Source organism: Bos taurus, chromosome Y (assembly GCF_002263795.3).
Source record: "Bos taurus isolate L1 Dominette 01449 registration number 42190680 breed Hereford chromosome Y, ARS-UCD2.0, whole genome shotgun sequence".
Lineage (NCBI taxonomy): Eukaryota > Metazoa > Chordata > Mammalia > Artiodactyla > Bovidae > Bos > Bos taurus.
This window is the reverse complement of record NC_082638.1, coordinates 17336149-17408237: the sequence shown is the minus strand read 5'-3', so window position 1 is coordinate 17408237 and position 72089 is coordinate 17336149. Positions and strand designations below refer to the sequence as shown.

The 72089-nt window shown below is 44.9% G+C and overlaps 2 protein-coding genes and 1 pseudogene across 3 annotated transcripts; 1 reads left to right on the top strand and 2 right to left on the bottom strand.

Moving 5' to 3' along the window:
• The first annotated feature begins 29453 nt into the window (after nucleotides 1-29453).
• LOC132344626 (zinc finger protein 280B-like) lies at nucleotides 29454-30941 on the top strand (annotated as a pseudogene).
• A 9474-nt stretch (nucleotides 30942-40415) lies between these two features.
• Nucleotides 40416-43970, bottom strand: LOC132344625 (testis-specific Y-encoded protein 1-like). The gene is made up of 6 exons (XM_059884283.1): nucleotides 43784-43970; nucleotides 43296-43732; nucleotides 41144-41221; nucleotides 40850-40955; nucleotides 40610-40755; nucleotides 40416-40493 (listed from the first exon to the last, which is right to left on the bottom strand). The coding sequence occupies exons 1-6, from the start codon at nucleotides 43905-43907 to the stop codon at nucleotides 40416-40418; spliced, it is 969 nt and encodes a 322-aa protein (XP_059740266.1). The 5' UTR covers nucleotides 43908-43970.
• A 16972-nt stretch (nucleotides 43971-60942) lies between these two features.
• Nucleotides 60943-64592, bottom strand: LOC132344481 (testis-specific Y-encoded protein 3-like). Of its 2 annotated transcripts, XM_059884090.1 has the most exons (6): nucleotides 63839-64591; nucleotides 63168-63245; nucleotides 62914-63025; nucleotides 62627-62772; nucleotides 62421-62507; nucleotides 60943-61162 (listed from the first exon to the last, which is right to left on the bottom strand). In XM_059884090.1, exons 1-6 carry the CDS (start codon nucleotides 64364-64366, stop codon nucleotides 61139-61141), a joined length of 975 nt encoding a protein of 324 aa, XP_059740073.1. In that variant the 5' UTR covers nucleotides 64367-64591; the 3' UTR covers nucleotides 60943-61138. The 2 variants fall into 2 exon arrangements, with proteins under 2 accessions (XP_059740073.1, XP_059740074.1); XM_059884091.1 differs by lacking the exon at nucleotides 63168-63245 and having other exon boundaries at nucleotides 63818-64592.
• Nucleotides 64593-72089: the final 7497 nt, after the last annotated feature.

Sequence of the window (72089 nt, the reverse complement as noted above, 5' to 3'; positions counted from 1 at the left end):
ACCCTTTATAGAACTTTTCCTTACCTTTTGCAGGTACATGTGTCTTACCCTAGTTGAACATGTGAAGATTTCAGTTCTGCATCTTATCTTGCCTTGGATACGAATGTATTACAGTTAACAGTTAATTCTTTGTGTGTGTGATTTCCCACTTTATCAAACTAATACTGAGTTTAGGTCTTACTTGACACAATCCGATGTGCAAGAATTGCTTCATTTATTTCAGTATTTATCAGGTAATAGAGGCATCCGGTCCCATCACTTCATGGGAAATAGATGGGGAAACAGTGGAAACAGTGTCAGACTTTATTTTTGGGGGCTCCAAAATCACTGCAGATGGTGACTGCAGCTATGAAATTAAAAGATGTTTGCTCCTTGGAAGGAAAGTTATGACCAACCCAGATAGCATATTGAAAAGAGGAGACATTACTTTGCAAACAAAGGTCCATCTAGTCAAGACTATGGTTTTTCCAGTAGTCATGTATGGATGTGATAGTTGGACTGTGAGGAAAGCTGAGCACTGAAGAATTGATGCTTTTGAGCTGTGGTTTGGAGAAGACTCTTGAGAGTCCCTTGGACTGCAAGGAGATCCAACCAGTCCATTCTGAAGGAGATGAGCCCTGGGATTTCCTTGGAAAGAATGATGCTAAAGCTGAAACTCCAGTACTTTGGCCATCTCATGCAAAGAGTTGACCCATTGGAAAAGACTCTGATGCTGGGAGGGATTTGGGGGCAGGAGGAGAAGGGGACTACAGAGGATGCGATGGCTGGATGGTATCACTAACGTGATGGACGTGAGTCTGAGTGAACTCCAGGGGTTGGTGATGGACAGGGAGACTTGGCATGCTGCGATTCATGGTGTCGCAAGGAGTCGGACACAATTGAGCAACTGAACTGAATTGAAGAGTTATTCTCCTTGCTCTAATCTATCCAACTATCTAATCTTTTGTGGAAATCTTTTTTCTTTCGGTCTCCAAGGGCTCTTTCACAGACCTACAGGGTACCCTTTTAGTATACCTGAACATCAGCACACTTGGCTGCCTCTGTGGGTTCAAACAGTTGGTTCTCCTTAGGCATGTTTTAATGCCATTCCTTTTCCACTTCTGGCACAGATACCTAGCAATCTCTGTGCACCACTCAAGGAAACTGGGAACCTGGATGTAGATTTATGCCAGGAGAAATCTCTCTGTTTCCTGTTCCTTTCTCCTCCTCTTTATCTCTCCCCACTCTTCCTCGCCTCCTCAATTTATTTAAATCCTCTAAGCTTTCACAAAATCCTGCAATGTGATTTAGCATTCTAACCAAGAGGTTAGCATCCCTCTCAAAACTTAAATAGGGAGGACTACAGATGACTAAGCTGTAGTGAGTCTATTGTCTGCATGTTAGGTAATTTCCTGAGTGTAAATTATATTGTATTTATTTACTCAATGCTTGATTGATTGATTTTCACTCTGAATATTTTACTAGGCCTTTCCAGTGAGTTTGCTTGGGCCAAAGCACTTTACTAAGTATCAGCTTAAACCACTTTCTTTTGGTGTAGAAAGAGGGTGTGTTTGGGTTTTGGTCTCAGGTGAAAACTTCTATGTATAAATAAATGTGTGGACTTTCGCATACTTATCTCCTTTATTCTATTTCTATAATAAAAATATGAAATATTTTATTTATGTGTTTTTATTGTTACTTAGTATTATCAACACTGTTATACAATGAGAGGTACACACACACACACAATGAGAGACACACACAGACTGAGAGATGCCAATGAACACACAGAGACACACAGAGAAAGACGTATCCAGAAAGTCACACACACACACAGACACACACTCTGAGATACAAGCAGACACAAACCTTGAGAATGAGACACATAGAGCCACGTGAGAGACACATAGACAGATGCACAAAGAAACACACACACTGAGAGAAAGACAACCACACACAAAGAGAGAGAAGCATACATTGAGAGAGAGGCACACACAATGAGAGAGAGACACACACAATGAGAGAAATTCACAAACACTGAGAGAGACACACAAACACACTAGAGACACACACATACAGCGAAAGATACAACACACACCGAGAGAGACACACACACAGTGATATATTCAAACACACACTGTGAGAAAGACACACACACTTAGAGACACACATATTGCACTTATCTCACATGCAAGTAAAATAGTGCTCAAAATTTTCCAAGCCAGGCTTCAAGAATACGTAAACCATGAACTTCCAGATGTTCAGGCTGGATTTAGAAAAGGCAGAGGAACCAGAGATCAAAATACCAACATCCATTTCACCATCAAAAAGCATGAGAATTCCAGAAAAACATCTAATTCTGCTTTATTGACTGTGCCAAAGACTTTGTGTGGATCACAACTAACTGTGGAAAATTCTTCAAGATGGGAATACCAGACCAACTGACTGGCCTCTTGAGAAATCTATATGCAGGTCAGCAATCAACAGGTAGAACTAGACATGGAATACACTGATTCCAAAGAGGGAAAGGACTACATCAAGGCTGTATATTGTCACCCTGTTATTTAATTTATATGCAGAGTACGTCATGAGAAACGCAGGGCTGGAGGAAGCACAAGCTGGAATCACGATTGCCGGGAGAAATATCAATGACCTCAGATATGCAGATGACACCACCCTTATGGCAGAAGGCAATGAAGAACAAGAGAGCCTCTTGATGAAAGTGAAAGAGAAGAGTGAAACAGTTGGCTAAAGGCTCTACATTCAGAAAACTAAGATCATGACATCTGGTGCCATTATTTCATGGCAAATAGATGGGGAAACGGTGGAAACAGTGACAGATTTTATTTTGGGGTCTCCAAAATCACTGCAGATGGTGACCAAAGCCATGAAATGAAAAGATGCTTACTGCTTGCAGAAGAGGTATGACCAACATACATTAAAATGCTAGACAGCACATTAAAAAGAAGAGATATTACTTTGCCAACAAAGATTCGTGTAGTCAAAGCTATGGTTTTTCCAGTAGTCATGTACGGATGTGATAGTTAGACTACAAAGAAAGCTGAGTGCTGAAGAATTGATGCTTTTGAACTGTGGTTTGGAGAAGACTTTTGAGAGTCCCTTGGACTGCATGGAGATCCAACCATTCCATCCTAAAGGAAATCAATTCTGAATATTCTTTGGAAGGACTGATGCTGAAGCTGAAACTCCAATACTTTAGCCACCTGATGTGAAGAACTGACTCCTTTCAATAGACCCTGATGCTGGGAAAGATTGAAAACAGGAGGAGAAGGGGACAACAGAGGATGAGATGGTTGGATGGCATTACCAACTCAATTAACAGGAATTTGAGTAGACTCTGGAAGTTGGCGATGGACAGGAAGGCCAAGTGCGCTGCAGTCCAAGGGCCGCAAAGATCTGGACAAGACTGAATGACTGAAATAACTGACTGAGGAGAGCTGAGCTAATGATAGCTATCCTAAGGAGGAGATAGCTATCCTATCCTATCCTAAGGATAGCTATCCTAAGGAGGAGAGTTGAACTACGGAGATCTAAGATAAGGAGAGCCAAGCTCATGAAAGGAGACCTGTGTTAAGGAAATCGAAGCTAAGGAGAGCTGAGCTAATGAGAGCTATCCTAAGGAGGGCTCTGCTAAGGACAGCTTGGAGGGCTGAGCTTAGGAGAGCTAAACTAAGGAGAGCTGAGCTAAGCAGAACTCCAGACAGCTGAGCTAAGGACAGCTAAGCTAAAGGGAGTTAAGCTAAGGAAGGCTGAGCTAAGGAGAGTGAGGAGACACCAGGTTTGGTAGCTTCTCTGGCTCATTCTACTCTAATGTACAACCAAGCATGACAAAAACACTAAGACAACAGTAGCCATCCTAAAAGAGGAGGGCATATACCTTGCAGCATGGAGGCTTTTCTCTGTAACTACAGCCTTCAAACTATTGCAGATGTTCATCTGATATTCACAAGGCCGCTGGACTCAACATGATATTTACCCTTCAACATGTCAGGAGTCACACATCAAAAATAATAATAATACTATTAAAAACAAACAAAAAACAAAACAAAATGGGGACACACTCAGGAAGTAAACATCACCAAGTAAATACAATTCCAAGTGCTTTCAAAAACCAAAAACCCTATGAATTGTGTAAAAATCCCATAAATAGTACTCAACAGGGATTCTTATCAGAGATACAAAATCTAAACTGACACAAGACGTCAAATCTGAGCCCGGGAAAAGGCCACCATGGAAAATGGTCCAGACCAGAAATGGTAGATTAACATTAGTGAGGGGGATCCTTTTATGCTAGTGAGGGCATATCAATGGGAAGAGCCCGTATAAAAATCACTGTCCATGTGACTTTACAGAAACAAAAGAGACAGTATGACTAGGCCCCTCCACTCCTAGGATACTTCAGAAATACAGATTTTGAAAACCTCAGGCAAGAGAGCATGCACTGCAGCAGCATTCACAATGCCCAGAGATTAACGTAAAGAAAGTACACAGGATGCAGAGATGAATGGATCAAGGAATGGAATTCGGGTTCATGTTGGAATATGACTCCGGCATTGAAACAAAGAAATAATGTCATTGTCAGAGGTACAGAAAAGTGTGGTGATAATCAGACTCAGTGAAGAAGGGCAGATGAGAGCTGTGTCACAGCATTTACCTTTCAAACGGGACAGATAATATTGCTGCCAGTGAGTACACAGACTGAGGTAAAATGGGTTCCCATCAGTGCTGGGAACACCCTGATGCTTAGCAAAGGGGATGGGTGAGAGGAAGGCTTACATTGGTAGGCTGAAATTCACAGATTCCCAATAATACCTGTCACATACATAATCTTCAGGGACCAACTTAGCAAGAGTGATGTACTATACAATTTCTGAGAGCAGGTCAGGGGAAATAACCACTGCGAGTGCCTCTGTGTACTGGTGTAAGGGAGCAAGACTTGATACAGCCACAACAAAAGCAAATCAAACAAGAAATATGAACAACAAATTTGCTGTTCAAGAAACAACAAACTCAAACAAGAAATACGAACGACAATAAAACCTAGAATGAAATAGACACAAGCTTTAGGGGTGGGAGGCCAAGCTTCCTCTAGCTCATTCGACTCTCATTTACAAGCAGAAATTGCTCATAGCTCTAAAGATGCAGTTATCATACTAACAAGAAGAGAGACCCCAGAAATGCTGCCGTCTGGTGGCCCATTTCTGGAGCAGCAACCACAAACCTTAAGCTGATAGACGCTGGTTATTCACAAGGCGACCAGGCTCTAGATGACACCTATCCTTACAAAATGGCCAGGGGTAGCACGCTGAAATAAAAACAAGAACAAACCATACGATCAGAAAGGAAACTTAAGCAGCTAAATACCAGTCAATGCTTAGAAAGAAGCCTCTGCAAATGCACCTCACTTGCTTTATTATCAGTGATATGAAAAATTAAACTGCAATGCAATACCACTAGTGAGAAATGAAACAGGCCATTATCCAAAACTCTATAGACAGGAAAGGGTAGAGCAGTATTAGAAAGGGGTACCTTATATGCCACTGGTGGTAGATAAGCGATCAGAACATTCATGGGCAAGACTGTCAAAGTGCCTTGGACTCAAAAAATGGGACAGATGATGTCATGTGGCACTTCCAATCCCAGAGAATTTGAGAAACCAACAGACCATGGAAAACACATGCCCACACCCCCACCCCACAAACATGCGCTGCAGCAGTATTCACATTGCCAAAGAGATGAAAGCAAAGAGATTCGTTGGCTGCAAACGAGAAGAGAAAGACATTGCACATAGAGACACAACAAAATATGACTCTGGCATTATGAAAACGCCAAAAAAAAAAAATGCCATTTTCAGGGATATGCAGAAATCTAGAGCGAATCACAGTAAGTAAAGAAGGGGAGATTAAAGACAAATCACAACATATGCCTTTCAGAGAGTATTAAAAAAATATACTGATAGCGATGAATACTCAAACAAAAGTGAAATGGACTTACATTCCTGGTAAGGAAATTACAGTTAGCAAAGGGTGAGAGGCCAAAAGGTGAAGCCTGGAATAAAGTTGTACCCACAACTACCTATGTAATTCATAATCCACATAGACCTCCTGTATCAAGAGACATGTACTCAGCAGATTCTAAAAGATAGCTCTGACAATAACGACAGTGAATACCTCCAGTTATCTGTTGAAAGGAAGGAGAAACGGTTTCCCTGCAACAACTACACTGGTGTAAACGGTCTTAAATAAGAAATAAAGTTAGACTTAAACCTGAAGGGCTAAAGAGACAAAAACTTTTGATGTCATCCTGTGCCTCATTCTACTCTCATTTACAACCAGGCTGGGGAGTTGCTGATGGAAATGACATGCTGAGATTCTTGGGGGCGCAAAGAGTCGGACACGACTGAGCGACTGACTGAACTGAACTGAACTGGGATAACCTCCCAGGCTGCTGTTACCATAGTAACAAGAGGCGGGAATGAAAAAATGCTGCCGCCTTGTGGACATTTTCTCTAACAGCAACCTTAAACCGCTTGCTGCTGCTGCTGCTGCTGAGTCGCTTCAGTCGTGTCCGACTCTGTGCGACCCCAGAGACGGCAGCCCACCAGGCTCCCCTGTCCCTGGGAGTCTCCAGGCAAGAGTACTGGAGTGGGTTGCCATTCCCTTCTCCAATGCATGAAGGTGAAAAGTGAAGGTGAAGTCGCTCAGTCCTGTACGACTCTGAGCGACCCCATGGACTGCAGCCTACCGGGCTCCTCCGTCCACGGGATTTTCCAGGCAAGAGTACTGGAGTGGGGTGCCATCATGATTGCACTATTCACAAGAGTGCTGAGCTCCGAAAGATACCCACCCTTAACAAATTTCCAGGGGTCCCAGAGGGGAAAATTAATAAAGTAAACACAGGAGAAGTTAACAGGAAGAGGATATGAACAGGTAAACACAGTTCCATGTTTCTTTAAAAAAGCTCAGGACAATTTGCACATAGGGTGAATTCTAAGAGATACAGACAGCTACGATGTGAGGACATTATCACCTCTGCCTGACCATGGAAAAAGGCAACTGTCAAATGCTGAATATGGCATCAATGGTAGAGTAACATTAGTACAGTGGGTGCTTTAGGGTACTGGTGGAATGGATCTGGTAAGAGCCACTGTGAGCATGACTAGAAGAGTCCACTCCCATGAGAGAAAAATAAATAAAGAGGTAGAGACGGTATGATTAATTAGATCCTCTCCTGCACTACTTCAGAAATGAATAGGTTTCAGACATCACACACACCAAACAGGGTCCTTGAAGAGATGAAAGTAAAGATAGCATACCTGGAAGGAGCAATGGATAAAGAAACGTGATATAGGTATAGAATTAATTTTGAATCAAGGGTTGAAATATGAACATTGGCCATCTTAACAGATAGAGATAAATCCAGAGATCATCACACTGAGTGAAGGAAGGTTGATGCAAGAATCATCATGGGATTAAGCGGAGAGGTGTGATACAAAAATTCAGAACAGTGAGACCCCACACAAAGGTGACATGGACATCCAACCTGGAAAGAAGCTTAGGGTTAGTGGAGAACCCTGCTTGATGGAAGGGATACATCTGGCACTTGGTATTAATTTCTTGCACAGATACATATAAAATACAGAATCCACATAAGTCTACTTCAGCAAGTTTGTCAGCAAGACAAAACCCATTCTAATAACATGTAGGTGAAAACAAGCACAGCTGAACATCTAGTATTCTCCGTGTCGTGGAACAGTGATCTGTTCATGTAAAACAAATGCGTCCTTGTCAATCAACTTAAATAGAATAGGAATTTTACTTAAAATCCAAGAGTGAGGAGACATCAGATTTGGAGGCATCCTCTGGCTCATGCTACTCGAATGTATAGTCAGGCCTGACTAAAACTCTCAGGCAGCAGAGGCCATCCTTATAGAGGACAGGATAAAGAAGCTTTGCAGCATGGAGGCTGCTCTCTGTAACCACAGCCTGAAAATTATCACTGATGGACATCTGATATTCACAAGGCCGCTGGACCCAACATGATACCTACCCTTGAACACATCAGGAGTCACACACCCGAAATTAAATAAATACACACACACACACACACACACACACACACACACACACACACAAATGAGACACTTTCAGGAAGAAAACATAAAGAGATAAACACAACTCAAGTGCTTTCAAATAGCAAAAAGCCCATGAACAGTACTCCATAGTATACCACAGCCTCTCCACTCCTAATTCAGTTAAGTTCAGTCACTCAGTCGTGTCCAGCTCTTTATGTCCCCATGAACCACAGCACGCCAGGCCTCCCTGTCCATCACAATCTCCCAGAGTCCACTCAAACCCATGTCCGTCGAATCAGTGATGCCATCCAACCATCTCGTCCTCTATCATCCCCTTCTCCTCCTGCCCTCACTCTTTCCCAGCATTAGGGTCTTTTCAAGTGAGTCAGCTCTTTGCATCAGGTGGCCAAAGTATTGGAGTTTCAGCTTCAACGTGAGTCCCTCCAGTGAACACCTGGGACTAGTCTCCTTTAGGATGGACTGGTTCGATCTCTTTGCAGTCAAAGGGACTCTAAAGAGTCTTCTCCAACACCACAGTTCAAAGACATCAGTTCTTCTGCACTCAGCTGTCTTTATAGTCCAACTCTCACATCCATACATGACTACTGGAAAAACTATAGCCTTGACTAGATGGACCTTTGTTGGCAAAGTAATGCCTCTGCTTTATAATATGCTGTCTGGGTTGGTCATAACTTTCCTTCCAAGGAGCAAGCATCTTTTAATTTCATGGCTGCAATCACCAACTGCAGTGATTTTGGAGCCCAGAAAAATACTCAGGTACTGTTTCCACTGTTTCCCCATCTATTTGCATGATGTGATGGGACCAGATGCCATGATCTTAGTTTTCTGAGTGTTGAGCTTTAAGCCAACTGTTTTCACTCTCTTCTTTCATTTTCATCAAGAGGCTTTTTAATTCCGCTTCATTTTCTTCCATAAGGGTGATGTCATCTGCATATCTGAAGTTATTGATATTTCTCCCAGCAATCTTGATTCCAGCTTGTGCTTCCTCCAGCCCAGCATTTCTCATGATGTACTTTGCATATAAGTTAAGTAAGCAGGGTGACAATATACAGCCTTGATGTACTCCTTTTCCTATTTAGAACCAGTTTGTTGTTTCATGTCCAGTTCTAACTGTTGCTTCCTGACCTGTATACAGATTTCTCAAGAGGCAGGTCAGGTGGTCTGGTATTCCACTCCTAGGATACTTCAAAAGACACAGGTTTTAAAAACCACACGCAAGAGAGCATGCACTGCAGCAGCATTCCCAATGTCCAGAGATGAAAGTAAACAAAGTACACAGTGAGGAAGAGATGAATGGTTCAAGGAATGGGATTCGGGTTCATGAAGGACTATGACACACACTTTGAAACAAGGAAATAACGTGGTCAGAGGTACAGATAAGTGATAACCAGAATGAGTGAAGAAGCGAAGATGAGAGCTATGTTATAGGATTTACTTTTTTTTTTTTTTATTTTATTTTATTTTTAAACTTTACATAATTGTTTTAGTTTTGCCAAATATCAAAATGAATCCGCCACAGGCATACATGTGTTCCCCATCCTGAACCCTCCTCCCTCCTCCCTCCCCACACCATCCCTCTGGGTCATCCCAGTGCACCAGCCCCAAGCATCCAGTATTGCGCATCGAACCTGGACTGGCAACTCGTTTCTTACATGATATTCTACATGTTTCAATGGATTTACCTTTCAAATGGGGCAGACAAGATTGCTGGCAGTGAGTACTCCGACCAAAATAAAATGGACACCCAGTGATGGGAACTTCCTGATGCTTAGCAAAGGGGATAGGTGAGAGGAAGTCTTACATTGGTAGGCTGAAGTTCACGGATTCCCACAAATACTTGTCAACTATATAACCCACAAGGACTCATTTAGCAAGAGTGATATACTACACACTTTCTGAGAGCAGGTCGGAGGAAATAACCATTGTTGAATGTCTGTGTATTGGTGTAAGGGAGCAGGAATCTGAATAATCTGTACAGCCACAACAAAGGAAACAATGTTCATCACCTTCCTCAAAAAAGAAATATGAACTACAATAAAACCGAGTAGGAAGGAGACACAAGCATTCAGGGGCTTCCTCTATCTCATACTACTGTCATTTACCAGTGGAAGTGCCACATACTTCTAAAGATGCAGTTACCATGGTAGCAAGAGGAGAACCCGAAGAAATGCTGATGCCTTGTCGCCACGCTCAGGAACAGCAACCTTAAACCCTGGGTTGATGGACACTGACTATAAACGAGGCGTCTGAGCTTTAATGACGACTACCCTTAGAAAATGGCCAGCGGTGGCAGACCAAAAAAAAAAAAAAAAAACGGGCGTAAATCACATGATCAGGATGGAAACATCAACAAGTAAATACTTGGTCAATGCTTAGAAAGAAGCCTCTGGAAATGTGCCTCATTTGCTCTATTATCAGTGAATCGAAAAGTTAAAGTGCAAGGCAATATCTCTAATGAGAAACCAAAAACGCCATTATCCAATACTCTACAGACAAGAAAGAGTAGAGCAATGTTAGTATAGAGGACCCCTGTATGCCACTGGTGGGAGGTAAGTGGTCAGGGACTTATAAGCATAACTGTCAAAGTGCCTTGGAATCACAAAATGACACAGATGATGTCATATGGCAGACTCCCAGAGTATTTGAGCAATCAACAGATCATGGAAAACACACGACAACACCCCCAACTCCACAAACATGCCCGGCGGCAGGATTCACAATGCCCAAGTGATGAAAGGAAAGAATCGCTGGCTGCAAATGAAAAGAGAAACATATGGGACATAGAGACACAAAAACTATGACTCTGACATTATGAAAATGCCACACACACACACACACACACAAGCCATTTATGGGGATATGCAGAAATCAAGAGTGAATCACAGTAAGTAAAGAAGGGCAGATTAAAGAGATATTACAACATAGGCCTTCCAGAGGGGATTAAAAAACATATTGATGGAACGAGCACCCAAAGAAAAGTGAAATGGATTTACACTCCTGGTAAGAATATTACAGTTAGCAAAGGGTATTGGTGGGTGAGAGGCCAAAAGGTGAAGGCTGGAATAAAGTTATAACCACAAATACCTACGCAATTCATAATCCACATGGACCTCCTGTATCAAGAGGCACATACTCAGCAGATTCCAAAAGACACCTCTGACAATAACCACAGCTGAATTCCTCCAAGTATCTGTGGAAAGGAAGGTGGAACTGTTGCCATGAAACAACTACAACGGTGTTGATAGTCTTAAAAAATAAAGTTTCACCTGAAAAAAAGATCAAAGAGTAAACAACCAATACTTTTGGTGACTACCTGTGTCTCACTTTACTCTCATTTACAACCAGACTTGGGAATAACACAGAGGCTGATGTTACCATGGAAATAAGAGGAAGGAATGAAGAAATGCTGTGGCCTTCTGGACATTTTCTCTAACAGCAACCTTAAAATGTTTGCTGATGGCCACACTATTCACAAAAGGGTTGAGCTCCAACTGATACCCATGATGAAAAAATTTTCAGGGCTTGCAGATGGGGACAATAAGTAAAGTGAACTTGGGAGAAGCTAACAGGAAGAGGATATGAACAGGTAAACGCAATTCCATGTTTCTTTAAAAAAAAGCACACGGCACATAGGGTGAATTCTAAGAGATACAGACATCTAAGCTCCGCGGACATTATCACCTCCACCTGAGCATGGCAAAGGGCCACTGTCAGATCCTGGACATGGCATTAATGGCAGAGTAGGATTAGTACAGTGGATGCTTTAAGGTACTGGTGGAATGGACCTGGTAAGAGCCACTATGAGCGTGACTAGAAAAGTGCACTCCCATGAGAGAAAAATAAATAAGTAAAGAGGTAGAGACAGTATGATAAATCCAATCCTCCCTGGGAGTATTTCAGACATGAACAGAGTTCCAACACGACTCACTGCAAACTAAGTCCTGCTGCATCTTTCAGAACATCAAAGAAATGAAAGTTAAGATAGTGTACTTGGATAGAGGAATGGATAAAGAAGTGTGATATAGGTCTGGAATGAAGTTTGAATCAAGGATTGAAATTTGAAAGTAGGCCCTCTTCACCAATAGAGATAAATCCAGAGATCATCACAATGAATGAAGGAACATTTCAAGAAACATCATAGGATACAGTGGAGTGGTGGGATACAGAAATCCACTGCAGTGAGCTCTGACACAAATGTGACATGGACATCCAACTGGCAAGAAACTTAAGGGTAGCCGAGGACCTTGGTGGATGGAAGGGATACATCTGGAACTTGGTATTAATTTCTTCCCACAGATCCATACTAAATACAAAATCTATATAAACCTATTGCAGCAAGAGTGGTAGACAAAACAATTTCTAATTATATGTAGGGAAAAGCAACCACAGCTAAATACATAGTCTCAGTGTCTCAGAACAAGAATCTGTGCACATAAAACCAACTCATCATTGTCTTCAACTTAAAGAGAATAGCAACACTTGCTTCCAAGATCCAAGAGTGAGGAGACATCAGGTTTGGTGGCATCCTCTGGCTCATTCTACTCTAATGCACTTCCAGGCCTGACAAAAACTCTCAGACATCACAGACCATCCTAAAAGAGGAGCAAATAATAAAGTCTTGCAGCATGGAGGGTTTTCTCTGTAACAGCAGCCTTAAAACTATCACTGATGCACATCTGATATACACAGGGTCTTATTGGTGGACTTGACATGACACCTACCCTTGAACATGACAGGAGTCACTCATCCAAAACAAACAAACAAACAAACAAAAAGTGAAAAAGAAATCCCGGACACTCTCAGGAAGAAAACATCAACAGTTAAATACAGCTTAAAAACAAAAACAAAAACAGAATCACTTAATATTCCCAAGGCTGCGGGGCTTTCAATGATATCTGTCTTTCAAAAATTGCTAACTGTCTTGTGTGAATGAAATATGTCAAATAGCGCACCATATCTGGAAGAAAATACCAACAGGTAAATACAGTTCTCAGTATTTCTTTAAAAGCACATGAAATACACTCATTATACTGAATTACTGAGAATTCTTTTGGGTTCACCTCTTTGTGATCCCAAGAACCATAGCCCACCACGTTCCTCTGTCCATGGAATTTTCCAGGCAAGAAGTCTGGAGTGACTTGCCATTTCCTCCTCCAGGGGATCTTCCCAAATCACATCTCCTTTGACTCCTGTCTTTGCAGGCAGATTCTTAACGACAGTGCCACCTGAGAAACCCAGTGTATTATTATAGATACACACACTATATTAATGAGGTATCACCTCTGAGTAGTGAAAAAGTATCAAATATTATACAGAGAAGACATGGTAGAGAAACATTTTTAAAGGGGAATCTTTATGGTACTAGTGAGATATATTTGGTAGGAGCCATTATAAATGTCACTACAAAGTGCCTTTTAAAGAATACAAGAGACTGACCATATGACCTGGCAGCTCCACTCCTAAGAATATATATTAAAAAAAGAAGAACAACAAAAATATTTTTGGAAAAAAAAACCATGTAAGTCAACCATGTACTGCAGGAAGATTAACAACATCCTATAATGGCTGATACTCTTGCCTGGAAAATCCCACGGACAGAGGAACCTTGTAGGCTGCTGTCCATGGGGGTGCAGAGTCGGACAGGACTTAGTGAATTCCTTTTCACTTTTTACTTTCATGCATTGGAGAAAGAAATGGCAACCCACTCTAGTGTTCTTGCTTGGAGAATCCCAGGGATGCATTAGCCTGGTGGGCTCCCGTCTTGTGAGGTCACACAGAGTTGGACACAACTGAAGTGACAAGCAGCAGCAGCAGCATACGTGAAAAACCGCCTGCAATGCTGGAGACCTAGTTTTGATCTCTGGGTGGGGAAGATCCACTGGAGAAGGAAAAGGCTATTCACTTCAGTATTCTGGCCTGGAGAAGTCCATGGGCTGTATAATCTATGGGATTGCAAAGAGTCTGACACGACTGAGTGACTTTCACTACCACTACTATACATGAAAATCAAGAAACTGATGCAGCCACTATTGAAAACAATAAGCAGTGCTTTTATAATATTTTTTATTTTACTGAAGGGTGATTGCTTTATAGAATTTTGTTGCTTTCTTTGAAACCTCAATGTGAATCAGCCATATACCCCCCCTCCTTTTGAACCTCCTGCCCATCATCTCCTTCCCCGGTATAGAGTTTTTTAAAACTCTAAAAATACAGTTACTATATGATCCAGCAATAACACTACTGGTCATATATCCAGTAAGATGAAAACTCCCATCAGAAAAGTGATATGCACAACAGTGTTTATAGTAGCCCAATGTACAGTAGCAAAGACATGGAAACAGCCTTAAATGCCCATAGATAGGTGAATGGATAAAGACAGATATATTATGTATGCAATGGAATGTTAGCCATAAGAAAGAATGATATAAAGCTATTATTTTCAACATGCTAAATAATTCAGAGAAAGACATGAGGAGCTTAGGTGGGTTCAGGTCCCCTTGACACATCCTTTGGACCTCAGTTCATGGGAGGTCTTCATCATTTCTCCCGGGTATCTAAAGTCAGTTGTTGTATAACAGCTCTAGAGCCTTGTGGCTTCCGAGTCACCTAAGTCATTTTGAAGACTTGCCGTGGTCTACTCCAGAGCCCCTTAGATCAGATCAGATCAGTTGCTCAGTCGTGTCCGACTCTTTGTGACCCCATGAATCGCAGCACGCCAGGCCTCCCTGTCCCTCACCAACTCCCAGAGTTCACTGAGACTCACGTTCATTGAGTCAGTGATGCCATCCAGCCATCTCATCCTCTGCCGTTCCTTTCTCCTCCTGCCCCCAATCCCTCCCAGCATCAGAGTCTTTTCCAATGAGTCAACTCTTCGCAGGAGGTGGCCAAAGTACTGGAGTTTCAGCTTTAGCATCATTCCTTCCAAAGAAATCCCAGGGCTGATCTCCTTCAGAATGGACTGCTTGGACCTCCTTGCAGTCCAAGAGACTCTCAAGAGTCTTTTCCAACACCACAGTTCAAAAGCATCAATTCTTCGGTGCTCAGGCTTCTTCACAGTCCAACTCTAACATCCATACATGACCACAGGAAAAACCATAGCCTTGACTAGACGAACCTTTGTTGGCAAAGTAATGTCTCTGCTTTTGTATATGCTGTCTAGGTTGGTCATAACTTTCCTTCCAAGGGGTAAGCGCCTTTTAATTTCATGGCTGCCGTCACCATCTGTAGTGATTTTGGAGCCCAGAGAAATAAAGTCTGACACTGTTTCCACTGTTTCCCCATCTATTTCCCATGAAGTGGTGGGACCGGTTGCCATGATTTTCATTTTCTGAATGTTGAGCTTTAAGCCAACTTTTTCACTCTCCACTTTCACTTTCATCAAGAAGCTTCTGAGTTCCTCTTCACTTTCTGCCATAAGGGTGGTGTCATCTACATATCTGAGGTTATTGATATTTCTCCTGGCAATCTTGATTCCAGCTTGTGTTTCTTCCAGCCCAGTGTTTCTCATGATGTACTCTGCGTATAATAAGCACGGTGACAATATACAGCCTTGACGTACTCCTTTTCCTACTTAGAACCAGTCTGTTGTTCCGTGTCCAGATCTAACTGTTGCTTCCTGACCTGCATACAAATTTCTCAAGAGGCAGATCCAGGTGGTCTGGTATTCCCATCTCTCTCAGAATTTTCCAGTTTATTGTGATCTACACAGTCAAAGGCTTTGGCATAGTCAATAAAGCAGAAATAGATGTCTTTCTGGAACTCTCTTGCTTTTTCCATGATCCATTGGATGTTGGCAATTTGATCTCTGGTTCCTCTGCCTTTTCTAAAACCAGGTTGAACATCAGGAAGTTCATGGTTCCCATATTACTGAATCCTGGCTTGGAGAATTTTGAGCATTACTTTACCAGCGTGTGAGATGAGTGCAATTGTGCAGTAGTTTGAGCATTCTTTGGCAGTGCCTTTCTTTGAGATTGGAAGGAAAACTGACATTTTCCAGTCCTTTGGCCACTGCTGAGTTTTCCAAATTTGCTGGCATATTGAGTGCAGCACTTTCACAGCATCATCTTTCAGGATTTGGAATGCCTCAACTGGAATTCCATCACCTCCACTCTCTTTGTTCATAGTGATGCTTTCTAAGGCCCCCTTGCCTTCACATTCCAGGATGTCTGGCTCTAGGTCAGTGATCACACCATCGTGATTATCTGGGTCGTGAAGATCTTTTTTGTACAGTTCTTCTGTGTATTCTTGCCATCTCTTCTTAGTATCTTCTGCTTCTGTTGGGTCCATACCATTTCTGTCCTTTATTGAGCCCGTCTTTGCGTGAAATGTTCCTTTGATATCTCTGATTTTCTTGAAGAGATCCTTAGTCGTTCCCATTCTGTTGTTTTCCTCTATTTCTTTGCATTGATCGCCGAAGAAGGCTTTCTTATCTCTTCTTGCTATTCTTTGGAACTCTGCATTCAGATGTTTATATCTTTCCTTTTCGCCTTTGTTTTTCACTTCTCTTCACAGCTATTTGTATGGGTTGTGTTTTCATTTTCATTTGTTTCTATGCGTATTTCCATTTCTTTTCTGATTTCTTCTATTTTATGTCAGTCATTCAGAAGCATGTTGTTTACCCTCCATATGTTTGTATTTGTAATGGTTTCTTTCCCCTGTTTTTGACATCTAATCTTACTGCATTGTGATCAGAAGAGATGCTTGAAATGATTTTGATTTTGATTTTTGTTTTCAGTTTACCAAGGCTAGATTTATGGCCCAGTATGTGATCTATCCTGGAGAATACTTGAGAAAAAGGTGAATTTCATTGCTTTGGCGTGAAATGTTCTTTTGAAATCAATTAGGTCTTACTGATCCATCGTATCACTTAAAGTTTGTGTTTCCTTGCTAATTTTCTGTTTGGTTGATCTATCCATAGGTGTGAGTAGGGTCTTAAGGTCTCCCACTATTATTGTATTGTTTTTAATTTCCCCTTTCATACTTGTTAGCATTTGCCTTACGTATTGAATGCTCCTATGTTGGGTGCATGTATATTTATAATTGTTATATCTTCTTCTTGGGTTGATCCTTTGACAATTATGTAGTGGCCTTCTTTGTCTCTTTTCACACCCTTTATTTCAAAGTCTATTTTATCTGATATGAGTATTGCTACTCCTAATTCCTGTTGCTCACATTTTGCATGAAATACCTCTTCCCAGCCCTTCACTTTCACTCTGTATGTGCCCCTTGGTTTCAGGTGGGTCTCTTTTACACAGCATACATAGAAGTCTGGTTTTGTAACCTATTTTAATACGTTCTTTGTCACCTATCTACCCATTTGTCCATCCTTCTATCTAATCAACAATCAATCTTTTTCCTTGGTGCATTTCAGTATGTGTCTCCTTAAGTATTTCAGCAAGCCTGCCATTAAGTAGTCAGCCCTGTTTGTATACAGCAATTTTCTTTGGATATTAACTTTACACACAATGAAATATAGCAATCTTTTCTTTCCTCAGTCATGCTACTTTTTAACTGAAGTATAGTTCATTTATAATTTTGTGTTAAATTCTGCTTTACAGCAAAGTGATTCTGTTATAGACATATATGTATATATATATACCTTGTGTGTGGATCTCTCTCTCTCTTTTTTTTTTTTTTTTTGGCTACACTGTGCAGCAAGTGGAATTAGTTCCCTGACCAGGGTTTGAATCTGCATCCCCTGCAGTGGAAATCTGTAGTCTTAACCTCTGGACTGCCAGGGAAGTCATATATATATATATATATATTTTTTAAGTCATATATATATATATATATATGTATATATGTATGATTTATATATATATATATTTTAAAAGTCATATATATATATGACTTTTTAAATCACATTTCATTATGATTTGTAATTGGATACTGAATGTAGTCCTCTGTGCTTTAGAGTAGGAACTTGTCATTCCATTTCATATAATTTGTTTTATATCTGTTAACCCCAGTCTCTTACTCCATTTCTCCCCCAATTCTCTCTGCCTTGAAGCTGTAAGTCTATTCTCTATGTCTATGAGTGTGTTTCTGATTCATACATATGTTCATTTGTGTCATATCTTAGATTCCACGTTTGGATATTATGATATTTTTTGGTATATATGTTTACCTGTGTGCCTCACTTCATTTAGTATGATCAGCTCTCGGACGTTGCATGTTGACTGATATGGCCTTATTGTTGTAACTGTATTCCTGTATCATTTTAACCATACATAGAGCTATTCATCTATGGTTATTTTCTAAAATATATTATTAAAAGGTGTTTATAAAGCACTCTTGGTATAGTATGTCCATTTTGAGTCTGTATAAGGGTTTTATATGTATGTGTCAGTTCATTTCAGTTGCCCAGTCGTGTCCAACTCTTTGCAACTCCATGAACTGTGGCATGCCACGCTTCCCTGTCCAATTACCTACTACCTGAGCCTGCTTAAATTCAGATCCACCGAGTGGGTGATGCAAACCAACGATCTCATCCTCTGTTGTCTGCTTCTCCTCCTGCTTTCAGTCTTTCTCAGCATCAGGGGCCTTTCCAATAAGTCAGTTCTTCACATAAGGTAGCCAAAGAATTGACGTTTCAGCTTCAACATCAGTCCTTCCAGTGAATATTCAAGAGTAATATCCTTAAGGATTGACTGGATTGATTTCCTTGCAATCCAAGAGACTCTCCAGAGTATATGTGGGTATGAACAAATATTTATTGTGCTTATGTTTCATCTTTTGGAGAAATAGAATAATAAGTATGAATGTAATTCATAAAATGTTGATGTATTCTCTCATATGTATATGTGGGTATGAATAAATGTTTACTATGCTCTTGATGAAGGTGACAGAGGAGAGGGGAAAAGTTGGCTTAAAATTCAACATTCAGAAAATGAAGATCATGGTATTCGGTCCCATCACTTCATGGGAAATAGATGGGGAAACAGTGGAAACAGTGTCAGACTTTATTTGGGGGGCTCCAAAATCACTGCAGATGATGACTGCAGCCATGAAATTAAAAGACGCTTACTCCTTGGAAGAAAAGTTATGACCAACCTAGACAACATATTGAAAAGCAGAAACATTACTTTGCCACCAAAGGTCCATCTAGTCAAGGCTATGGTTTTTCCAGTGGTCAAGTATGGATGTGAGAGTTGGACTGTGAAGAAAGCTGAGTGCAGAAGAATTGATGCTTTTGAACTCTGGTGTTGGAGAAGACTCTTGAGAGTCCCTTGGACTGCAAGGAGATCCAACCATTCCATTCTGAAGGAGATGAGCCCTGGGATTTCTTTGGAAGGAATGATGCTAAAACTGAAACTCCAGTACTTTGGCCACCTCATGAGAAGAGTTAACTCACTGGAAAAGACTCTGATGCTGGGAGGGATTGGGGGCAGGAGGAGAAGGGAACGACAGGGGATGAGATGGCTGGATGGCATCACTGACTCAATGGACGTGGGTCTGATTGAACTCCGGGAGTTGGTGATGGACTGGGAGGCCAGGCGTGCTGCAATTCATGAGTTCCAAAGAGTCGGACACCACTGAACGACTGAACTGAACTGAACGGATGCATATGATGCCCTCTCAAGCAGAAATAGAAAAATGATAACGAATGTAATTTATAAAATCCGAATGTATTCACTCATATGTATAAATGTGTATGAAGAAATATTTACTGTGGTTATGCTGCCTTCTCATGGAGAAACAGAAGAATGCTTATGAATGAAATTTATAAAATCCAGATGCATTCTTCACATATTGAAAAAGACTATAACTTTATTAAAAAATTAATACATGCTCATAACAGAAAATGTAAATTTGGTAGGAAAAAAAAAAAAAAACAAGAAAAAATCACCCATGATTTCATTTACCACTGGCTCAGAATTCTGAGTTCCTGAGCTGGGGAGATAAAATATCAGGGTGTGTTAGTTCTTTCACTATAAAATACTTTCTGTTATTTCAATTTTAACACATAACTTGGTTCTGATATGTGGTTCTTGCTTTGTTGACTTATACTGAAGATTTTCCTTTTACAAATACTGAGTAATTTGGCCACATCTTTAGAGACTGCTTGCTTTATACTTTTTTTATTCTTTTTTAAAATTTTTTTCTGTTTTTGCTATAATTAAAAAATGTTGCGTGTCGTGCCTCAAGGAAATAATGCTGTAATGAACATTAGGGTGCATCCATCTTTTGGTTTTAAGGTTTTTTCCAGAAAAAAAGCTCAGGAGTAGGTCATAAGGTGATTATATTTTTTAGTTTTTAAAGGAGCTGCCATACTGTTCACCATAGTGGCCGTACCAATTTACATGCCCACTAACAGTGCAAGATTGTTCCCTTTTTCCCCGCATTCTCTCCAGGAATTATTGCTTGTAGAATTTTTGTTGCTATCTATTCAAACGGGCGTGAAGGAATACCACATTGTAGTTTTGATTTGCATTTCTCTAATGAATAGTGATGATGAACTATGGATGGAGGTTCATGACACTGTACAGGAGACAGGGCCCAAGACCATCCCCAAGAAAAAGAAATGCAAAAAAGCAAAATGGCTGTTTGAGGAGGCCTTACAAATAGCTGTGAAAAGAAGAGAAGCCAAAAGCAAAGGAGAAAAGGAAAGACATATCCATTTGAATGCAGAGTTCCAAAGAATAGCAAGTAGAGATAAGAAAGCCTCCCTCAGTGATCAGCGCAAAGAAATAGAAGGAAATAAAGAATGGAAAAGACTAGAGATCTCTTCAAGAAAATTAGAGATACCAAGGGAACATTTCATGCAAAGATGGGCTCAATAAATGACAGAAATGATATGGACCTAACAGAAGCAGAAGACATTAAGAAGACATGAAGAGGAGAACTGTACCAAAACTATCTTCAATACCCAGATAGTCACAATGATGTGATCACTCACCTAGAGACAGACATCCTGGAATGTGAAGTTAAGTGGGCCTTCAGAAGCAGCACTATGAACAAAGCTAGTGGAGGTGATGGGATTCCAGTTGAGCTATTTAAAATTCTCAAAGATGCTGCTGTGAAAGTTCTGCACTCAATATGCCAGTAAATCTGGAAAACTCATCAGTGGCCACAGGACTGGAAAACATTAGTTTTCCTTCCAATCCCAAAGAAAGGCAATGTCCAAGAATGCTCAAACTACAGAACAATTACACTCATCTCACACACTAGTAAATTAATGCTCAAAATTCTCCAAGCCAGGCTTCAGCAATACGTGAACCATGAACTTCCAGATGTTCAAGGAGGTTTTAGCAAAGGTAGAGGAACAAGAGATCAAATTGCCAACATCTGTCGGATCATGAAAAAGCAAGAGAATTCCAGAAAAACATCTATTTATTCTTTATTGACTATGCCAAAGCCTTTGAGTGTGTGAATAACAATAAACTGTGGGAAATTCTGAAGGAGATGGAAATACCAGACCACCTGATCTGCCTCTTGACAACTCTGTATGCAGGTCAGGAAGCAAGAGTTAAAACTGGACATGGAACAGCAAACTGGTTCCAAAGAGGGAAAGGAGTACATCAAGGCTGTATATTGTTGCCGTGCTTATTTAACTCATATGCAGAGTACATCATGAGAAACCCTGCACTGGAGGAAGCACAAGCTGGAATCAAGTTTGTTGGGAGAAATATCAGTAACCTCAGATATGCAGGTGACACCACCCTTTCTACAGGCAGAAATTGAAGAAGAACTAAAGAGCCTCTTGATGAAAGTGAAAGAGGAGAGAAAAAAAGTTGGCTTAAAGCTCAACATTCAGAAAATGAAGATCATGCTCTCATCACTTTATGGCAAATAGATGGGGAAATGGTGGAAACAGTGGCTGACTTTATTTTGGGGGGCTCGAAAATCACTGCAGATGATGACTGCAACCATGAAATTAAAAGACACTTACTCCTTGAAAGGAAAGTTATGATCAACCTAGACAACTTATTAAAAAGCAGAGACATTATTTTGCCAACGAAGGTCCGTCTAGTCAAGGCTATGTTTTTTCTAGTAGTCCTGTATGGATGTGAGAGTTGGACTGTAAAGAAAGCTGAGCACTAAAGAAGTGATAATTTTGAACTGTGGTGTTGGAGAAGACTCTTGAGAGTCCCGTGGGCTCCAGGAAGATCCAATCAGTCCATCGTAAAGGAGATCAGGCCTGGTATTCATTGGAAGGACTGATGTTTAAGCTGAAACTCCAATATTTTGGCCACCTCATGTGACGAGCTGAACCATTTGAAAAGACCCTGATGCTGGGAAAGATGGAGTGCAGACAGAGAAGGGGACGACAGTGGATGAGATGGTTGGATGGCATCACTGCCTCAATGGACATAAGTTTTGTGGACTCCGGAAGTTGGTGATGGACAGTGAGACCTGGCGTGCTGAAGTCCATGGGGTCACAAAGAGTCAGACACGACTGAGTGACTAACCTGAACTTAGCCTCTTCTCAAGTGTTTTTTCATCATCTGTATGACTTCTTTTGGGAAATGACTATTTAGATCTGCCTGTTTTTTTACTGAGGTGTTTGTGTGTGTGTGTGTGTGTGTGTGTGTGTGTGTGTGTGTGTGTGTGTGTTTTCTGTTTTGTGTGTATGTGTGTGTGTGTGTTTATACTGGGCTACATAGCCGTTTGTATATTTTGGAAAATAATGCCTTGATAACTAATGGGAACTATCTGTGTAGCACAGAGAACTGTCCTCCATGCTCTGTGATGACCTAAATTTAGAAGGAAATTAAATGAAAGAGGTTATGTTTATACATTGCACACCTAATTTGATTTGCTGTACAGCAGAAAGCAACACAACATTGTTAAGCAACTACATGTGTACATACTCTAGGCTCCATTTAAAGGAAGTTCTAAATGAAGCAGAAGTAATCTACACTAATAGAACTGAGAACAGGGGTTGCATGGGGAAGGACAGTGTGGGTAAGGGTACCAAAGAAATTCTCTAGGATGATGGGGATTTTTTTTTTTTTTTGCAGTGAGCATTAGATATATAATCCAGGTGAAATTGCAGAGATATTTCTGAAATGTAAATTCCAAACAGGGTCTTGCTAAGTGGCTCTATGTATTTATAAACTTACTAGATAATATCATATTGACCTTCAGCAAGTTGCGTCACACTATGCTTTTACAACACTGCTGAAACATTCCTTTTCCAATTTGTCATCCTCCATTTGGAGGGAAAATTTGGTATATATTAACTTTCTCATTGAACTTTGGCAATTTGTAATTTGCATGGTGAGAAATCACATTCCATTATTGTTTTTGTTTGCATTTTTTATATTACCAAGTCAGTTTGACATTTCTTCCTGATTTTTGGCAATTTTCCTCTTCTTTTTCTGGGTAATTTGTATTTCGTTGTATTCTTGTTTACTTCACAATTCTCTTCTATTGCGTTGTTCATCTTCTTTTCTTATTTTAACGTTGGACTCTGCATAAATAAGGTAAATGAATCATTTGTCAGCTATCTTTCAAATATTTAACAATCGTCATTTTCTAATTCCGTGTTTATTGTCTATTCAGCCATGCAGGAGGTTTACTACAAAGAAAGTTACGTAAATTTTCCCTTTTAAGCTTCTGGACAAAGAGCATGTAAAATAAGAAATTTTAAAAGTGGCCCAAAACTCTAGGAAGCTAGAGGGTGTGGTTAAAAGAATTGGGAGGGGTAACTTTCTCTGAGTTGCTCCCCATCCTCTCCTAGACGTATCAGGATGAGGCTTTGTGATGTCAAGGCTCACTCAGTACCACAGTTGGCTGTGGAAGTTACTTGCTGATCTCATAAAGTGTAAGGGTGTGGCCACCTGGGGAAGGGTATATATAGGGGTGCTCAGTGTGGAAAATTCTGAAAGAGATGGGAATACCAGAACACCTGATCTGCCTCTTGAGAAATTTGTATGCAGGTCAGGAAGCAACAGTTAGAACTGGACATGGAACAACAGACTGGTTCCAAATAGGAAAAGGAGTTCGTCAAGGCTGTATATTGTCACCCTGTTTATTTAACTTATATGCAGAGTACATCATGAGAAACGTTGGACTGGAAGAAACACAAGCTGGAATCAAGATTGCCGGGAGAAATATCAATAACCTCAGATATGTAGATGACACCACCCTTCTGGCAGAAAGTGAAGAGGAACTCAGAAGCTTCTTGATGAAAGTGAAAGTGGAGAGTGAAAAAGTTGGCTTAAAGCTCAACATTCAGAAATCGAAGATCATGGCATCCGGTCCCACCACTTCATGGGAAATAGATGGGGGAACAGTGGAAATAGTTTCAGACTTTATTTTTCTGGGCTCCAAAATCACTACAGGTGGTGACGGCAGCCATGAAATTAAAAGACTCTTACTCCTTGGAAGGAAAGTTATGACCAACCTAGATAGCATATTCAAAAGCAGAGACATTACTTTGCCAACAAAGGTTCGTCTAGTCAAGGCTATGGTTTTTCCTGTGGTCATGTATGGATGTTAGAGTTGGACTGTGAAGAAGCCTGAGCACCGAAGAATTGATGCTTTTGAACTGTGGTGTTGGAAAAGACTCTTGAGAGTCCCTTGGACTGCAAGGAGATCCAATCAATCCATTCTGAAGGAGATCAGCCCTGAGATTTCTTTGGAAGGAATGATGCTAAAGCTGAAACTCCAGTACTTTGGCCACCTCCTGCGAAGAGTTGACTCATTGGAAAAGACTCTGATGCTGGGAGGGATTGGGGGCAGGAGGAGAAAGGAACGGCAGAGGATGAGATGGCTGGATGGCATCACTGACTCAATGAACGTGAGGCTCAGTGAACTCCGGGAGTTGGTGAGGGACAGGGAGGCCTGGTGTGCTGCGATTCATGGGGTCACAAAGAGGCGGACACGACTGAGCAACTGATCTAATCTGATCTAAGGGGCTCTGGAGTAGACCACGGCAAGTCTTCAAAATGACTTAGGTGACTCGGAAGCCACAAGGCTCTAGAGCTGTTATACAACAGCTGACTCTAGATACCCAGGAGGGAAAGATGAAGACCTCCCATGAACTGCGGTCCAAAGGATGTGTCAAGGTGACCTGAACCCACCTAAGCTCCTCATGTCTTTCTCTGAATTATTTAGCATGTTGAAAATAATAGCTTTATATCATTCTTTCTTATGGCTAATATTCCATTGCATGCATAATATATCTGTCTTTATCCATTCACCTATCTATGGGCATTTAAGGTTGTTTCCATGTCTTTGCTACTGTACATTGTGCTACTATAAACACTGTTGTGCATATCTCCTTTCTGATGGGAGTTTTCATCTTACTGGATATATGACCAGTAGTGTTACTGTGGGATCATATAGTAACTGTATTTTTGGAGTTTTAAAAAACTCTATACCGGGGAAGGAGATGATGGGCAGGAGGTTCAAAAGGAGGGGATATATGTATCATATGGCTGATTCACATTGAGGTTTCAAAGAAAGCAACAAAATTCTGTAAAGCAATTACCCTTCAGTAAAAAAAAAATGTATTATTATTATTATAATAAAAGCACTGCTTACTGTTTTCAATAGTGGCTGCATCAGTTTCTTGATTTTCATGTACAGTAGTGGTAGTGAAAGTCACTCAGTCGTGTCAGACTCTTTGCAATCCCATAGATTATACAGCCCATGGACTTCTCCAGGCCAGAATACTGGAGTGAATAGCCTTTTCCTTCTCCAGGGGATCTTCCCCACCCAGGGATCGAAACCAGGTCTCCAGCATTGCAGGCACATTCTTTACAGGCTGAGCCACAAGGGAAGCCTGGTTTTTCATGTATGCTGCTGCTGCTGCTGCTAAGTCACTTCAGTTGTGTCCGACTGTGCGAACTGACAAGACAGGAGCCCACCAGGCTCCCGCATCCCTGGGATTCTCCAAGCAAGAACACTAGAGTGGGTTGCCATTTCTTTCTCCAACGCATGAAAGTAAATATTGAAAAGGAATTCACTAAATCCTGTCCGACTCTGCAACCCCATGGACAGCAGCCTACAAGGTTCCTCTGTCCGTGGGATTTTCCAGGCAAGAGTATCAGCCATTATAGGATGTTGTTAATCTTCCTGCACTACATGGTTGACTTACATGTTTTTGTTTTCCAAAAATATTTTGTTCTTCTTCTTTTTTAATATACATTCTTAGGAGTGGAGCTCCCAGGTCATATGGTCAGTCTCTTGTATTCTTTAAAAGGCACTTTGTAGTGACATTTATAATGGCTCCTACCAAATATATCTCACTAGTATCATAAAGATTCCATGTGCGCTTGAGAAAACGGTGAAATTCATTGTTTTGGGATGAAATGTCCTATAGATATCAATTAGGTCTACCTGGTCTATTGTATTGTTTAACGTTTGTGTTTCCGTGTGAATTTTCTGTTTAGTTGATCTATCCATAAGTGTGAGTGGGGTATTAAAGTCTCCCACTCTTATTGTGTTATTGTTAATTTGTCCTTTCATACTTGTTAGCATTTGTCTTACATATTGCGGCACTCCCGTGTTGGGTGCATATATATTTATAATTGTTATATCTTCTTCTTGGATTAAACCTTTGATCATTATGTAGTGACCATCTTTGTGTCTTTTCACAGCCTTTGTTTTAATGTCTATTTTATCTGATATAAGTATTGCTACTCCTGCTTTCTTTTGCTCCCTATTTGCATGAAAAATCTTTTTCCAGCCCTTCACTTTCAGTCTGTATGTGTCCCCTGTTTTGAGGTGGGTCTCTTGTAGACAACATATGTAGGGGTCTTGTTTTTGTATCCATTCAGCCAGTCTTTGTCTTTTGGTTGTGGCATTCAACCCATTTACATTTAAGGTAATTACTGATATGTATGATCCTGTTGCATTTACTTTGTTGTTTTGGGTTCGAGTTTATACATTCTTTTTGTGTTTCCTGTCTAGAGAAAATCCTTTAGTATTGGTTGGAGAGCTGGTTTGGTGGTGCTGAATTCTCTCAGCTTTTGCTTGTCTGGAAAGCTTTTGATTTCTCCTTCATACTTGAATGAGAACCTTGCTGGATACAATAATCTGGGCTGTAGGTTATTTTCTTTCATCACTTTAAGTATGTCTTGCCATTCGCTCCTGGCTTGAAGAGTTTCTATTTAAAGATCAGCTGTTATCCTTATGGGAATTCCCTTGTGTGTTATTTGTTGTTTTTCCCTTGCTGCTTTTAATATTTGTTCTTTTTGTTTGATCTTTGTTAATTTGATTAATATGTGTCTTGGGGTGTTTCGCCTTGGGTTTATCCTGTTTGGGACTCTCTGGGTTTCTTGGACTTGGGTGATTATTTCCTTCCCCATTTTAGGGAAGTTTTCAACTATTATCTCCTCAAGTATTTTCTCATGGTCTTTCTTTTTGTCTTCTTCTTCTGGGACCCCTATGATTCGAATGTTGTAGCGTTTAATATTGTCCTGGAGGTCTCTGAGATTGTCCTCATTTCTTTTCATTTGTTTTTCTTTTATCCTCTCTGATTCATTAATTTCTACCATTCTATCTTCTAATTCACTAATCCTATCTTCTGCCTCTGTTATTCTACTAATTGTTGCCTCCAGAGTGTTTTTAATTTCATTTATTGCATTATTCATTTTATATTGACTCTCTTTTATTTCTTCTAGGTCCTTGTTAAACCTTTCTTGCATCTTCTCAATCTTTGCCTCCAAGCTATTTATCTGTGATTCCATTTTGATTTCAAGATTTTGGATCAATTTCACTATCATTATTCTGAATTCTTTATCAGGTAGATTCCCTATCTCTTCCTCTTTTGTTTGGTTTGGTGGGCATTTATCCTGTTCCTTTATCTGGTGGGTATTCCTCTGTCTCTTCATCTTGTTTAAATTGCTGAGTTTGGGGTGTCCTTTCTGTATTCTGGCAGTTTGTGGAGTTCTCTTTATTGTGGTGTTTCCTCGCTCTGTGTGGGTTTGTACAGGTGGCTTGTCAAGGTTTCTTGGTTAGGGAAGCTTGTGTCGGTGTTCTGGTGAGTGGAGCTGTATTTCTTCTCTCTCCTTTCAAGGACTTGGGTTGCTTTTCTGGAAGCCTGATGTCCTCTGCCGGCATTCAGAAGTTGTTTTGTGGAATTTACTCAGCATTTAAATGTTCTTTTGATGAATTTGTGGGGGAGAAAGTGTTCTCCCCGTCCTACTCCTCCGCCATCTTAGCTCCTCCTACCTTAAGTGTTTTTTATAACGCCTATTATGAAAAGGTGCTGGGTTCAGGGAAATGCTTTTTCTGTAAGCATATGTGTTTTTGGTCCTTTATTGTATTAAAATGGCATTATGTTGATTGACTTTCATATAATGAACCAAATTTGCACAAATCCATAAATCCCACGTGATCATGGTATATGATCTTTTTTATATGTTGTTAGATTTTTTTTGCCAGTATTTTGTTGAGTACTCTTGCCTCTATATTCATAAGGGATATTGGGTGTGTGTGTGTGTGTGTGTGTGTGTGTGTGTGTGTGTGTGTGTGTGATGTCTCTGTATAATACTGGTATTAGAGAAATATTGGCATCACTTTGCATGCTATGTGGGGAAGAGACATGTAAAATGAAGGATGAAGCATTGTTGGATTTAAGTTTAGTCAGGATTAGAGGCAGAAATTTAGAATATATCAGTGTGGAATTGGGGTGAGATTATCAAGAGAGTTCATTCTCAATTTGCTAGGCCTGTATTAAGTGCTTGACATTGAATTATGCTGTTTGTTAACTATGTCTAGATACTTTATACTTTGAATCTGCTACCTATTTTCTGTATTAACATTTATGAAATTAGTATGTGTGAATCAGTTGTAATGTGCTTTTAAGATACGTTTTCTTCCAATTTTACTACAAAACAAGATGCCATTAAATAGCTGATGCTTTTTTAAAAGAGCTGTTAACTTTAAGTCTAAGAAATAAGCATGTTTGTCTTTAAGATACAGAAACACATTAAAAAGTTATAAATTTGCCCAAAAAGATGCAGCTGGTGTGTGGCTAACTTAGAATTCCAGCTCAATCTTCTTTGACTCCAAAGTCCATGTTTCTAAACACTGTACAATAGTGCTTTTGTAAAAAATACTCATCCTTTACATGTAATTTCACCTAATGATCAGTGGTGTTTTGTGTTTTTTTTCCTTTTCTTTCCTTCTTTCTTTTTTTTAAAATAGAAGAGATTAAAATCAACATGGGACAATGCTCTGATTCTAGAGTCATGTAGACTTATAGGTTTTTCAGCTGTCATTTAGCCTCTTTGATACTCAGTGTCTTCATCTGTAAGATAATGGTGTTTATAACTACCTAGAGTTTTGGAGATAATCAAATACAGCATTTTTCTGTACTTAACTAATATGTAGTATGTTTATACTTAGGTGGCAGGTTATATAAAGAAAGCACTGGGATTGGTGGCCACGCCCTTCAAGAATAAAAAAAAATATTTAAAATATGGAACCACCATGTATGTTATGTGAAGAACAAGAGCCAGAACCACAGAAAAGTGTAGGAGAAACCAAACAAGTAGATGATGAAGATGCTGAACTGATCTTTGTTGGGGTAGAACATGTAAATAAAAATGCTGATGTGATCTGTTTTGGGATGACCTCAAATTCAAAACCAGTCATTTCAAACATTGAACAGAGTTACCCCAGGTTCATGTTCAAGGAGAAAAATGTGTGATCACTTCAAGAAAGATAATGCTCACAAATTACAGCCTGTTAGTCATGCGACTCCTACATCAGCAGCACAGACTGTCTTGCCAGGTTCTGATTCTGAATCAAGATCAACAGATAGTCCTATCATTGTTGAGCCTTTGTCTGAAGCTGATTATAAAATATTTCACCACAAATAGTGCCTAATAGCGTTTCAGAATTATATTCTCCTTTGATTATCTTCACAGGTTCATTGCAGCCTCCAGTAGAAACAGCAGTTTCTTCAGGAGATATGAATAAAAGTCCTCGTGTATCAAAGCTACTTTCCACTTCTGAAACAAATAGCACAGATCCCAAAAGGCCTAAACACAGTGATGGAATTATAGGGGACATTCTTTAGCTTTATCCCTTTCTGGTATTTTTCATACAGTGACTACTGAGCAAAGCACACCAGACAGTGTTCATACCTCATTAAGCCATGTTCAGAATGGAGAACCTCATCCAACAGCTTTTCCAAAGGACAATGCTCATTGTAAGCCTGTAAGTCCTTTAGGGAAAAATGGGCTGAAAAAAACTGACTTTCCAAGTTTAGCAAGTCAAAACAAGATTGTTGATCCCACAGAAGGAAATCTGATTGTGTTACTTGGTGACTTCTACTATGGACAGCGTATAGGAGATGGGCAGCCAGAACCGAAAACTCACACAGCCTTTAAATGCCTCAGCTGCTTGAAAGTTCTAAAAAACGTCAAGTTTCTGAATCACATGAAGCACCATTTGGGACTTGAAAGGCAGAGAGGTGACAGCTGGAAAAACCACACCTCCTGCCAGCACTGCCACCACCAGTTTCCTACTCCCTTCCAGCTGCAGTGTCACACTGAAAGTATTCACATTTCCCAGAAGCCCTCTTCAGACTGTAAAATCTGTGAGTTGTCCTTTGAGACAGATCAGGTTCTCTTATAGCACATGAAAGACAATCATAAGCCTGGCGAAATGCCCTATGTATGCCAGGTTTGCAATTACAGATCATCAGTCTTTGCAGATGTGGATGCACAATTCAAAGCATACCATGGTAACACTAAGAATCTGCTTTGTCCGTTTTGTCTCAAAATTTTTAAAACTGCAACACCATACATGTGTCATTATAGAGGGCACTGGGTAAAGAGTTTTCACCAGTGTTCCAAATGTTGGCTACAGTTTTTAACTTACAAAGAGAAAATGGAGCACAAGACCCATTGTTTAAGAAGCCTAAACAGCTAAACAAATGTTTAAGAAGCCTAAGCAGCTAAAAGGATTACCTCCTGAAACAAAAGTTGTTATTCCGGTATCACTGGAACCTCTTCAACCAGGATTGGTGGAAGTACCATCCATTACTGTGAACACATCTGATTCTGAACCATCACCCCCCACCCCAATCTAAAAGTAGGAGTTGAAAAAAAAAAAAAAAACCCTTAATTCTACTTTCAGTAAGTCTGAAGCAAGTATTTCAGTCAAATTTAAAATCCCCATTAAGAACAAAAAAATCTAAATTATAGCAGTATTCAATAGTATCAAATATAGTGAAACCAATGGGTAATTTATGTTTTTTTTTTTAATTCATGAAGAACAGTTTTAATTAACCTGAATGTTGAGATGTTATTTTAAAATATATTACCTGTTTTTCATATAATTATCTTAATATGTAAAAAAGTATGTGCTCACGTGTGTGTGAGAGAAAGAATGAGAGAGGGGGAGAGAGGAAAAGTAACAACCTATTTCGGTATTTCATGTTGTTTGTAAGTTCAAAACCTCTGCTATACATATAATCTGTTGAGTGTTTTAGAAACGTAATTTTCAACTGTTTTCATGCCTTCAAGATCTCAGTATTAACTATACAGCCAGATTGGAATGACTTTCTTATGGTATAGTCCCATGTGCTGCTGAACTCTCCGAAGTGCCTCTGTTTTGCTGATCTAAGATAACCTGGCTCCAAAAGCCTGGTGTGGAGAAGTTGATGGAGAATCTGTGATGTGAGTTTGAAGCAGATAAGGGATTTAGTCAGTGGAGAGCTGTGACTTCTTGTCCCAGTTGAGGAAGAGACACACATTCACTCCAGGCATGGAGCCAAGGCAGAAGGAACACTGTCTCAGAGTGTCTTTACCTACCCCAGGGACATCTCAAGGAAGCCAACCATTGAAATGCCTGTGGTTGGTGAGGGGCTCCTGTAAGCATCAAACAAGCCCTGTGTATCATTGACTACAGTTGCAGAAGCAGAGATAGTTAACAGAATGAGGCCTGGTGCCCGTGGATCTCCTGTTGAGTGATCAAAAGGGTAATTTGATTCATTCCATCCCCTTTCCCATTTGGCTGGCCTTTAGTCACAGTGAAGTAGCCATGTCTGTCTAAGTCACAATAGTAAAGCAAGTTAAGATTCTCAAGGGAAAAAAGCCTTGACATCTAGTTTGATTTGTCCTTGACCCATAGTTTTAACTGAAAAGGCTCAAACACAGGGAATCTGTTAGATTTATGAATTGGGCTAAATTTAGTTCTCTTACTCTTAAACTACAATGGAGTTGTCCGAGAATAGTAAATGTAGTGGATAAAAATGGTTCAGGGTGATTAAACCCTTTATAGAGCTTTTCCTTACCTTTTCCAGTTACCTGTGTCTTACCCTAGTTGAACATATGAAGATTTCAGTGTTGTGTCTTATCTTGCCTTGGACACAAATGTATTGTGGTTAACAATTAATTCTTTGTGTGTGTAATTTCCCATTTTATCAAACTCATACTGAATTTTGGTCTTACTTGATACAGTCTGATGTGCAAGAATTGTCTCGTTTAATTCGGTATTTATCAGGTCATAGAGTTATTCTCCTTGCTCTAATCTATCGAACTAATCTGTGATTATACTTGTGGAAAATTTTTACTTATGGTCTCCAAGGTCCCATTGACAGACCTGCGGGGTACCCTCCAAGTATTGGTTCCTGAACATCAGTACACTTCACTGCCTCTGTGGGTTCCTGGAGTTGAGTCTCCTTACGCATGTCTTGGAGAGGGCAATGGCATGCCACTCTAGTACTTTTGCCTGGAAAATCCCATGGATGGAGGAGCCTGGTTGGCTGCAGTCCATGGGGTCTCTAGAGTTGAACACAACTGAGCGACTTCACTTTCACTTTTCACTTTCATGCACTGGAGGAAATGGCAACCCACTCCAGTGTTCTTGCTTGGAGAATCCCAGGGATGCGGACGCCTGGTGGGCTGCTGGCTCTGGGGTTGCACAGATTCGGACACGACTGAAGCAACTTAGCAGCAGCAGCAGCAGGTATGTTTTAATGCCATCTCTTCTCCACTTCCGGCACAGGTAACAAACAATCTGTGCACAATTCAAGGAACCTGGGATCCTGGCTGTAGACCTATGCCAGGAGAAATATCTCGTTTTCCCTTCCTTTCTCCTCCTTATCTCTCCCCACTCTTTTTTCACCCTTCCTCAATTTATTTAAATTCTCTAAGCTTTCACAAAATGCTGGGAAGTGATAATCACCAAGGGCTTAGCATCCCTTTCAGAACTGAACAGGAAGGACTACAGATGACTAAGCTGTAGCGAGTCTTGTCTGCATTTTAGGTAATTTTCTGAGTGTAAAGTCTATTGTATTTATTTACTCCATGCTTGGCTGGTTGATTTGCACTTTAAATATTTTACTAGGACTTTCCAGTTAGTTTGCTTAGGCCAAAGCACTTTGTTAAGTGTAAGCTTAAACCACTTTTGCAGAAAGAGTGTGTGTTGTTCTGGTCTCAGGTGAAAACTTCTATGTATAATTAAACGTGCAGACTTTTATATATGTAGCTCATTTATTCTATTTCTATAGTAAAAATATGAAATGGTTTAGTTATGTGTTTTTATTCTTCCTTAGTGTTATCAATATTGTTACTGTTATTTGCTCTGAAGTATGCTCCTAAAGAATACAAGTTGTTATTTATTGCCAACTACTGCTGGGAGGGATTGGGGGCAGGAGGAGAAGGGGACAGGAGGATTCTATTTTGCTTGCTCTCTCAGATAAAATTTAATATTTAATTCATGTTGCCAAAGACTTGTAAGTAAAATTAGTATTTATAGAAATAAAACGTTTTTTTAAATTATTTCTTCTGTTTTTCTTTTTACAAATAACATGGTATATTTTTAGTTTTTTTTTTTTTAAACTAATCTTATTGTGTTGGCCAGGACTTCTAAGCATGATATGTAAATGGGTTTTCTTGTTCTTAGTACCATCAAATGCAATGAGTATATGGCTACAAATTTCTATTTCTATTTTTAAAATTTAAAGAAAATTGTTTTATTGGATAGTTTACAACATCTGTTGAGACATTTACTTTTCTTTCTTTCTCCTTTCTTTCTTTTTCTTCCTTTCTTCCCCTTCTCTCTTCCTCTTTCTTTCCTTTCTTCCTCCCTTTCTTTCCCCAGGTTTTTGCTTGACTGGACTCTTCCTGAAACAAAAGTCATTCCACTCAGGGTTGAATATTATCCTCTCAGAATCTCATTCCATTCTCATTTCTAGTATTGGAATTAACTTCCTCTTCCCTTTCATGCATTGGAGAAGGAAATGGCAACCCACTCCAGTGTTCTTGCCTGGAGAATCCCAGGGTGGGTGAGCCTGGTGGGCTGCTGTCTATGGGGTCGCACAGAGTCGAGATGACTGAAGTGACTTAGCAGCAGCAAAGGTGGTAAGAAAAACTTTATTCAAGGTAAGACTACTACAGCAGAGTCTTATAATGGGGTAGAGAGATTGAGCTCGAGTCTGACTACAGCAGGAACACAGCTGGGATTTATAGCTAAGCAACAGGGCGGGTCCATGGTGTTGCAAAGAGACTGGGGGACTGAAAAGCAATGAACAACAACAATAACAGGGTGGGTGTCAGTGGATGGAAACTTATTAAGAGGACCGTAAGGATTCTGAGGGAGATCAGCCCTGGGATTACTTTGGAAGTAACGATGCTAAAGCTGAAACTCTAGTACTTTGGCCATTTCATGCGAAGAGTTGACTCATTGGAAAAGACTGATGCTGGGAGGGACTGTGGGCAGGAGGAGAACAGGGCGGCAGAGGATGAGGTGGCTGGATGGCATCACTGACTCGATGGAGTGAGTCTGAGTGAACTCTGAGTGAACTCTGGGAGTTCGTGATGGACAGGGAGACCTGGCATGCTGCGATTCATGGGGATGCAAAGAGTTGAACACGACTGAGCTACTGAACTGAATTGAACTGATGGGTGAGGGTGGATTCTGGTTAAACTGAGAGGATCATTGCTGAGGCTAGGCAAGGCTGATAAGATATTGAGGTGAGTGACAAGAAATTTGATCTGATACTGAGGGTGGTCAGATCAAGGGTGGGGTATTTTTACTAAGCTCACATAGCAGGCTCTGGCTTAGATTGAACTAAATTGACAGGCACCCCTGGATAAAGACATTGCCCAAAGTTGGCAGTGCATTAGTGAACTACTGATGCATAACAAATTACCCCAAACTAATAGCTTAAAACAATATTATCTCATACCGCTGCTGAAAGTTGGGAGTCCAGGAGTAATTCAGCTGAATGTTCTGGCTCCGGGTTTCATGAGATTGCCCTCCTCTGAAGCCTTGACATGGGCTGGTGGATTTCCTTCCAAGATGGATTACTCACATAGCTGTTGAAACCAGTTTCCTTGCTGTCTGTTAGGAGAAAGCCTAAGTTCTTTCACATGGACCTCTCTGCTGGGCTACCTGAGTGTTCTCAAGATAAGAAGGCTTCTAGAGTGAGTGACCCAAGAGGATGAGCAAGGAGGATGCAGTGCCTTTTATGACCTAGTCTCAGACACTTCATTTTCATTTCTACAATATTCTAACGTTAGAAATGAGCCACTAAGTCCAGCCCACATGTGAAGTGGAGTATAAGATCCACCCTTGATGGTAAGGATGTGTGGACATAATTTAAAATCACGTGGTACACACATGGCCACAAATTGTTTACATACTTGTATGTCCCAAATGCATTTTCCTGCCAATGCTTTCAAAGATTTTATCCATTATAGCATTAACTTGAAGTTCAGGACCTTGTCATTTAAGTCAGGTCCAGATATGGATCAGGGTCCAGTTGTGCAATATCTCAAGTATTCAGTCGCTCACTTGTGTCCTACTCTTTGCGACCCCATGGGCTGCAGCAGGACAGTCTTCCCTGCCCATCATCAACTCTGGGGGATTACTCAAACTCAAGATCCATTGAGTTGTTTATGACATCCAACCATCTCATCCTCTCACGTCCCCTCGTCCTCCTGCCTTCAAGCTTTCCCTCATCAGAGTATTTTCCAATGAGTCAGTTCTTTGCATCAGGTAGCCAAAGTATTGGAGCTGCAGATTCAGGATCAGTCCTTCCAATGAATATGCAGGACTGATTTACTTTAGGATTGACTGGTTTGATCTCCTTGCAGTCCAAGAGACTCTCGAGTCTTCTCCAATACAACAGTTCAAATTATACAAGTATAGTTCCTCTAGACCTGAGGATCTGTGAACAAAAGGCATGAGTCAATCTGCTCACTTTAACAGCCAACATACAGTGGTGGGTCAGGCATAGATAACCTTCATAGACACTCCTGTTCCAGAAAGAGGAGGGGAGATGGGAGTCAATAGTAGCAATTCTGAAATCCCACGGGTTCTTGTTGGCAGTCCTTGGATTAGGATTCAAGGCCTGGAAACTTCTAAGCTTCGGTCTCTGACTTTTTAATTCTGCCCTCTAACATGATTCCATTGCATGAAAGGTTGATACAGTGAAACAGTCTCCCTAGTCTGCTTCCTGCTTGTCGAAGGTAGAAGTCCAGAGTTCTCTTATTTTGTATTGTTGTTGGTCCTTTCAATCTAAGCTAAACTTAAATATGTTATCATAAAAACTTGGTGTGCCTCCTGATAATCTTACTGGTGTTCTTCGAAAGCACCCCACTCTAAAACCACAATCACACATGTCTTCATAGGCCTATTTTGCCTTGGTTTTCTGCTGAGATGGCTGAGGGATAACACTCTGAAACTTAGTAGAAGTCGTATTGTGTGACTGAAGTGATCTCTGAGTTACACGTCTAAACTCTTTGGAGGGCATTGGCCTGACTAAATAATGCCATTAACATCCCCTTCCACCTTTCTGAGGCTTAACAGAGAATTTTACCATCACACAAATCTTTAGAGCAAGTTAATTAAAAAAATATATTAAGAACTGACATATAGATGATGTACAATGTTATATTTGGACCACCTTACTCTAATGCCCTGGATATGATCTTTGCTTGATAGCCATTAATTTTAGCATCTTCGGTCATCTTAAAAGACTGAAAAATTTCCAAATCAGCAAATTCTGTCTCATTTTTTAATAGTCTTTTTCTTAAAGTTTTTTTTTTTTTTTTTTTTAATTTCCCTTCATATTTTACTATAGGCAGCAAGAGGAAACCAGGCAGTACTTTTGGCTGTTTGGCTGGAAATCTCCTCAGCTAAATAATTCCATTAATTAGGTAGTTTCTCCTTCCAGCTCATTAGGTACATTTTTGACTTTTCATAAATTGCAGGTATAGTGGACTTTCCCCTGCACACTCCCCAGGCTCTTCCCTCCTGCCTCTCCTTTCTGCCAGGCATCCTGGGTGCACCACTGTGCTTCCATTTAGAACTTGTTCACTCAGTGAGATTACAGGGATCGATTCCCTGGCTTCAGGGCTTCTGCTGGCCAGAGTCCATGTACCTTTCCCTAAGACCTTCCTGTTTTCACTATCCAACTTCCATCACCTGGCTAGGTAAGTTCCCACAGCTCATACTCACAAGTGTACTGGTAGGCACTTCTGGGCACACATGTGTACACACGTGCGTGTGTACACAGTAACATCCCTGAGAGGAAAGTTGCACATATGCAGAAGTATAGGCTTTCTGCTTTGGGAAAATGAACTTTGGTAAGCACCCGACTTTTTTTGTCCTGGTTGTTTTCTTTCACTTGCTCATCGATCATGTCAGGTTGCACTTCTAACTCTGTGGCTTATCCTCAAAAGTTACAAAATCTTGGCATTTGCTCATGACAGGTACCGACCTGCAGAGAATCGGGCAGGGTTGGAAGGGCTCGCCCTGGACACCTGAGTGACATGAACCTGTGTTCTGCATTCTCCCATCACCTTGGACAGCTTCATGGTACCAGTCACGTTGGCCTGATCCACTGCCTGTGCATGCCAGGGGACCAGAAAACAAGGACCTCTGAGCTCTTCTGAGTTGGAGAACTGCTTTTCAGTGTGCACCTATCTAGGTCATTCCTTGTCAATCTTGTGTCCCTGTTGCTTGCCTACCACCCCTTAGGGCCCACAACATTCTGAGTGAGGCCCCCTGTTCTTTCTATCTGTGTAGCTTTATGTGTGCAACTGTCTACCTGTGTCCCCAAGTGCTATCTCCATGTAGCTGGAAAGGCCAAAGATACTGTGACTGTGATAGGCCTGGTTCTGATCCAGTGTTCTGAAGAAGGTGCACACAGATACAGGCTCTCTTCTGATACAAGTCCTGAGGTTGTACAGGTAAAGTGGCATCCCTACACGTCATCCCCTCTGTTTAACACTACACAGATACACAGAGTCCCTGATCAGATGATGCCCTGGGAAACCTGCCCGCTCTGGGCCCACAGCTCATGCCTCCCTTGGGCAGAAAGCAGCTTTTCTATTTGAAATGCACCAAGAGGGTTTGAACCACCAAGGCCTCACTGATTTGCTAAATGCCAAGACTCTCTTTCAGTTGCTCTTGTTAGACCCAGGTAGGACTCCCTACAGTCAGGCATCCCTGCTTGCCTACACAGCCCATGTGCCAAGGAAGCCAGACCCGGTTGGGCCCAGGGGCATCCAAACCGGTCACCTGGAAGGCAAGGTCCTTCTGAGTGTCACCTGGTGCAGACAAAATCAGAAATTCTGCTTCAGCGATACTGTCAGAAACCTCCTCCCTCAGGGGCAGATGCACACCTTTGCCCCTCAGGCCCCCAAAGCCAGAGGCAAGACCCCAGAGGAAAGAAGGAATACACATTAGGACTTTCAGCATAAGCCATGGAGTATCTTTGGCAGGACTGCTAATTGCCTAGACCCTAGTCCCTGAAAACCAGCAGGCTCAAACTGCTCCCAGGGGCTTCTGTGTCTCCCACTCTCCTGAGGTGCCTTGGGACATCCAATTAGCCCACCATTCTTGCTTCCTCCCTGTTCCCTCCCTCGCAGGCACACCCTGGCAGAGAGGCACACATGTACACCCACTCCTGCGCTTTCCTCACCTTTCTGCATTGCCAGGGAGGCTGGAAGTGCCTGGAGGGATGCCACGCTCATACCCTGTCTCTCCTAGGATTCCTGTGGTTTTGCACATACAGCTTACTTTAGCACATCTTGCGTTTTGTGTTGCCACGTGCCAGTGTGTACCACCTTCGGGGAGGGAGCTTGCTGGTTGATGTGCTGCACTGTTCAAGGACCTTCCCTTCTCCTTGAACACGTTTGTGTTCTTCTCATGTCTCCTTCTCACGTTTGTGGAACAAGTCTCCAGTGCAGCAGGCAATCTGTGCCTCTTTCTCCTTTGAATCGCTGCCCATCTCTGCAGGACCTTAGCCTCCTCACCATCCCGGGTCATGCTGTAACCACATCCACCATTTCCACAGCCCAGCCCAAGTCCCCACAGACCGAAGGCTTCACAGGCAGTGGTTTCAAAGCCCCACCCTACCTGATTTGCCCTGGGTGAATCCTCAGACCATGCACCCCCTCTTCCCGGTCCAAACACACATTAACATGGTGGAAATGGTGAATGTGTTTTGTATTTGGTCTAATTCAAGATTTCTGGAGCCATGGTCCAGAGTTATCACTGGCCGTCCTTTCCTCATTACCATCCAGGACAGGGTCACTGTGAAAATACGGCAACCAACCACCTTGAGACTGGGGATGCCTCCTGCCTCCTCTTCTGGTTCCTTGAAACCTCCTCTCCTGTCACCTTCATCTCTGCGTCTGCCCTGGGCTGGAAACATTCACACACATCCAAATAAACACAGACAACACAGGCACATGCATGCATACACACACATGCTCGGCATGGGGACACAAACGCAAACGGGGAACACAGATATTTCAGGAGGTGAAGACGCTCATGTCTAACAATGTTGGAGATGGCGTCAGTAGGCACCATGCCCTGCCCTTTGGTCTCCCTGTCCACCTCCCCCACGATCTCTTCCGTATTTTCCCAAGGCACCCTGAAGCTGCTTCCAGTGCAGCATGTCAGGTGGTGATGAGATACCAAGTGGTGGATGTGGAAATTCACACAAGATCCCAAAGTCAGCACACAGGTGCACTGGGACCCCAGAGAGGACACCCTTTCAATGATAGGCCTTCCCAGGGTAAGGGGCAGGAGTGAAGGGCCCAGGCAATCTCACCTCAGTCAGCAGCAGGAATCCCGGGGATGGCAGGACCCATGGAAGAATGATTCTGACAAAGAAACTTAACTCACCCTGCCTCTGGTACTATCATCTAGGACTCTTGCACTGCAACAACAGCTGACGTGAGGGAGGCTTGCTGCACTCACGGACACAATGAGTCCTCAAGCCTCAAGTCTCAGGAGGCCACCTTCTACATGCATGGCTCAAATTCAGGCTCCACAGCCAGCTTCCACGAGCCTGAGCAACCCCGTTTGGGAAAGGACAGTGTCATGGCTACTACACGACTATCTCTTCTCAGCCCACCTCCAGACCCCCTCACCATATGTGTTTCTGTCAGTTACCTCTCATGGAGGAACCTTCCTCCCTGGAGTAGTACTTCAGGGGATCATTCCATACGTCTTCATTGATGATCTGCTGGCAACACAAGCAAGGTCAGCCCGGGACTGACCAGGCCCTGAACCATCCCATGAGCAGCCAAGAACTCCAACATCAATCACCAATTGTGTGCAGGCCCAAAGTATCCCCACCTCAGCAATCCTGTTCAATTCTGAGCAGTTGTAGCCTGACAACCAGTTGAGAAACTTAAGGCTCCTGGTGTGCAACTTGTGGCTGAGTGCTCCCCGTTCAAAGCCCCAGATCCAGTGGACTGGAGTGGAACAACATGCCCTATGACCTGCAAAAAGACAGGGAAACTGGGGTGGATCCTGAAGATGGGTTATCCACAACCCTGCACACCCACACTCATCACCCAGGGAGGCACGTTTTACCAGTGATGTCAAGGTAATACTTTTTAATGATCACCGTGTTCAAGAAGTAGGGGTTCTCCCAAAAGGAAAAGATCAGCTTGCAGCGGAACCGTGGATATCTCTGCACCTGCACCAGCCAGAATAGGGAGGAGGGAAAGGTGCAAGCTTATACGGGCCTCGACTTGCCTCCCAGGCAGACATTAACAGCTTCCACGACGCCTCTCCAAAGACTCACAGTGCAGGAACATGGATAACGTGATCCTCCTACTCTCTGCCAAGTCCCATACCCAGCCATCCTCAGTCTCCCTCACTGACCTTCAAGTCAATCATGTAGCTGAGAAAGTCTTTATCTTGGTTGCTGATCATGATGCAAACTTGAGGGTGGTTCATAATCTGCTTTCAGGCCACATGCCGAGCCAAGAAGAGCCAGGAGCATCAGCCGTAATCTCGGGTGGAAGAAGGACACCGGAACAGGCATCTGCAAGGATGCCGGGAACTTCTGCTTGCCGGGCTACCACTGTTGTCCTCAGGCCCTTCCATACCATCAGGCACACTCATGGCTCTGTACCGGGGTCCAGCCCCGGTTGGATCCAGGGATTCCCTCAGGAGAATGGCGTCGGTGAAAGGACAGCAGAGGGGAGAGAAAGAGGCTTGATCTATCTGGTTTACACAGAAATAAATAATAATAAATAAATAAAGCCCGTGACACCATATTGCACTGTCCACGGAGGCCACAGGCGCCCTCTCAGTGGGGTGAAGACGCAGAGCATCCTTTCCCTGAAGACGCTAGGTGTCCTCCCGATTGAGTCTTAGAAGCCCGGGCAGGTAAGTGGACTCAGAGGACACCCACGCTCCAATTCGTCATCCTGAAGGAAGAACAGAGAGAGAAAAGGAGAGAAAAGGAAACAAGAATGACACAGGGAGAACAAGCCTGATGAGCAAGGCCTGTAGCTTTATTTTCAAAAGGAGCTTTTATACCCTAAGTTGTACATAAAAGATAATAGAGGGTGCAGAGTCATGCGAGGTCAGCAGTCCTTGATCCTTATCGAAACCAGGCTTTCTTTCTGCAAACTTATTATACACTAAGGCTTTAGGTGATTTATATCATCTTCTGGCCAGGAGGTCTGCTAACATTGTTCTTGTGATAAAGGTTATGCAACCAGAAAAACTTATTTTCTCCAAAGGTTTATTTTTCTAAAGTTTGGCGCCACTCCCTGAAAGGACTAGATAGAATTGCATTCCTATAGGGCAACAGGAGCAGTGGGGGATAACAAGGAAAGAATTTATTAACTCAAGGGTCTAAGGTTGTTAACATCAAAGCTACTACTTATATTTCTATATACCAACTATATTAATCGATATACTCCCAGGGACATAGTGGGTAAGGGGTATGGAAACTTGGCAGCAAGGGTTAGCTCAACAAATAAATCCTCTACTAGTTCTATTCTAATGATTTTAACTCCCCGAGAAGCTCTGCATTGTTGGACTATCTTAAGCCTCCCATACCTCTTGTGGTTGGGAGGCTGTGAATAATCACATGTGTAGCTGTTAAGAGTCTGGGAAAACCTATCAGGCAAGTTAGAAAGCTATCCAAGGGATTTGAATTGGAACACACCCACTGTACCCAGGAGAGTTATTAACTAGAGCTCTAAGTTGATTTCCTTCAGAGAAAGGTGGTCGTGGATATCCCCCCTCGTGGGTATCCTCGTTAATATCAGAGGAGTTTGTGAAAGTTGTAAAACAGACAGATTCTGGTTTGGGGGTAGATGCTCAAGCAGGTCCAGGGGGGCCCTCGAGTCCTGACTCGCCTTGCCTGTCAGACCTCTCCCACATGACCTTGTCATGGGTGGGGTCTCCCATGCTGGCTCCTGGCAGTTGTGGGTTTTTTGTGGTGTTCTGCATCTGAGGTGATCTGCATTCTCTAAGCAGGGGCTGTTTCTGACCGCTACTGTTCTCCTCCAGACCTGTGTATGCTGGGTAGTGGCATGTCACTGCTTACATTTTCAGACTTGTAGTCATTGTAACAAACCATGTCTGAAAGCAAAGGGGTTGGTGTGTGTGGGTGTATGTGTGTGTGTGTGTGTGTGTGTGTGTGTGTGTGTGTGAGAGAGAGAGAGAGAGAGAGAATGAGACTCCCATGTCTCAGCTATTTCCTGGGAACCTCTACATTTACAATGAGAACTGTCTGCCAAGGCTCATCTGGTGAACTGTCTCTGGTCATTCCTGACTTAGAGGCCTCAGGTGCTGCTCCTTCTCAGATGCAGGCCAGAAGGAGAGACTCAAAGTCATGGCTCCAACACAGGTGTGGCCCTGCCCAGATTCTACTGGGGTGTCCCTTTAGAGCCTGCCAATTGCCCAGGACCACACTTCCTTCAGGGGCCTCCAGTGCCCTCGCCCCTAACACTCCTCCTGCTCTTTCTCCTCCTCCTCCTGAGCAGCGGACGCCAAGAAGCAGCAAAAAGGATACAGCTTTGGCCCAGAAGCCAGGGATGCCCTGGATGATGGCACTCCTCCAAGCCAAGTGACTCTTCCTCCTTTGATGGCTCTTGTGCATGAATCGAATGTAGGCCCTGTGGTTTTTCTCATGTTCAGAGCTCAGTTCCACCCGAAGGGCGGCCAGCGCCTGCAGCTCATCTAGCGCTGGAAGCTCACTCGGGCCTCCGGGCCTCTCCCAGCCCTGCTCCTCCACCGTTTTTTCCTCCAGCTCCTGGGAGAACCCCTGTTGCCGCTCGTCATCTGTCACAACCTCTACCTCCTTGGTGCTGTCTTCCGCCAATAGTTGAAACTCCCACTCGATCCCCACCACGTCTTCATCTACCAGGGCCTTGCTGTCCTCCACTGCCTCCACCCTGAAGAGGGTTGCCTCTTTGCCTGGCGTAACAATTGGTGGCTGGAAGGTCCAGGCTATGCACAGCATCACAAAGACAGGCTGTGGGGCCCCTGCCCACTGAGCACCTGGGCTCACAATTAAAAAGGTCTGGGGTCCCAGGATGCTCCCTCCTTCCTCTGACTGCCTCACTCTCTCCTCTTGGGCCTGGCCCTGATCCCCAGCTGGTGCAGATGTGAAGGGACGAGACATAATAGCACAGCAAGTGGTGCGCAATGGTGGCAGAGGCTGCAGTAAACCTGTGGGGCCCACTAGCTCTTTGGGGGCGGGGAATGAGGGTGATGGTTGGGGAGCAGGGGCTGGTGTGTGTAGGGTGGTCTGGAGCTGAAGAAATGGGTGGCAGACAGCCCAGGACATGGTGAACCGGCCCTGGGTGATAAGCCAAACAGGAGGGGCCCTAGGCTGTAAGCCACTCACAGGCTACTGGCCCAAATCTAGACCAACGACTGAGAGGGTAGTGGGTGGCACACTTATGGACACGCCCCTAGACCTCTTCCGTGCTTCCTGAGCTCCAGTGACCCCACGTGGCCACATTCTGCTCCAGGGAGGTAGCATGTTTTGCCTCTGTTGCTACCTCAGGCACTGTCATTGACCTGGATCTGGAAATGGGTGGCAGACAACCAACCACGGGTTCCTGCTCCACAATCAGAACAGCACACTCCTGTGTCCTCCGGGACAGGCAATAACTGGGAGCTCTCCCTCAGTATCCAAAGGATATCCAGGGGGTCCACGTGGCTGGGTACTTTTCTCCATGGGACAGAGCCTGTTGCTGTCCGGATGCTATGGGAGTAGGGAAAAACCCTACCGTTTGCTACAATTGATCTCCACTGTTCAGGGACACCAGACCCTTAGGGTACAAAGCTCACTCTGTGTCTCTTTATCTCTGTTTCTGGCATATCACTGTTTTGGGCAATCCTTCTGTGTGTGTACCAGGCGCTGGTGTCTGTGTGTCTCCATCTCTCTATGTGGTGGTGTTGTGGTTTGCCACTCTCTGGACAGTAGTGCTCAAGAGAGACGCTTATCCTTGAAGTAAAGGCAAGCTCTTCTACTTCTGAGTGAGTTGCACCAATAGGAGATCAGAGTTTTTAGTCCACACATTTGGAGAGTGCTTTCTCAAACTTGAAAGCCAACAGTGGGCAGTCACTGCTGAACCGCAGAAGGGGACGGGTTACCCTCCCTCCCTCGCTGGACAGACGTGAACACTGCACAGACCTGTAAAGGCTTGGCCTCACTTTGCACAGAGAGAGAAACGGGGCATGCTCTACTGGCATGAGGAAACTTACTGAAACTTGTTTGAACTCCTGCCACTGAGATGCTAAGGACAACTCACTGTTAAGTTCCATGGCTCATTGGTGCAGGAGAAATGCATGTCTGCCCATTTAGCCTATTGAGGCCCTTTCAAAGTGGTTCTGTTCTCCATGTGAGAACACGTACCAGCCTGCCCAGTTGCCCAAGCCTGTGCTGCCGGGAGCAGCAAGAGGATCAAGGTAAGCCATCCATCCTATAGTCCTGATACCCGATATAGATGCATTCTAAAAAGAGTACAAAGAGTGATGTTTCAAACTGGAAGACTCTGCAGGTAGCAGGTGCTTATGCTGCAGTGATGATCCATCTCTGAAACTTCATAAAAGAGGCAAGGGGTGCTCATGCTCATGGCAAGGTTAGGGAAAGAACGCCTGACACTAGAGAAGGATGGAAAGACACTTGTAGCTGGGTGTCCCAGGGGCTGTGGATCGTTCACCATGGCTTCTGTGTTCTGGGATTGCAGCCTGTTCTGTGTCTCGATTCCTCTGCACTCTCACTGGTCTTCCCCAGGCATTTTCCTTCTGCCTCTCCTTTCTGCCAGGCATCCTGGGTGCACCACTATGATTTCACTTAGAAGTTGGTTGCTCAGTGAGGAAACGGGGTTGGTACCCTGGCTTCTGTGCTCCTGCTGGCCACAGTCTATGTGTCTTTCCCTGAGACTTTCATGTTTTCGCTATCCAACTTCCATCACCTGTCTAGGTCAGTTCTGACAGCTAATACTCACAAACATACTGGAAGGCTCTTCTGCACTCACATGTGCACACACATGCACATTTACACACTTACATGCCTGAGAGGAAACTTGCACATATGCAGAAGTACATGCTTATTCTCCAGGCACATGAATTCTGATAAGCACCCAACTTTCTTTGTCCTGGTTGTTTTCTTTCACTTGCTCATCGATCATGTCAGGTTGCACTTCTAACTTTGTGACTTATCCTCAAAGGTTACAAAATCTTGGCATTTGCTCATAAAGGGGGCTGACCTGCAGAGCATCGGTCAGGGTTGGAAGTGCTTGCCCTGGAGAGCTGAGTGACATGCGCCTGCATTCTACATTCTCCCATCACCTTGGACAGCTTCACAGTACCAGTCACATTGGCCTGATCCATTGCCTTTGCATTCCTTCAGGGGACCAGAAAACAAGGGCCTCTGGGCTCAGCTAACTTGTGGAACCGCTTTCTCAGTATGCACCTATCTAGGTCATTCTTTGCCAATGTTGTGCCCCTGTTGCTTGCCTACCACCCCTTGGAGCCCAAAACATTCTGAGTGAGGCCCCCTGTTCTTTCTATCTGTGTAGCTTTATGTGTGCAACTGTCTACCTGTGCCCCCAGGCGCCCCTAGGACACCCAGCCACAAGGGCCTCTTCCAACTTCCCCTACCCCACACCCACCCCACACCCCTACCCTTACAACACCATCACCCCACAAACTTACCCCAACCCACCCCACTCCCAACCCATGTCCATCACACCCCAACACCCCCACCACACCCCCACCCCTCCCACACGCCCACCCCACCCCAATCCAACCCTACCCACACCCTACCCCCACCCTGCTCTACCCTCACCCAAAAGCTGTCCCCACCAATAGTCCAGCGGTGAGCCCAGGGATGTTTTTCTTTTCCTAAGTGCGGGACCCCTGGGAGTGAGGGGCTCCTGGAAACAAAGCACTCAGGCAACAGAGTGAGTTCTCTACCTGCAGCTGGAGGAGGCCAGGGAGGCCACGTGGCCAGACAACGAGTGGAGAATGGAGAGGGACCCAAAGGGCAAGGACGACGTTATGCATTGTGGGTGCTGGGTAGCCCTTGGGTGCTGCTGATCCCAGCACACCTGACTGTAACCATTAGTATCACTGCTGTCTCCAGAGCAGAATATATGTACCCTCTGTCCCAGAGCTGTAGACTCTTGAGTGTCTGTGTCTGGACCGACTGGGGCCAGGACCCTGAGAGGAGGAAGATGTGCAAAGAGGAGATGTCAAGATCATGAATCCAGGGGAGTTCAGGGCAGAGGGAGAAAAGAGTCAGCCTGGGGCTGCCAGCCAATCCCCTTCCTGCAGAGTGGGCCTCAGAGCCCAGGCCATGGTGGAGAGTCCCAGAGCTCTGCTTCTGCAGTCATGGCACGGGATCAGGGTCCCCACATCCTTCATATCTCCTGCCTCACATGTGGAAGAGGCCTCTGTGCACAGCTGCTCCCCAGATCCTGCCAGTGACACCCATCAGTGAATCTGCCTACTTGCCCCTATAGAGGTTAGGCAGTATTGGGAGGTTTCCTCCTGGGAGATGGTCTGAGCCTGAGTGAGCCCTTGGAGGACAGCTGTTGAGTTGAGGTAGGGTGTAAATCTAGGCCTTACTGGATTTCTCCCTGAATATTGCACCTTTGCCCCTTCATGCTAGATGACCTGGCTGTACCCACAGACCTGAGTTCCTAGACTCTGGTGGGTGCTGTCCCCTGAAAGGAGGCTTTTATTCTGTGCTCTAGTAGTCCCTAAGATTTTCACCACCCACAAACAGAGTAGGGTATTCCAAACCTGAGAGACTTTCCTGGGCACACTGCCCTACCAGACTGGCCCAGGGAGGGCTTAGGGAGACCAAGCCATCTGGTCTCAACTTGGCTAAGCCAAGACGTGGCCAGAGGCATCATTCCCATGTCATTCTCCGTGACCCCCTCTGTGATACTCTCTTGACTCCCAGCCCTTGCCTGTGAAAAGGAAAAAGGACAGTAAGGCCCCTGCTGACGCTGTTTTTGCTTTTGAGGAAGAACCTGAGATGAGGAAAGTGAAACATTTGGTAATTTAAATTCTGCCAAATACGAGGTATTGTCATTTTGACTTAGAATCCAGTTTTAGGCTCTCATTCCCCATCCCCTGTAAAAACTTGTATTAAGAGCATGTTTGTGATAAAAGCAATGAAGATCTCACAGACGCAATGAAGGCAGCAAATGTTACTTCACTTGGCAGTGATAAAGAAACTTGGAGAGAGTATCAGGTCTGAAAACACAAAGAATGAGAAGTTGGAAGCAGATCCAGGCTTAGGAAGTAGGCAGTGCCCAGGGCTGAGAACAGCACTCACACAAACACATAAACATACACACACACACACACACACACACACACACACACACACACAAACAAACCGGTTTCACAGTCACCAGGGCACAAGCCTGAGAAAAGCACACACACACACACACACACACACACACAAACTGCTTGGAATTTGCCAGGGCACAGGGCTATGTACAGCACACACACACACACACACACACACACGCCAGAGCACTGGGATGAGATCAGCACTCCCACACATACACACACACACACAAACCGGTTGCACAGTCACCAGCGCACAGGCCTGAGAAGAGCACAGGCACATAAACACACACACAAACTGGTTGCACTGTCGCCAGGGCACACGGCTGAGAACAGCACACACACACACACACACACACACACAGACTGCACAATTGCCAGGCACAGCGCAGTGTACAGCACACACACACACACAAACTGGTTGCACAATTGCCAGGGCACAGGGCTATGTACAGCACACACACACACACACACACACAAACCGGTTTCTCAGTCGCCAGAGCACAGGGATGAGATCAGCACCCCCAAACATACACACACACACACAAACCAGTTGCACAGTCACCAGTGCACAGGGCTGAGAAGAGCACACACACATAAACACACACACAAACCATTTGCACTGTCGCCAGGGCACAGGGCTGAGAACAGCACACACACACAGACACATACTGGTTGCACAGTCACCAAGCACAGGCCTGAGAATGGCACACACACACACTCACACACACACACACACACACAAACGGTTTGCACAGTCACCAGGACACAGAACTGAGAATGGCACACACACATACGCACGCGCACACACACACACAAACAAACAGGTTGCACAGTCGCCAGGGCACAGGGCTGAGAATGGCACACACACGCACACACACACACACACACACACACAGACAAACCGGTTGAACTGCCACCAGGGCACAGGGCTGAGAACAGCACACACACACACACACCGGTTGCACAGTCACCAGGCACAGGGCTGAGAACGGCACACACACACACACACAGACACAAACTAGTTGTATAGTCGCCAGGGCATGGGGATGAGAATGGCACATACACACACACACACATACACACACACACACTCACACAAACCCGTGGCACATTCACACAGAAAAACACACACACAAACCATTTGCACAGTCGCCACGGCACAGTGTTGAGAATGGCACACAAACACACACACACACACGCACAAACCGGTTACACTGTCACAGGGCACAGGGCTGAGAACAGCACACACACACTCACACACACACCAGTTGCACACTCACCAGGCACAGGCCTGAGAACGGCACACACACATACTCCAACACACACATACACATACACATAAACCGGTTGCACTGTCGCCAAGGCACAAAGCTCAGAACAGCTCTAACACACACACACAGACACACACACACATACAAACCAGTTGCACAGTCGCCACTGTACAGTGCTGAGAACAGAACACACACACACACACACACACACACACATATAAACCGGGTTCACAGTTGCCAGAGCACAATCCTGTGAAGAGCACACACACACACACACGCACACATAAACTAGTTGCACTGTGGCCAGGGCACAGGGATGAGAACAGCACACACACAAACCGGTTGTACAGTTGTCAGGGCACAGGGCTGAGAACAGCACATACACACACACAGACACACAGACACAAACTGGCTGCACAGTAGCCAGGGCACAGAGCTAGAACAGCGCATGCACAAGCACAAAGACACAAACTAGGTGCACAGTTGCAAGGGCACAGGGCTTAGAAGAGCACACACACACACACACTTACAAAAACCGGTTGAACATTTGCCAGTGCACAAGGCTAAGCATGGCACTCATACATAGACTCACACACACACAAACACACACACATACAAACCGGTTGCACAGTCACCAAAGCACAGAGCTGAGAATGGCACACACACACACACACACACACACACACACACACACATGAACAAACCGGTTGCACAGTTGCCAGAGCACACGGCTGAGAAATGCACACACAACACACACACACACACACAGGCACAACCAGTTTCACTGTTGCCAGGGCACAGAGCTGAGAACACCACAAACACACACACACACAAATCGGTTGTACAGCCACCAGGGCAAAGGTTTGAGAATTTACACACACACACACACAGACCTGTTGCACAGTTGCCAGGTCACAGGCCTGAGAACAGCATTCACACACACACACACACACACACACACACACCGGTTGCACAGTCGCCAGTCACACGGCTGAGAATGGCACTCACACACACACATACACATACACATAAAACTGGTTGCACAGTCGCCAAGTCACAGGGCTCAGAAGAGATCTAACACACACGGACACACACACACAAACAGGTTGCACAGTTGCCAGGGTACAGGGCTGAGAACAGCACACATACACTCACACACAAACACACAAACCAGTTGCACAGTCGCCAGGGCACAGGGTTCAGATGGCACACACACACACACACACACACACACTGGTTTCACTGTCGCCAGATCAAAGGGCTTAAAACAGCTCTCACACACATACACACAGACACACAAACCTGTGCACAGTCGCCAGGCACAGGGCTGAGAACAGCACACACACACAGACAAACAGACACATACACAAACTGGCTGCACACTCGCCAGGGCACAAGGCTCAGATTGGCACACACACCTACACACATACACACACAAATCATTGCACAGTTGGCATGGCACAGGGCTGAGAATAGCACACACACACACACACACACACAAACTGATTGCATATTTGCCAGGGCACATGGATGAGAATGGCACACACACACACACAAACTGGTTGCACAGTCTCCAGGACACAGGGCTGAGAACAGAACACACACACACAACCACACAAACTCGTTGCACAGTCGCCTGGCGACAGGGCTGAGAACAGCACACACACACACACACACACACACACACACACACACACACAAACTGGTTGCACAGTCTCCTGGGCACAGGACTGAGTTCAGCACTCCCACACATACAGACACACATACACACTGGTTTCACAGTCACCAGGGCACAGGGCTGAGAACAGCACACACACACACACAACCACACAAACCCGTTGCACAGTTGCCAGGACACAGGGTTGAGAATGGCACACACACACACACACACACACACACCCCTGTTTCAGAATCTCCAGGGTACAGGGCTGAGAACAGCACACAAACACACAGACACACAAACTGGTTGCACAGTCACCAGGGCACCGGGCTGTGAATGGCAACACACACACACACACACAAACCTGTTGCATATTCGCAAGGGCAGAGGGCTGAGAACAACACACACTCACACACAAACCTGTTCCACAGTTGTCAGGGCACAGGGCTGAGAACAGCACACACACACACATAGACACACACACACAAACTGGTTGCACAGTAGCCAGGGCTCCAGACAGAGAACAGCACACACACAAACACACAGACATATACCAGGTGCACAGTCGCAAGGGCACGGGATTTAGAAGAGCACACACACACACATACACACACACACCCAAAAACCGGTTGCACAGTTGTAAGGGTACTGGGCTGAGAACAGCACACATACATACACACACACAAAACTGGTTGCACAGTAGCCAGGGCACAGAACTGAGAACAGCACACACACACACACAACCACACAAACCTGTTGCACAGTTGCCAAGACACAGGGTTGAGAACGACACACACACACAAACACACACACACACCCCTGTTTCAGAATCTCCAGGGTATAGGGCTGAGAACAGCACACAAACACACACAACCACACAAACTGGTTGCACAGTCGCCAGGGCACCGGGCTGTGAATGCCAACACACACACACACACACACACACACACACAAACCTGTTGCATATTCGCAAGGGCAGAGGGCTGAGAACAACACACACTCACACACAAACCTGTTGCACAGTTGTCAGGACACAGGGCTGAGAACAGCACACACACACACATAGACACACACACACACACAAACTGGTTGCACGGTAGCCAGGGCACCAGGCGGAGAACAGCACACACACAAACACACAGACACAAACCAGGTGCACAGTCGCAAGGGCACGGGACTTAAAAGAGCAAACACACACACACATACACGCACACACCCAAAAACCGGTTGCACAGTTGGTAGGGTACTGGGCTGAGAACAGCACACATACATACACACACACACAACTGGTTGCACAGTAGCCAGTGCACAGAGCTGAGAATGCCACACACACAAACACACAGACACAAACCACTTGCACAGTCTCAAGGGCACAGGGCTTAGAAGAGCACACGCACAAACACAGACACACAGACACACACACATGAAAACAAACTGGTTTCTGAGTCGCCAGGGTATAGGGCTGAGAATAGAACTGATTCAAATGCATTCTTTTTAAGAGCTGAGTAATATTCTACTGTCTATATCTACCCCAGCTTTCATCTCCAGTTCGTCTGCCCATGGACATCTAGGCTGCTTCCACGTCCTATCTGTTGTAAAGAGAGCCGCGACGAACACTGGGGCACGAGAGTCTTTTAATTCTGGTTTCTTCGGTGTGTATGCCCAGCAGAGGGATTGCTGGGTTGTAAGGCAGTTCTATTATCAGGTTTTTCAGCAATCTGTACGTTGTTCCCATAGTGGCTGTGCTAGTTTGAAATTCACACAGACAGTGTGAGAGGGTTTCTTTTTTTCTCTGCCCCGTCTCAAACATTTATTGTCTGTAGATTTTGGACAACAGCCATTCTGACCAGCCTGAGATGGTACCTCGTTGTGGTTTCGATTTGCGGTTCCCTGATAGTAAGGGATGTTGCGCATCTTTTCATGTGTTTGATAGCCATCTGTATTTCTTTTTTGGAGAAATGTCTGTTTACTTCTTTGGCCCATGATTATTATTATTTTTTTATTTTGGCCTGGGTCGCCTACTTTTCTGGAATTGAGTGCAGGAGTTGCTTGTATATTTTTTAGATTAATTCTGTACGAGTTGCTTCATTTGCTATTATTTGCCCCCATTCTGAATTCTGTCTTACCACTTTGCTTGTAGTTTCCTTCGTTGAGCATAAGCTTTTAAGTTTAAGTAGGTCCCATTTGTTTTAGTTTTGCTTTTATTCCCATTATTCTGGGAGGTTCGCCAGAGAGGATCCTACTGTGCTTTACACCAGAGAGTGTTTTGCCTATATTTTCCTCCAGCAGTGTAATCGTTTGCGGTCTCATGTTTAGATCTTCGATCCATTTTGAGTTTATATTTTGTGTGCGGTGTTAGCAAGTGTTGTAGTTTCATTCTTTTATGTGTGGTTGCCCAGTTTTCCCAGCGCCCCTTGCTGAAGAGATTGTCTTTTCTGCATTGTACATTCTCGTCTGCTTTGTCAAAGATAAGGTGTCCGTAGGTGCGGATATGTATCTCTGGGCTTTCTCTTTTGTTCCATTGACTTATGTTTCTGTCTTTGTGCCAGTACCATACTGCATTGATGACTGTGGCTTTGTAGTATAGCTTGAAGTTAGGCAGGCTGATTCCTGCAGTTCCATTCTTCTTTGTCAAGATTGCTTTGGCTCTTCCAGGTGTTTTGGATTTCCATACCAATTGTGAAATGACTGGTCCTAGTGCTCTGACAAATACTGCTCGTAGCTTTATAGGGACTACACTGACCCTATCGATTGCTTTGGATAGATTTTAGTCCTCTATTTACTATTGCAGGATGGCCAAATGCCCAGCATGAACTGACACCAACACCAATGTGTACACAAGGAACTGGGGTTTTAAAGGGAGAATTTGGGAATAGGCAAGGGGAATCATGGGAAGTCTATAGAGTCAGAAAATGACAGTTTGACAGAACGTGCGCAGGGGGTGTTGGTCCATGCGGAATATCTGGGTTTGCTAACCCTGTTACCTCTTAAAGGCGGGCTTTCTGCCCTCCCGTAGAGACTGGGCAACGGGCCCTATCCTTAAGTGTTGAGTGGAGCACATAGTCACTTCTATTGGCAGCCTTGAGTTTTCGTAGGTGGGGACTTTAAAGGGGTGGGGGTCATCCAAGGCATGCAGCCTTGAGCTGTTGGAAACTTAAAGACCCAGGTGCAGGCCTTACTGAGAAAGGGCTCCGTGGAGCCTTGCTCAAATTTGGCTAAGGTGAGAGTCGTTTTCCCTTGAAAGCAGAGAAACTCGAAGAGTGTGGATTGGGCCCTGCTCCCACCGCCGCTTGGAGCTGGGACAGCCTTCCCCAGGCGGTGGGGAGACCAAGCACATTTGCTTTTTCAGGTGTCCAGCAGAACGAGATCACACAGAAGCCATCAACCTCCACCATCACCCTGGTGACCAACACGGATTCGTCGCCCCTGGTCCCCAGCTCAGGACCCACGAGCACCCTTGCATCTTCGGTCAGCGCGCCCATCGCCACCGCTTCAGCTGATGTCGCTGCAGGCACCGCCGAGTACGCTAGCAGAGTGAGTGCCCGTGGTTGGATTGGGGAAGCCCAGCTTTGGGTCTTTCCAGGAATTAAAGGGGACCAGGAAGTGGTGGAATCCCTCCCCAACTCGCCTGTTCTCTTGGCCTGGTCCTTGTTAGGGATGTGGTGGCCAGGCTTGCCTGCTCTGTGTTCACTTGTGGGCACACTCTCCATTTAGGTTCTGTCTTCTGTCTTTTAAAATTTATTTTATTGAAGTATAGGTGATGTAGAAGGGTGTATTAATTTCGACGGTACAAGACAATGATTCAGTTATATACACGCATACTTTTTCATATTCCTTTCCATTATGGCTTACCACAGGATATTGATTGTCGTTCCCTGTGCTACACAGGAGGACCTTGTTGTTTATTTTACGTATAAGAGTTTGCACCTGGTAATCCCAGATTCCCAAAGCGTCCCGTCCACCACCCCAGCCCTCCTCTCTACTTCTCTCTTAATTTGCCGAGTGCTTTCATGCTCACTGTCTAATCCGGGCAAGTAAAGCTTGCTGTCGGATGAGGGTGCTCTGGAGTGATGTGCAGGTTCATGTCTGGAGAACCCGGGGAGTGAAAATCACCACCAGAATTGCAGCTCTCTGGGGAGTCCCTTCTGCTCCCTGCTGGGGCCTAGAACAGGAGTTGCTAGACAGCTGTAGAATGAAAGCGGGTTTTTGAGTGAACACCTAATGTCTTTTGAGAGAAAGCCTAATGTCTCATTGGGCTTCATATCAGTAACACTTTTGTTTAGTGTGGACAATTTGTAAGGTCTTTATTGAATTTGTTGTAATATTGCTGTACTTTCCTTCTTTCAAAACGTTTTGGTGTCGTTGACTACAAGGCTTGGGGAATCTTATCTCCCTGAGTAGGGAATCAAAACCGTACCCCCCACATTGGAAGGCTAGGTCTCAACCAGTGGGGTTTCAGGGACGTCCTCACTCCCATGTTACAGATGAGCACACTGAGATCTGGCCAGGTCAAACAGGTTGTCCGGGGTCACATAATCCGTGAATGTCTAATTGGCATTTTGAATGGTAGCAGCCAGGATCTAGAATCCACACTTGACCTGCCTTAGAGCTTGCTTGTGAATTCACACCAGGCCGGCTGACCACGGCTGTCCGCTGTCCCCAGACTGATTGTTCTTACATGTGGCTTTTTAAAGCAACCCTGCTCAAGAGTGAGTGTGGCTAAAGAGGAAACATCCAGGTCTTGGGGTTAGGGCTCTTAGTTAGTACTTCTGTCCCCCCATTTTGCATAAAAGACCAGGTTTTATCCAGTCTCAGAGTTTCAGAACATTCAGGGTTCCCCTTTCAGGTGTGGTCACATGCTCAAGGTTTTTGACTTACCTGTTCATCACCTTGAACAAGGATTGACTTTGTGTTTTCATTGACAGTGACTTCATACCTCAAGCGTGAAAATCACTTTATGTATGAAATAGAAAATTCCATATTTTGTGTAGGAAAATCGAGGCCAATTCTTTCAGTTGTTACATATACAGTGTTCTGTAACTCATAACGCAAGTCAGCACACAGATTTTCAAATGAGAAAGATGAAAAATTCCGTATTTCGTGTTACCTTGTTTATGCCCAATTCAACGTGAAATACCAGAATTTCATATTTCACGGGGAAAAGCTCCGTGCCTGGAGTTTCAAATGCCGACGTAGAGAAACCCATATTCAAGGCAGGAAAATCGGTGCCCGGATGTTCATTCATTAAATACAGAGAACTGCATGTTTCATGTAGGAAAATTACGACCCAGATTCTCCTACATGAAATATAAACAGTTCATTAGCTCATGGACTAAGTCTCTGCCACGATTTTCTTACAGAGGAAAGATAAAGACATGTAAGGAAATCTGTACTCAACAGAGGAAAAATCAGTGCCCCGGATTACATACGTAAAGTCATCAAAATTCCGTATTTTGTGTGCTAAAATCAGTGGCCTGATGTTCCTAAGTTTAATACACGACATTCCAGATTTCATGTGCAAAAGTCAGCACCCAAGTTTTCATACGGGAAATACACAGAATTCCAAATTTCATGCCGGCAAATAACACGTGCACCCATGATTCATATAACATATAGAGAATTCCATTTCCCTTTTGGGAAGTTTGTGGTGAGATTTTCACAGGTGAAACAGAGAGAATGCCACATTTCTTGGCAGAAAACTTAATGCATGTATTCTTTCGGGAAATAACGAGTTCCGCGCTTCACATAAAAGACTGTTGCCCACGTGTCCAAATGTGACACAAACCTGGACTTCTCTGTGTAGAGAGAGATTTAGAGACGAAACATCTCTCAATCCGGAGATGCTAAGAACAGTGTCCCGCTAAGAGCCATGACTCACCAGTGCCAGAGGAATTGAAGTCTGCCCATTTATTGTACAGAGGCGCTTTCAAAGTAGCTCTGTTCTCATCCAGCCCCCAGGTGAGAACACACGCCAGCCTACCCCATCAGCCCAGGCCTGTGGGACTGGGACAGGTGAGAGGATCAACCTAGGACACCCTTTTAAGGAGTGATGTTTCAAACTGGCAAAGGCTGCACGTAGCAGCGCTAAGTGCTGCTACAGTTCCCAAACCTTAGAGAAAAGGGCAAGCTGTGTTCATATGGCTGGTCATGTCGGGGAAAGAATGCTCCTTCACCTGAGGACAGAAAACCCTTTGTGGCCGGGTGTCCTAAGGGCTGTGCGTAGCCCCTCTTCTGTGCCGGGGAGTCTGGCCCACTCTGGCTCTGCTCCTTAGCATCCTCCCTGACTTGCCTCAGGTGCTTTTGGCCTGCCTCTCCTTTCTCCTCAGGGATCCGTGTTTACACTTACATGCCTGTTTACATGTACAGCTTGCTCCGTGGGTGAGATCCCTGGGCTTTCCTCCAGGGCTTTTCTCCAGTGTTTCTGCCGCCCCAAGATCGTCGTACTTTACACAAGCTCTTTCATGTTTTCAGTGTGCATTCTTCCATCCCCCAGCCAGGCCAGTTCAGAGAGTTCACACACACATTTTGCCCAGCGCACATGTGTTTGCACGCGCGTGCACGCACACACACACTCATACACACACTCACACACTCACACACCAACAATTCTGAAAAGCAACTTGCACACATGCGGAACTTTGGTTTACTGATCCAGGTGAATGCACTGTGGTAAGCACCGCTCTTTTTTTTTTTTTTTTGCCCCGGTTGATGTTTTCACTCGCTAATTGATCAAGTCAGTGTCCTCTTCTACTTCTATGGTATATCGTGGAAGGTGAATGGGAATGGCTCATGAGTGGGACTGATATCCAAAGAGGTTGGCAGGGTTGGAAGTCCTCACTGTGGACAGCGGAGTGACCTGTGCCTGTGTTCTCTACTCCTGTTGCCTTGGACTGGTTCACCGTGCCAGTCGGGTTGGTGTGATTCCATTCCCTGGGCTTTCCTTCCAGAAACGACACAGAAATAGCAAGGGACTTTGAACTTGAAATTGATCTCGCACCGCCTTTTCCCTAGGCTATAGAAGGTCACTGAGGACAAGAACTCTTTCACAACTTTCTCTGTACAGAAAGGCAAGCCCCAATTCCTATCACCTGGGTGATGATTTACTGACAATCATGAAGAAATTCTGCATGGGCAATGCCAGTTGAATGATCAACACAAGGACACATGGGTAGGGGTAAACGTTAGTGTATTTCAACCGTGCGGTGCTGTTTATAGAACACTTAACAAGTCAACCCCAAACCGTTCCTGACAGAGAAAAAAAAAAACATTTCCTGACATATGCATTCCTGCAACATCTTTGCCCTCTGTGATCCTAATCAATATTCTCCCTGCAATGAGTGATATTCCTGCACGTCAGGCATTACTGTAAGTGTGTGGGTATTCTTGTTTCCACATGTGGGTCACTGTTAACTATTCCTGTGATAAAGCATTTCTTGATGTGCACAAATATCATGGAAGTCTTTCAAAAAGTCACAGTTCAAGATGTTGGAAGCATTTGATCCAGGAAGGAAAGAATAGGTCCAATTCACATGCAGTCTAACAAAGATACGCAAACTTAACCAAAGAAGGAGTAAATACGAGCAACACCACGCATGTAGGTTGAATAGGGACGTGCAAGAACTCAGATAGATATGGCAGCAGAGCTGTGCATAATGGCACAAGCATGGGTACAACATGAAAGAGGACAGGAGGCATAGGCAGACCCACAGGAAGAAACATCAACTCACATTCATGGGCAAACACAATGGAGACACCCAGTCTTCATTGTAAACAGAGGAAAACATGAACACATCCAGGGCACAGGAAGCAAATGCAGCTCAGGCTGGTTGAGCCAGAATGCGCGTGAATTCATCACTAAACCGGCGAGTCTCACACGCATCGATATTCGGCGGAAGAAAACCTTACATGACACATCCAAGTGTGCAGTCAACTCTAAGAGCACCTAGCCTTTAGGGCCCAAGTGAAAGCCCTAGAGAGCCTGGGACACAAGTCACGGCAAGTCTCCAGAGGATGACCATCCAGTCAACGAAGACTATCTCTGCACTCCACTCGAGGACAGGTTAGAGCTAATGCCAACCCTGGTCCTGAAGCACTGGCAGGAAATATTAGGCACTGGGGGACCCTGTCCTAAACTTTTCTTGTCTTTAACTTCTTTGCAATGCCTTACGGAAACTTCTGAATGTGGGTAAATGCCATGCAGTCCCTAGAATGAGCCCAGTCTAAGGTCCCGAAAACCATGCCCCAGTATGCCATCTCACACCCGCTGTCGAGTTATCACACCATAGTTTCTGCTTTGTTTTGTTTTGAACTAGGACTGGGAAAGACAGGTACCAGCCTGCCGGAGCCCCACGGATTCTTGGACGTTGACAGATTCAGAAAGTAAGAAGACATGTTTCCAGTGTCTCCTGGGCTGCTTGTTCAGAAAGCACCCAGAGACGGCCAAGCCTTGCCTTCTAGCGCTGTAGATGCGTCTCTGGAGAAGGGGCAAAGCTGGGGTGTACATGGTCAAATGCAAAAGCTGGCCCTGGGCAGGAGATCTCATGCAGGGCACCGTGAAGAGGACATCCATAAAACCTGTGAACTTTACCCTTTGCCCTCAAAAGAGATGCTGCTTCAGGGAGAAAAGTTGTAGAGTGAGAACTTCATGCGAGACAGAACTTCATGTGGGACATCACCCTCAGGCATGCCCACGGTGGAGCCCTTCTATCTGGGATGAGAGGACAACAGTGGGGGGACAGACGTTGAACTCTGCCTACTCCATTTGTGCCAGTCTGTCTTTTGCTCAATCCAGAGGTGGACGCGATTCCAGAAAGCAGTCATCTACTTCAGAAGGACCGCCCTAAGTGCCGACCAGTCCCTCAGTGAGCTCCATATGCTCCAGCTGTTCCCACTGGCCCTTGGCCCACACAGTAGTGGCAAAGCCCTAGATGAAGGACAGCTCCTTTGTGGTTGAAAACATTCTGTGCTGAGCCATTCCACAAGGAAGAGAAACTGTCACCAGAGGGCTGGTGAGAAAAAATGCTTTTTCTACAGCTTGGCCTGACAGAGGGCCTTGGGCAAAGACCTTAAGCCTTCCTGGAAAAAGGGATATTGACCCCTGAGCTGCAGCAGCAGCAGCAGCAGCATGGGACACAGACCACATGGCTGCATAGGCTCACCCTAACAGCCTCTTTCCCCTCACTTCTGCCCCTGGACACGCTATACCGAAGCTGAGTTCTTGGAAAAAATAACAGAGTTCACATGAGCTCTAACATCTACGACGGGATCTGTTTTCCTTTATCTGATTCCTTGCAATTTCTCTTTTCCCCTGGTCACCTTTGCCAGAAACTAGTATCCTCACTGCCTTCCCACCCCTCACTTTCTCCCTAGGCCACAGCCCCCCTCCATATACCTTATACACAATGCCCTAAGATGTTACCTGGAACCCTAGCTCTGGGAAGCAGACTCTCAGCAAAGCTGACCGTGCACTCATATACACACTCATACACATGTGGCCTTCGAGGTTCATAGCGAGTTCAATGATAAGGCTTTTCCTTTGTTCTGTACCCTTATTAAAGTGTCTGATGATAGGCAACAGAGAAGATACCTGGGCCACCACCTTCCAACAGAATTGCATTCCACTGTTTCAATCTCTGGCCCTTGTTCACCAGACCCTTTCCACGAACAGCCACATTTCCCTTGTAAAATTGCCAGACCCACAGTCAATAGGCCCCTCATCTTCCTTCTCCGTCCTCCCCAACCCCCACCCCACAGGAAGAACGTCACCCCCTGACACAACCCCAACATACGACTTAGCCCCCTCTATGAATCTCCACAGACTGGTAATTCCCACGCGGTGAACTGACACTCATACATGCAGCTGAAGTGTTTGTCCTGAGGACCTGCCCAAACAATACACGCACGCATGCAGCTGATGCTTTTTATTTTTCCTTTGCAGTGAATTCAGGGTTACTGGTGTCTCACTGTCGATCCACTTCAGCACCAGACCACTCTTCACTACTTTCCCGTCCAAGAGAACTATGCTGGCCATTGGTCTTCACGTGAAGCAGCTTCTTCGGTTTTCTGTTTTAGGTGAAGGGGGGCACGCCATCGTTAAGTGTCTCAAAAGCTGGGGGGATCGGGTTCCTTTCAAAACAGAGAGACAGAGATATGTACACTTACCCTCCCCGGAAACTCTAAAGACAGCTTGATTCTTTCAAGTCAGTTCCCAGGGGGGTGTGTCTGTGAACGTTTACATGCCCTAGAAGCACAGAGTAAAAAACAGGTATCCCAGTCTTCAGCGTAGAACTATTTACAATAGCTAGGACGTGGAAGCAGCCTACGTGTCCATCAGCAGATGAAGGGATAAGGAAGTTGGAGTACACATACACAGCGGTGTCTTACACAGCACTAACATGGAAAGTGTCCATGTCAGTTCTAATGAGATGGAATGAACGTGGAGCCTACTATACCGCGTGAAGTAAGTCAGAAAGAGAAAGACAAACACTGTCCGTTCACACAAATATATGGAGTTGAGGACCTTGTACGTGGTGCTGAACATCCAACATGCAGGGCAGCAAAGAAGTAACAGACATATAAAGAACAGACTTTGGCCTCAGTGGGAGGTGGTGACGGTGGGTCAATGTGAGAGAGTAGCCCCAAAACGTTTACATTAGCTTATGCACAACAGATGATCAGTGCGAGTTTGACGCGTGCAGCAAGGCAACCAAAGTCATGTTGGGGGCAACCCAGACAGCCAGGCAGGGGAGGTCGGTGGGTGGCGGGTTCGGCATTTGGGGGGACACGTGTATCCCTATCGGTGATTCATGTTGGCCCATGTACAGCAAAACCTGTCACGGTATTGTAAAGTCATAATCCTCCAGTTAAAATAAATAAAAGAGGATTCTCCATAATCCTGCAGAGTGGTCAGTATGCTCAGAATGAGGGTGGCAGGAAAAAGATGCAAACGCAAATTAAAAACCAAAACGAGTGTGGTGATCAGAATCGAATCAAATGATGGGTCACTGGGGGAACCGCCTTGCACAAAGGAGACTCACAGGCCTTTTTGGAAATGGGACTTCATGAGGAAGAGCAGGTGGGTCCCAATTTAAGAGCAGCCTGAGGCTGGACTTGTTGGCCATGGAATGACGGTTCAGCCATGTGCAGCTGCCTCAGATATAAACTGCAGTGGCTTTGGCCTGTCCAGGCCACTTCATCCACCTCAAGCTTCTCTACTTAGAACCTGTTCTTCACCCCAGTTCTCTACCCTTGCTGTCCCTTGCTGATTCCCTCATGCCCTGGTGTCACTCTGTACTCCACGGAGTCTCACTGTCTTCACAAGTGGAATAAATGACCCAAGTTTTTGACAACACTTATGCCAGTGCTCGGCCCCTGGGCGCCTCACCTCTCGTCCTCCTGGTACCTTTTGTGGTGCAGCCTTCCTCCTCACATAGTACTGCAAAGGATTGGGCCACAGATCCCTTATGATGATCTGCCAGGGAAATGAGCAAGGTCAGCACAGGCCTGGCCAGACCATGAGCCCTCCCGTGCACGGCCAACAACTCCGACATAAGTCACCAGTTCTGGCCCAGTGGCCACGTGGGACCCCACCTCAGCAATCCAGTCAGATCCTGTGAAATTGTGGTCAAAGAACCAGTTGAAGAAGTTAACGCTGCTGTCGTGGTGCCTGCGCCTGTATGCCTTCCATTCAAAGCCCTGGTGCCACTGAACTGGAGTGGAACGAGATGCGTGGTATCCTGCAGGAAAAGCAGTTTGGGAGAAAGACCTAAATCACTTTTCGATTCAACCTAGACTTTTCTGCCCCCAACCACCGGGCCACCGCCCGCCACCCCTACCCACCCCCGCCCCCACCCAAGATCCAGGGAGCAGCTTCTCACCAGTGACCTTCATCAGGTACTCCTTGACAATCACTTCATTCTGGAAATACCTATTCCTCCGAAAGGACAATGTGATCTTGCAGTGACGAGTGGGATGCCTGAATTCCTCCACCTGCCAGGACAAAGTGTGCGGGGTGGGGTGGGTGTGAAACCTCTTTACAGAAGAGCTGTCCTTTCCTGTGTTAGGGATAGACCATGCCCTCTCCCCTCCCCAGTCACCTCCCCTCCACAATCATCAGTGTCCCCTGCCTGACCTCCAAGTTGGTCATGAAGTGAAGCATGTCTGCATCTTGCTTGCTCATCAAAACTGACATTTGGGGGTGGTTCATAAACTGCTTTAGGTCAAGGAGCCTCTAGATGCTAGAGGTAAAAGTGCTGGAAGAACAAAGCTAGCCTGAAGAGTAGAATGGCCCTCCCTGTTTGACTTCAACTTGCTACTGGTTAACTCGTCACATTTCGGTTCACGCGGGGCTATATGAATGCCGCACAAGGTCCAAGGCTGTGCCCATGAATGCCCTACCACGAGGAGGTGCTCTTCCTAACCGGATAAGCTTCATCTCAGCCCCTTGAAAGTTAGCTTACTTCGGGAAAACAAGCACTCCTAGCTAGAACCCGTACGACCACTTACACTTCCCCACCCCTCCCCCATTCCAGACAAGCCTTCTCTCCGAAGAGACCCTGGTGCTAATGACAATTCTGATAGGGACCTCTCAAAGTATAGCCCAACTATCAATTTGGGCTAGCCAGAACAGCAAGGACATCACACCTACGATCAGGAACAGATATGCAGGACGGTAACCAATACCCACCATCCAGAAAAGTAAATACGGTACCAGAACTGCCAGATCTGTAAACTGTTCCTGCCATAGCCCGGCTTAAACAAACAAACAAACACAAAACTCACAAGCACCACACCAAGGGATACAACTTCGACCCAGAAGCCACGGATGCCCTGGATGATGGCGCTTCTGTGTTCTAGATGCACCTTCCGCCGCTGACTGGTCTTATGTTTCAGGCGAGCATGCGCCCTTTGGGCTTTCTGATTCACGGGCTCCAGCTCCAGCTGCAGGGCCGCCAGCGCCTCCAGTGCAGGCCGGTCACTCAGGGCTCCGGGCCTTGGATGGTCGTGGACATGCTCCTCCGAGGACACCTGCTCCTGCTCCTCGTATGCCACCACCTCCACCTCCTCCATGACGTCCAACACCAGCAGCTGGAACTCCTGCCCGGGTCCCGCCACCTCTCCCTCCTCCACAGCCGCACCTTCCTCCACTGCCTCCACCCAGAAGAGGGCGGCCTCCTCGCCTGGCGCACCACCTGCGGCCTGCATCGCCTCTGCCGCCCACACGGAGCTGGTAGGCCCCAGGGCCCCTCCCTCATGAAGACCCGGGCTCACAACTAAGATCCAGGATCCCGGAGTGCTGCCGCCTTCCTCTGGCCCCGTCTCACTCTCCATGGTATTCTCGCCGAAGCCCGGAACTGCAAACAAGCTGGACGCTAGAGCACGGCAGACGGCCCTCACGGGCCGCCCGCCGGCCGCAGTCTACGTGGTCCTACTCCCGACGGGTTACTGGGCAAGAGCCAGGGAACGGCGAAAGGGAGAGACGCATGCGCAGAACCCTCTGCCACCAGGCCCGCCTACTATGGCGACGGGAAGGGGCTGAACTCTCCACCCTGACCTCCTGACCTCATCCCAGAACCAATCAAATGGAGTCTAAAGCGGTTCGCTCCTGGGACACGCCCCTTGGAATCCTGGGCCCTCTGCCAGCCTGTGACAGGCGGCCAATGTCGGCCCAGCGCAAAGTGGGCGTGTCCTGGCAAGCCTTTTGCCTGCCTAGCAGTGCAGCCGCGCCCGAGCAGCGACTGGGAGAGCCAGGGCCACCTGAAGCTGCAACAGTCCTCAAGCTTGAAGTTGCCCCTGGGGCAGCGGGCCCGTGTGCTCAGGGACCCACTCAGGAAGACAGGGTTCCTGGGTACCTCAGGGACAGAGTTGCTCTCCTCCGATCCAAACCGCAAGCCACGGGGTGGGCGTGGGGGGAGTAGGAGGGAGGCGGGCAGGGTAGGGGGGTTTGGGGGAGGAGTGCGCGGTGGAGGGGGATGGGGAAGCGGGGCGGGGGCCCGGGTGGGGGCGGGCTTACGCCGACCTCACCCATGTGCACCTGCTGCAGAGTCACGGCTAAACTTGTGCCTTAGGCTTGAGCAGTTGTCAGGAATGCCAGCCCTCCTCTGAGGAAGAGGCAGAGCACTTTCCTCGGCTAGCTGTCCAAGCCCCACGATGCAGCCCCAAGCCCAACCAGCCTGGAGCCCCTGGCCTACGGTCTGTCTGCCCTCGGCCTTTCCCCCGGCCCGTGGCTTAGAGCAGGCGCCCACGTAGCTAAGGATGTGCGCCTGCAGATGCACTTGCCAGAGGCACAGAGCTGTTCCTGCAAGTGTTTCAAGTGGACCAAAGTGCTCCTCCTGACCATTAGTTACTCCTACGTCCGGGCCGCCTAGCTCAGGTGGGCACACTCAGGTTAAGTGCCTGGACAGTTTCCACTGCTCACGCTCTTTCTCCTAGGATGTCTGCTGTTTCACACTGAGCACCTACCTCCCTTAGTCCTGACACACGCACAGACCCACCACACCCCCCCCCACAAACACACACAAACACGTGACACAAGTACACACATGCGTGCAACACACAGAGCCACAAATGCCAACAGGTGTTTCAGAGACTGAAGAACCAGTGGATCGCATGAAATGCATAGATGTCTTTATTTCTAACGGGAAAATGTTCATTCTGATCTTCAGATGTGAAATATAGAGAAGTCCATCTTCCATGAGGGAGAATCATGCCTAGATTTGGATACAGGAAGTATAGAGAACTCCTTATTTCATGGTGGACAGTCCTTGATTTATACATGAGAAATACAAGAAGTTAAGCATTTCACGAAGAAACAGTGGTGCCCAGAATTTCATTTATGAAATAGAGATAATTCCAATTCCATATTGGTTTGCCAGATCTTAATTTCACACTTCATGTCAGTAAAATTTTATTGAGATCTTCATATACGAAATGTATACAATTTCAGGATTCAAGAAGGGAATTGTAGGCTCAACTTTTCATATGTAAAATATATAGAATTCCCCACTCATGTAGGAAAACGTGTGCACAGATATACGTCTGGGAGACACAAGATTCCACATATGATGAAGAAAATGATGCAAGTCGATTTTCATACATGAAATACCGATTTCCTATTTCAGGTAGAAACCTCTGCACCCATGTTCTCACATGTGAAAGAAGGACAATTGCATATTTTATGCAGAAAAATCATCTTTCTGGTTTTCATCTGCATGAATCAGGGAATGCAGAGCAAGTGCTCTGGAGCAATCCCGAAGAATAGCGTAGGCAGGGATGTGGGAGCGGCTCCAGGATAGCTGGGACCCCTGTGTACTTATGGCTTATTAATGTTGATGCATGGCAGAAGCCATTACAATATTGTATCATAATTAACCCCCAGTTAAATTTAATAAAAAGAAAAGTGAAAGAAGAAAGGGACTCGACTGCTCTGTGGTGGCCTAAATGGGAAGGAAATCCAAAATTGACGGGATACACGTACAGCTAAAACTTGATTCACGCACAGCAGAAACCAAAGAAACACTGTAACGTGACTATGGCCCCAAAATAATGGTTGGAAGTACATCACATGTCCAGTATAATTCCGGCAGTGAAAAAATAAATGGTAGCCCCGTTTGCAGTACATGTTCTTGAGGAGAGTATGCTGAGTTAAATACTTGAGTTCGAGGAAGATGAAGGCTTTTACATCACACGACATTGTCACGTTGAAAGCCCTGCGTTATAGAAAGAGAGTAGGATGTGGTCATCGGGCCAGTGGAAATGGCCCCCGATGGTCCACGTTACCATCTTTTAGTCACAGGTTGACTCAGCTCATCCAGGAAGACACTGTAAAAGAGGCAGGATGGAAAACGGAGCTGCAGGCCTCAGCCCAAGACCATTAGGGAAGTTCGCAAACCCAACACCACCAACAGAAAGCCTCTCAGCTGAATGCACTGAGAGAGATATCAAAGCCTTCCCACAGGGCCTTCCAGGCCCTTGGGCCTTGGGCTGGGTAATGAACTGTGGCGCTTGGACAAGCGTGAGGACAGGCTGTGTCTTGCAGAGTCCCGGAGGCCTTGCTGGAGCCACTCAGCGGCCTGGCCCAGGTTTCAAAGCAACGGCCACCGTGTCCCATGCCCACCTCCATGTCCGAATGGTTGTGGCAATGTCCATGGGTCACAGTCTACAGGACCGAGCTCCCCATTTGGGTAGACGGAGGAGGCTGAGGGTCAGCTGCGTGCTGGGTACCTGGCTCCCTCATGGCAGGTGGCCGGGCAGTGTGTGGGGGCCTTGGTAAGAGGAGGGCACAGAGAACTGAGACCTGCCTCTTCCAGCTGGGACTACCAGGCTATACGGGGACCCCCTTCTCGCAACCAGGACCTTGGAGGGTGAAAGTCAATCTGGGGAATCTCCTTTCAGGGGATAGGGAATCATACTTGTTTCCCTTGAGGATTGCAGGACACAGTTAGCTGGCCACCAGCTCACCTCAAGAACACAAGATGTGACAGCAAGAAGTTTGCACCGGCTAATCACACCCCTCCCTCACGTTTCCTCTATGTGGCCTTTGCTGAAAGCCTTGACGGAGTTTGCCGTTTCTCTTTCCACTGGCTTAGGCTTTTATTCTTTTCTAATACAAGCATTTAAAATTATAAGCACGTCTAGATCTGCATCTCACGAATTCTGATACGCTGTGTTTTTATTCTCACTCGTTTAAAGTATTTTCTGCTCGCTCTTTGTTATCCTGTACGTTTTTTAAAAAGTTTAGTTTAATTGGAGGTGAGTTACTTGACATTATTGTGGTGCTTTTTGCCATACGTTCACACGAATCAGCCGTGTACATGCGTTCCCCGTCCTGATTCTCACTCCCCATCCCATCCCTCAGGGTCATCCCAGTGCACCAGCCCTGAGCTCCCTGTCTCGTGCATCGAACCTGGCCTGGCGATGTATTTCGTATGTGATAATATACATGTTTCAATGCTATTCTCTCAAACCATCGCACCCTTGCCTTCTCCTACAGAGTCCCGAAATCTGTTCTTTACATCTGTGTCTCTTTTGCTGTCTCGCATATAGGGTCACTGTTAATTCCATCTGTCTCAATTCCATATATATGCGTGGGTTTTTCCTTCTGACTGACTTTTCTCTGCATAAGAGGCTCCACTTGCGTCCAGCTCATTAGAACTGATTCAAATGCATTCTTTTTAAGAGCTGAGTAATATTCTACTGTCTATATCTACCCCGGCTTTCGTCTCCAGTTCGTCTGCCCATGGACATCTAGGCTGCTTCCACGTCCTATCTGTTGTAAAGAGAGCCGCGACGAACACTGGGGCACGAGAGTCTTTTAATTCTGGTTTCTTCGGTGTGTATGCCCAGCAGAGGGATTGCTGGGTTGTATGGCAGTTCTAATTCCAGGTTTTTGAGCAGTCTGTACGTTGTTCCCATAGTGGCTGTGCTAGTTTGAAATTCACACAGACAGTGTGAGAGGGTTTCTTTTTTTCTCTGCCCCCTCTCAAACATTTATTGTCTGTAGATTTTGGACAACAGCCATTCTGACCGGCCTGAGATGGTACCTCGTTGTGGTTTCGATTTGCGGTTCCCTGATAGTAAGGGATGTTGCGCATCTTTTCATGTGTTTGATAGCCATCTGTATTTCTTTTTTGGAGAAATGTCTGTTTACTTCTTTGGCCCATGATTATTATTATTTTTTTATTTTGGCCTGGGTCGCCTACTTTTCTGGAATTGAGTGCAGGAGTTGCTTGTATATTTTTTAGATTAATTCTGTACGAGTTGCTTCATTTGCTATTATTTGCCCCCATTCTGAATGCTGTCTTTTCACTTTGCTTGTAGTTTCCTTTATTGAGCATAAGCTTTTAAGTTTAAGTAGGTCCCATTTGTTTTAGTTTTGCTTTTATTCCCATTATTCTGGGAGGTTCGCCAGAGAGGATCCTACTGTGCTTTACACCAGAGAGTGTTTTGCCTATATTTTCCTCCAGCAGTGTAATCGTTTGCGGTCTCATGTTTAGATCTTCGATCCATTTTGAGTTTATATTTTGTGTGCGGTGTTAGCAAGTGTTGTAGTTTCATTCTTTTATGCGTGGTTGCCCAGTTTTCCCAGCGCCCCTTGCTGAAGAGATTGTCTTTTCTGCATTGTACATCCTCGTCTGCTTTGTCAAAGATAAGGTGTCCGTAGGTGCGGATATGTATCTCTGGGCTTTCTCTTTTGTTCCATTGACTTATGTTTCTGTCTTTGTGCCAGTACCATACTGCATTGATGACTGTGGCTTTGTAGTATAGCTTGAAGTTAGGCAGGCTGATTCCTGCAGTTCCATTCTTCTTTGTCAAGATTGCTTTGGCTCTTCCAGGTGTTTTGGATTTCCATACCAATTGTGAAATGACTGGTCCTAGTGCTCTGACAAATACTGCTCGTAGCTTTATAGGGACTACACTGACCCTATCGATTGCTTTGGATAGATTTTAGTCCTCTATTTACTATTGCAGGATGGCCAAATGCCCAGCATGAACTGACACCAACACCAATGTGTACACAAGGAACTGGGGTTTTAAAGGGAGAATTTGGGAATAGGCAAGGGGAATCATGGGAAGTCTATAGAGTCAGAAAATGACAGTTTGACAGAACGTGCGCAGGGGGTGTTGGTCCATGCGGAATATCTGGGTTTGCTAACCCTGTTACCTCTTAAAGGCGGGCTTTCTGCCCTCCCGTAGAGACTGGGCAACGGGCCCTATCCTTAAGTGTTGAGTGGAGCACATAGTCACTTCTATTGGCAGCCTTGAGTTTTCGTAGGTGGGGACTTTAAAGGGGTGGGGGTCATCCAAGGCATGCAGCCTTGAGCTGTTGGAAACTTAAAGACCCAGGTGCAGGCCTTACTGAGAAAGGGCTCCGTGGAGCCTTGCTCAAATTTGGCTAAGGTGAGAGTCGTTTTCCCTTGAAAGCAGAGAAACTCGAAGAGTGTGGATTGGGCCCTGCTCCCACCGCCGCTTGGAGCTGGGACAGCCTTCCCCAGGCGGTGGGGAGACCAAGCACATTTGCTTTTTCAGGTGTCCAGCAGAACGAGATCACACAGAAGCCATCAACCTCCACCATCACCCTGGTGACCAACACGGATTCGTCGCCCCTGGTCCCCAGCTCAGGACCCACGAGCACCCTTGCATCTTCGGTCAGCGCGCCCATCGCCACCGCTTCAGCTGATGTCGCTGCAGGCACCGCCGAGTACGCTAGCAGAGTGAGTGCCCGTGGTTGGATTGGGGAAGCCCAGCTTTGGGTCTTTCCAGGAATTAAAGGGGACCAGGAAGTGGTGGAATCCCTCCCCAACTCGCCTGTTCTCTTGGCCTGGTCCTTGTTAGGGATGTGGTGGCCAGGCTTGCCTGCTCTGTGTTCACTTGTGGGCACACTCTCCATTTAGGTTCTGTCTTCTGTCTTTTAAAATTTATTTTATTGAAGTATAGGTGATGTAGAAGGGTGTATTAATTTCGACGGTACAAGACAATGATTCAGTTATATACACGCATACTTTTTCATATTCCTTTCCATTATGGCTTACCACAGGATATTGATTGTCGTTCCCTGTGCTACACAGGAGGACCTTGTTGTTTATTTTACGTATAAGAGTTTGCACCTGGTAATCCCAGATTCCCAAAGCGTCCCGTCCACCACCCCAGCCCTCCTCTCTACTTCTCTCTTAATTTGCCGAGTGCTTTCATGCTCACTGTCTAATCCGGGCAAGTAAAGCTTGCTGTCGGATGAGGGTGCTCTGGAGTGATGTGCAGGTTCATGTCTGGAGAACTCGGGGAGTGAAAATCACCACCAGAATTGCAGCTCTCTGGGGAGTCCCTTCTGCTCCCTGCTGGGGCCTAGAACAGGAGTTGCTAGACAGCTGTAGAATGAAAGCAGGTTTTTGAGTGAACACCTAATGTCTTTTGAGAGAAAGCCTAATGTCTCATTGGGCTTCATATCAGTAACACTTTTGTTTAGTGTGGACAATTTGTAAGGTCTTTATTGAATTTGTTGTAATATTGCTGTACTTTCCTTCTTTCAAAACGTTTTGGTGTCGTTGACTACAAGGCTTGGGGAATCTTATCTCCCTGAGTAGGGAATCAAAACCGTACCCCCCACATTGGAAGGCTAGGTCTCAACCAGTGGGGTTTCAGGGACGTCCTCACTCCCATGTTACAGATGAGCACACTGAGATCTGGCCAGGTCAAACAGGTTGTCCGGGGTCACATAATCCGTGAATGTCTAATTGGCATTTTGAATGGTAGCAGCCAGGATCTAGAATCCACACTTGACCTGCCTTAGAGCTCGCTTGTGAATTCACACCAGGCCGGCTGACCACGGCTGTCCGCTGTCCCCAGACTGATTGTTCTTACATGTGGCTTTTTAAAGCAACCCTGCTCAAGAGTGAGTGTGGCTAAAGAGGAAACATCCAGGTCTTGGGGTTAGGGCTCTTAGTTAGTACTTCTGTCCCCCCATTTTGCATAAAAGACCAGGTTTTATCCAGTCTCAGAGTTTCAGAACATTCAGGGTTCCCCTTTCAGGTGTGGTCACATGCTCAAGGTTTTTGACTTACCTGTTCATCACCTTGAACAAGGATTGACTTCGTGTTTTCATTGACAGTGACTTCATACCTCAAGCGTGAAAATCACTTTATGTATGAAATAGAAAATTCCATATTTTGTGTAGGAAAATCGAGGCCAATTCTTTCAGTTGTTACATATACAGTGTTCTGTAACTCATAACGCAAGTCAGCACACAGATTTTCAAATGAGAAAGATGAAAAATTCCGTATTTCGTGTTACCTTGTTTATGCCCAATTCAACGTGAAATACCAGAATTTCATATTTCACGGGGAAAAGCTCCGTGCCTGGAGTTTCAAATGCCGACGTAGAGAAACCCATATTCAAGGCAGGAAAATCGGTGCCCGGATGTTCATTCATTAAATACAGAGAACTGCATGTTTCATGTAGGAAAATTACGACCCAGATTCTCCTACATGAAATATAAACAGTTCATTAGCTCATGGACTAAGTCTCTGCCACGATTTTCTTACAGAGGAAAGATAAAGAC

Excerpts from the sequence above, each read along its gene's own strand:
- LOC132344625 (XM_059884283.1), bottom strand. The coding sequence starts at position 43,907 with ATGTCTCGTCCCTTCACATCTGCACCAGCTGGGGATCAGGGCCAGGCC. Across the intron at positions 43,733-43,783 it reads CTTTTTAATTGTGAGCCCAG|CCTGGACCTTCCAGCCACCA; the intron begins GTGCTCAGTGGG and ends TGCTGTGCATAG. Across the intron at positions 40,956-41,143 it reads GCTACATGATTGACTTGAAG|GTGCAGAGATATCCACGGTT; the intron begins GTCAGTGAGGGA and ends TGGCTGGTGCAG.
- LOC132344481 (XM_059884090.1), bottom strand. The coding sequence starts at position 64,366 with ATGGAGAGTGAGACGGGGCCAGAGGAAGGCGGCAGCACTCCGGGATCC. Across the intron at positions 62,773-62,913 it reads GTACCTGATGAAGGTCACTG|GATACCACGCATCTCGTTCC; the intron begins GTGAGAAGCTGC and ends CTTTTCCTGCAG. Across the intron at positions 62,508-62,626 it reads GATCTGACTGGATTGCTGAG|ATCATCATAAGGGATCTGTG; the intron begins GTGGGGTCCCAC and ends TTTCCCTGGCAG.